Below are 72,089 nucleotides of genomic sequence, written 5' to 3'. Positions count from 1 at the left end.
ATTCACGCCTGGGGGGCAACCTCAAGGTACACAAATTGCGTCTGGGGGGCAACCTCAAGGTCAGTATGTACCTATGGTGCAATACATGCCTCAAGGCCAACCCCAGCCTCAATATGTGCCCCAAGGTCAACCTCAGTATCAGTATGTACCTCAAGGGTATCAACCCCAAGGGTACCAACCTCAAGGGTATCAACCTCAAGGTCAAGGTCAACCCCAGTATCAGTATTTACCTTCAGGTTATCAACCTCAAGGTCAATACTCAAGTCAAGGTTATCAACCGCCTCAAGGTCAGTCATATGTTCAAGGTATGGGAACTGCACCTTTCAATTATCAATCCTATCCTCAATCTGGTTATGGATCTCAGTATCCTCAACCTGTTATGGGTCAATACCCCGGAATGATAGTGTGGAATCCTTCGCAAAGTCAACCGATGTTGCAGCCAAGTGTACAGTCGTCACCTCAAACTGGACAACCTGTAGTTTCTGGTTCACCCCAGCAACCGCAACCTGTCCAGTCAAGCGTTCAAACTTCTATAACTTCGGTAGTTACTTAGCCACCAATCGCACCTAGTACTCCATCTCAAACGGCTACTGCAACTACCGCAACATCTACCGTGCTTATTTCTGGAGTATCGACAGCTCCGATTTCTACTGTCTCTGCAACCACCCCTCAGACATCTGTACCATTGTCTGGATCCACGGTTCAAACCACGGTCCAGATGCCTGTAGGGCAACCTGGTTTAAGTACTGTTGTAACAGCTCAACCACAATATCTGTATCAACAGAACCAGGGACAGTACCAATACGGGCCTGCTGTCCAACAGCCGGTTTACCAGTATCAACCATATCCTGGGTATACTTATCAACAACCTCAGCAACCCCAGTACGGTCCGGTTAATCCTGGTTTCCTAGGAGGATATAATATCCCGAATGCAATTCCTGTTCCAAGTTATCCTGGGTATCCTCCTCCTGGAGCTGGTCTTGTGACTCAGAATTTTAGAGATCCTAACCGGCAATTGTCGTTCATTGCAACTTTGGATTTACCTGACTTGACGCGCCTAACGAACGATCCAATAAATTATCTTCCGCTCTGGCCGCCAATGCCTAACAAGTTGCCCAGCGATATACCCAAGTTCGAAGGTAAGTCTGGAGAGGAACCATCAAATCACGTGATGACTTACCACCTCTGGTGTGCTTCAAATTCTATCTCGGATGATTCGATCCGTTTACGTCTTTTCCAGCGTACACTCATTGGTCTCGCGGCCAAGTGGTACATTGAGTTACCACGGGCCTCTTTTTACAATTTTAGCCAGTTAGCCACGTCGTTCTTAACTCACTTTCAGTTGCCGGTCAGATACGATAACGGCACGGAGTTACTAACTTCACTAAAACAATCGACGTCCGCGTATATTTCTGATCACATTCATGAGTGGAGACGTCGAAGAAGGTTAGTGAAAGTTTTTATCCCGGACCAAATCTTAGCTGAATGGTTTGTTAAATCATTATTACCGAAGATTACTGAAGATGTAGCTAAGGCCGGCGTAGTTACTGAGGAGCAAGTCATTGCTCAAGCCCAGTATCTTGACTTAGTTTATACTCAGTCGGGTACGTTACACGAGAAGATTCCAGATCTTCCAAAATCAAATCAAATCGCTGCTCCTCCTTCGGGATCTCATGCTGCTGATGGTATGATTGGCACGGTGAACACAAAGAGCAAGAAGAAATCTTCCAAGAATTCTACTACTCCTATAATCACCTTGCCCGATTCCCCGACAGGAGAGTCTTCTCCTGAACTTTCCGCCGATATTCATGCCGTGGAGTCATCTACGGCCAAATCCAAAAACGGTGGAAAGAAGAAAGGAAAGAAGAAGGCTAAAGCTGACAAGGCTCCAAAGGAGAAAACAGAAAAGTCGGAAACCAATGACGAAAAGCGCAAACCTCGATATCCTTGTCTTATTTGTGAAGAAGATCATTTTACAAGAGATTGCCCGCATCGGGCCGAAGTTGCGAAAATAGTCAAAGGTTCTTCCACTCCTGCTGTGTTGAAAGATCCTTTTCCAAAGCAGGAGAGTAAGATGATAGGTTCTTCCTTGACTGCCAGTGAAGAACCCATTTTGATGGTGTCTCATGTAAGGATTGCGACTCGATCGCAAGATTATGGTAGTAAGGCTCCTGTTGATGGAAAGGAAGCAGAATCTTCTCATTCTATTCCGTCAACCTCAGCTCCTGGTCCCGATCTGCTACAGATCGAAAAACCTAACCCGGACTTGGTAATCAAACCGCCCGCCAAGGGTGTACTTCGAAGGTCTGCTTTCAATCCACATGCGAGAGCGGCCCAGAATTACAACATTGTTGAGGACTTAGCTGTTTCACCCTCAGCAATGTCGGCTTTAGAAGTGTTGCAATCATGTCCAGCACAACGAAAATTACTTTTGTCGGCTATAGGAGCTGTTGATCTTCAGGACCCGAACCTAATAATCTTCGATCTAGAAAATAGTACACCGCGTCTCCCTCATCAGATGGCTTTCCAAATTCCAGTGATAGTAAAAAACAGACCTATTCATCGGACTGTGATTGATGAAGGAGCTTCTACGTGTATTATGTCAATTCAGTGTTGGAGATCACTTGGTTCTCCTTCACTGAACCAATCCCCGACCATCCTTAAGGCCTTTGATGGCCGTGGGTTCCGTCCATTTGGTATTCTACAGGAATTGCCTATAGGGGTAGAAGGTAAAACCGTTAGTCTGAATGTGGAAGTGGTTGATGCCCCTCTAGACTACAACCTTCTTTTGGGCCAAAGTTGGTCATATGCTATGACAGCGGTCGTGTCATCGGTTTTCAGAGTAATCAAGTTTCCACATAACGGTAAGATCGTGACGATTGATCAGCAGACATACTTTTCATCCGACCCAGCCTCTTCAGAGAGTATCCAGCATGTCGGTAAGACGACAATCCCTTATAGGGATGTTGGCGTAGGTTTAGTTAAAGATTCCGGTTTACTGGGAACTTTTCCTTTCCCTCCAATCAACGCGGACCCTTCGTTTGCATCAATTCATATGATTACATCAGAAAACACTATTTATGATGATCCTTGGATCATCCCATCTGAATCTGAGATAGACTCATTCGGTGATTCTATGCCTTTGAGTCCATATGAAATTTCTTATGAAGCTGTCATGTCTTTTACCGACACGCGTTCAACCAAGGTCGACCAAATGAATGTGTTAAGAAATTTAGACTTCTGTGATCCATAATATTGTTTAGAAAATCTTCGGCAAAATCACATAACCAAACTTTTGTCGACGCGTTTCGAACCAACCAGTGTGGTTCATCGTCAGGACAAGTTGAAGAACCAATCCGGCTTAGCTTGAATAAATAGAGCGTGCAGAGACTCAACAGCTATAATGCTAACGGCTAATTTGACTTAATGTTCCTGGTCAAATCACTAAATTAATAAATTAATGTTTCTAGAAATATCTAAAATAGGTAAATAAATGAATTCATTTACAAATAAATAGATATATTAGTATTATTAACGAGAATCCATGGTATAATATTCATATTTTAATTATAATGGTCATTATATCTTATAATATAAATTAAATAAATCAATCCAATATTATTTAAATAAAAGTGAAAGGTAATACATCACTCTTATTTTAACAATTTAGTTACACTAGGTAAAAGTGTAATAATTATTAATGGTCCATTGGTAAGTTAGGACTTTTACTATTAAGTTCTTTAAAATATATCATAATTACTATTTAAAATAATGGTCCATTAAAATACTAAGGTATATAAAATAATATATGTTTATTAACTAATCTATATCTACTTATTAATTTGTAATTCCAAACAAGTTGTTAAAATATTATTATTCCTAGAATTTAGTTATAATAGGTAATTACCATAAACTAATATTATCAAAATTTATCCTTTAAACCTACTGGTCCAATACTCAAAATTCGTTCAATATTTTATAAAAATATTAAGGTAAATAAGTCCTTAGGTAAATATATTATTACCTATAGGGTGGATAAAGTCCATGTATATTACTAATAGAATAACTAATATTAATGGTATTTCATAATTTATCGTTTAAATATATATTTATTCATTCCAAAAATATTAAAGATAACAATGTCATTAGAATTATAATTTATAAGGTTTAAAAAGGGGGGGTTTTTAGACAATAGTAAAGGGAAACTCAATTCTAAGGTTATAATAGAAATAATTATAGATGTATGAATAATGAAATAATGGAAAAAACAAATCTAATTTTAATAAGCCCAATAGTATCATAAATAGGTTAAGGTTAATACAATAATTAGCCCGAAACCAATTCCTAACTAATAAAGACTTAAACATTCCATAGTAACCGGACCAATCTGCCAAAAGAAAAATTAAAGGAGGGGGGAGACAGACACCCTAAGATAAACCAAAAAAGGGGAGAATGAGGAGGCTAGGAGGATAAGGCTGGGACCCAGCTAAGCCGGATTGGTTCTTCAACTTGTCCTGACGATGAACCACACTGGTTGGTTCGAAACGTGTCGACAAAAGTTTGGTTATGTGATTTTTCCGAAGATTTTCTAAACAAATGAATGTGGTCAGTGGAGAATCATTTTTCACATCAACCTTAGAACGGATAGCGTTTCCCGAAGTCGTGTCATCTGACAAACAACTTCGCGAAATCCTAAGTGTAGACGATCTACCATGGGAAGATCTCCATCACAGATCTTCGTTTTTACCTAAAGATGATGCCTTTGAAAATGATTTTTCATCTATCTTTACCACTGAATATGTCAAAGACGCTCAGGATCCAATGAAACATTCTGATTCAGAGTTGAATTTAGGGAATATTTCTCGTACTATTCCCATTGATATTTCAGTGAAGTTCGGAATTGAGGAGAACATTCATATAGGTGCCGCATGTACAGAAGATGAAATCCAAACTTACAAGGCCCTATTCCAAGAATTCCGCGATGTGTTTGCCTGGTCTTACGAGGAAATGCCAGGAATCGACCCTGCCATTGTTGTTCATGAAATAAAGACCTACCCGGATGCTAAACCCGTCCGGCAACGGTTGCGCCAGATTCACCCTCGGAAAGCGGCTGCGATTAAAGCAGAAGTCGAAAAGTTGTTGAAAGCAGGTTTCATTTATCCGATCCCGTTAACGGATTGGGTATCGAATATTGTTCCGGTCAACAAGAAACAAGGAACAAAAAGAATCTGTATCGACTATAGGGATATAAATCGAGCTTGTCCAAAAGACAACTATCCTACGCCTTATATCGATCAAATTATTGATGATTGTGCCGGAAGTGAAATGTTTTCCTTTATGGATGGTTTTTTGGGCTATAATCAAATCAATATTCTACCTGCCGACCAACCAAAAACGACGTTCATTTGTCCGTGGGGGACATTTGCTTATTGCAAATTACCTTTTGGGCTCAAGAATGCCGGAGCCACTTTTTAGCGGGCGATGTCTTACGCATTTCATGACATCAAGCACATTGTGCAACCGTATCTCGATGATTTGCCTGCTCATTCATTACATCGAGTTGATCACCTTGTCCACTTACGAGCAATCTTCATGAGGTGTAGGCATTATCGTATTCGGTTGAATCCCCACAAGTGTGTTTTCTGTATAGAGACAGGTCGATTGCTGGGATTTGTTGTCTCAAAAGCCGGCATTCGCGTCGATCCTTCGAAGGTTGAAGCTATCATCAAATTGCCTCCTCCTTCGAGTTTGCGCCAACTCCAAAGTTTGCAAGGGAAAGCGAACTTTTTACGCCGATTCATCCCAAACTACGCTGAGGTCACTAAAGGTTTTACATGGTTGTTAAAACAGAACGCTCAATTCTTTTGGGACGAGATTGCCCAACAATCTTTTGATGCACTTAAACACGCGTTGACCCATGCACCGTTGTTGCATCCTCCCAACTACAACCAGGACTACTTCTTATACCTCGCAGCTTCCCATTCCACCATTGGAATGGTGTTAGTTCAAGAAGATGAATTCGGAGCGGAACATGTGATATATTATCTTAGTAGGTCCTTAAATCCCACTGAGCTAAAATATTCGCATGTGGAGAAATTGGCCCTGGCAGCCGTTCAAGCTGTCCAGCGTTTTTGTCACTACATTCTTCTCTGTAAAACTATAGTCATTTCCGATTGCAACCCCATGATTTACATTTTGACAAAACAACTGCTGGGGGGCAAGTACTCTAAATGGATCGTTATCCTGCAAGAGTTCGATTTGGAGTTCGAGAAGTCCAAGTCTAAGAAATCCTTAGTTTTTGCGGAATTGATGTGTGACTTCCCGTGTGCTGACACAGAAACTGTGGCAGAGGAGCCCATTGCGGACGAATCTTTGTTTCTTATCAGTACTTTAGATCCGTGGTACGGGGATATAATCATCTATCTCCAAACCCAAACCTTTCAGCCTGAAGCTTCAAAGGCGGAACGTCGAAAAATTCGGTTTCAATCGCAGCAATACAAAATTATTGGAGATACGCTTTATCGCCGGGGGGCAGACTTAGTTTTTCGGCGCTGTTTAACTCACCAAGAGGCTGAGAGGGTTTTGAATGATTGTCACTCCGGAGCATGTGGCGGTCATATGTCTGGGTATGCCACAGCTCAGAAGGTGTTGCGCGCTGGTTACTTCTGGCCATCTATGTTTAAGGATTGTATCATTGCAGTCCGGAAGTGCCACAACTGCCAAGTGTTTGATCGAAAGATGCGCGCACCACCTGCTCCTCTCCACCCTATAATTGCCGTTGGTCCATTCGCCAAATGGGGTATCGATTTTATTACTTGTAATCCTCACTCGGCCGGGGGGCATGCGTATATCATCCTCGCGGTTGATTATTTTACTAAATGGGCCGAGGCGATGCCTACATTCGACGCAAGCGGCAAAACAGCTGCAGTTTTCATATTCAATCATATTATAACTAGGTTTGGTGTCCCACAAGCAATCATTACTGACCATGGGAGCCATTTTCGAAACATCATGATGACTGAGCTTACAAGCCAGCTCGGTTTGCGCTACGATAGCTCTACTCCTTATTATCCACAAGCCAATGGTTTGGTTGAGTCTATCAACAAAGTTCTCGTTATCATGATCCAACGAATCATTGGCATTCATCAGTCGAATTGGCACAACATGTTATTTTCAGCGCTATGGGCATATCGAACTTCAGTGAAAACTTCAACAGGGTTCACTCCTTTCCAGCTAGTTTATGGATTGGAAGCTGTGTTACCAATTGAATGCGAAATCCCATCACTTCAAATGGCTGTCGAATTACTTCCAGCTACTTCCGAAGAGGAGAAACATTTATTATACTTAGCTAAATTAGATGAGACTCGACGTGACGCTGCATTGGCAATCGAGACTCACGCGAACCGAATGAAAGCTCAGTATGATAGAAATGTGACTCCTCGAATTTTTTCAGAGGGAGACCTAGTGCTATTATATGATCAAGCTAATGATAAGCTAGGTGCTGGAAAATTCGTTCCTATGTGGCATGGACCCTATATTGTAAAGTGAAAGCTAGCAAAAGGGGATTATGAGCTGGTTGATTTTGATGGGGACTCTTTGGGTAAACCCAGAAATGGACTTTACCTAAAGAGGTATTATGCTTAAATGGTGGGTATGGAGAATTTTTAGTTAGGTTAGGTTTCTTTCTAGCTAGTATGTTTGTTTAGTCAGTGTGCTTAGCTTAGAGAGTGTGTTTTTTCGTCGTTATTCTGGCTTATCTTGGTTTTACTCTTGATATTGCAGATGTCGACGCCTCTCCGAACATACATCGGATTTGCTGATGGTGCTTGTCGTAGTACACAGAATATCTCTTCCGCAGCTTGGGTTATCTATTCGCCCTCTGACGAGTTAGTTTCTATGCATGGGGTAAGCCTCGGTCAAACAACGAACAACATTGCAGAATACAGTGCAGTGGTTGAGTTATTATCCGAATCTATTTCATTTGGAATTCGACGTTTGGTAGTGAGGTTAGATTCTGAACTTGTTGTATTACAGCTTAATAGAGTATACGCCATTAGAAATCCTGTGTTATTAAGGTTATTCTTGAGAGTGTGTCTTTTGGAACGTGAATTTGATTACATTGAATATCAGCATATTCCAAGGTCTTTAAATACATTAGCGGATGCAATTGCTTCTCGAATGTTGGACAGACATTTACAATAATCATGCAAGTAAATTTAAAAATATTTCATCACATATATTAAACAAGATAAGCCGGTAATAGTGATATATATATATAGATAGAAGTGTGTCAAACAATATACATCGTCTTCGATCATAGGTTGAAAAACACCTTATGATCGGCAAAAATGGTACAGTACAAAAAGTCAAAAATGTCACATGTGTCTACAAAGTGACTAGCCAATCACTGGTGGTGCTCCCTATACGACACCACTGCACGGGCTACCTTACACAAAAATCTCCTAAACGGCCCAGGGACTGCAACTACAAAACGCTGAAGTCTGATAGGAATATCATCTATAGTAGTCTCAGGCATATCCGCCGTCAGACGCTCTAGATCATGCTCCAACTCAGCTAGTGACTCTGCAGCCGCGTCCTGTGGAGCCGGTACCGGTGCAACTGGATGTCTTCTCTCAAAAGGCCGGATGTTGGCTGGGCGCCGTGGACCAACATCTGCATTTTAAACATTTTTACTGTCAGTTTCGAGACGATATATATAAAAAACAAAAAATACATATAATTTGAAAATTCGTGAAAAAATAAAGTACCTCTGTCATCCCATATTCTCCCTGTGGAAGAACCATGTCCGGATCACCTCGAAAATCTACTCCGGCATATGGAAAGTCCTGAATCGCAAAAACCTGGTCCTCTAACCAGTGAAAATAACTGTCAGAGAATTGAGCAACTTCCGCGCCCTCGTCAGGATGCCGGGCCATCACCGTAACCCATTGTATCAGCTTTGGCTCCCGAGGACCCAAGATATCAACAGTGAGTTGCTGAGGGATCAGCATCGGAACTCTCTCCAGGGCAAAGCTCACAACTAGAGGCCCATATCCAAAGGTCTTAAGTTGTCCGTTCTTTACCCTGGTCAGTTGGGCCTTCATATTGGCCGACACAGCATCACACTAGTTGAAAATGGTGCCTTGGTAACAGTCAATCGCCATCCGCATTTGGGAGGCGGAGGCAATATGTAAAGCAGCTGCGCCGCAAATCCTGGTAACCGTGAAAGCTATCACTTTGAGTTCACGCAGAGAGATGTGTTTGATTTCCACGCCTTTCGCATGGTGTGCATTGGGTGTGCACCAATCTGCCCGGAGACTAGCAAGGGATTGGCCACCCGGCCTAGTCCCGGATAGATTGAGTTGCCCGCCTCTATTTGGCAAGCCAGTGAGAAAGTATACATCAGAGGGCTCTATCTCGAGCTGGTGCCCTCCTATGTAAAAGCATTGCTCGTGAACGTTCCATCTCTCAACCAGCCATTCCAAGAATCTCACCTGAGCCCTCATGCCAGGTATGGCCCAGTATTTATATAACCTGCATGCTTTTAGCGCATCAATGGAAGGTTGATGTTCAATTGCGGCTAAATCAACGTCCTCGTGCTCTCTTTCTCTCCAATCCAACATGGTGAGTGCCCTACACACCAGCAAACAAAGTTTAGAATTCATCTGGGAAATTTTAAATGGTTGGTTGGGGAGTTGGGGTTTCAAAATTCCGCTTTGCACGGGGGACGCACCCCGCGTTCAGGACACAGAGCGTCGGGACGCAGCTGGCCTGAAGGTGGGCTGCGTCCCCAGACCTTTTTCCTGTACAGGAAAAAGTCGGGGGACGCAGGTCACCCGAAGGGCACCTGCGTCCCCCGCAGAGCGCATTTTGAAACCCCCAAACCCCCCAAAAATCAAAATTAAAACTTTAAACTAAATTTGAAATGGATGAAAATGAAGAGGGGGATGTTGTAAAGTACCTGGAGGAGACGGCGTTCGATTCTGACGGTCGGATTTTCCGCAGCGACCACGGGAAGTTTCTTGCCAAAAGCCCTTTGTTCAACCTCAACAGTGAAATGGTAAAAATGACATGGTAAAAGGTCTTTTTATAGGTTTTTTGGATGGATGAATGCTAGATTTGTTCATTTTTCACCATGGAAGGATATTTTTCAATGCATTTTTGCCTATCTTAAACAGGTATGAGTAATGTGTCGTTTTTGTGCAGGACAAAGGGATTTAGAAGGAAAATTGTCATTTTTTCACGAACCAAAATATCAGAGTCATCTTTTAAGCTCTTTTCTGACTCCTAAAATATGAAAAGATTGCCGAGCGTTTCTTTTACACTCGTTAAAACGGAATTAAAAGACGGTCCCCTTATAGCTCTTTTCTGACCGTAAAATCAGGAAAAGATTGCCGGGTTTTTGTCGTTTCAAACTCGATATGGAAATAAAACGACGTGTCCTTGATCGCTTTTTACTTTTCAGGTCAGTGGCACTAATCATGAAAGTACTCCTTGGTCGCAAGATCAAGCGGTTCCCCCAGGTATTATTTTATACTTTTTCAGGCTTGAGGGACACAAATCTACGAAAAAGTCCAACTTGGAGTCTCCTTAAGTTTTTCAGACTCTCTAAAATTGAAAAACGCCAAGTTATCCCTATACTGGACTCGTTAAAATTTCACAGTAAAGGACCTGTTCAATTACAAACAGGAACGAACCACTCCTTCTTAGGGTTCGCATCAAAACTAAGTTGGACTCATCCGAAGGATGAGCTTATAATCAAGCATATGTTATCCTCCTCAAGCTTGTTAAAAATAAAGAGGTACTTGCCAGAAATGGTGGGGGAAAAGAGAGAAGAATGAGCCTATTTGTTATCTTTCGTCTCAGAAGAAACTTTATTACCACTCTTGAACACGACACTTTTCATTCACCTGGGTTGGGAAATCCTTTACCTCACAGTTGATCAAACCACTTTGAAAGTCTTCAGCCGGGTTCCGGGGATTAACTTTGAGTCATTCATCACCAAGCCATCTGTCGTGTCGTTATGTGTTCAAGAGGTTTGCAAACAAAACTTTCATCTGCAAAATACTTGTCATCCTTTTGACCATCCCTGAGTCAGTCCTTACAGCAATATTTCTTCAACTTGAACAATGATTTCGTGTTGTGGGCTTGCCTGCAACGGGTCGCTTTCTATCGACATCAACACATTATCTAGAGAGATGACTTAGAAATCGTCAGTACCTTGAAGTCTGCATGCATCAATGGCAGGTTTCTCGCCTTTGACGTCAGTTTACATCATTGACTTTCGATCGAAGGATTCCGTGAAATGTTCGACATCAACTCATTCATTCACATCTCATGGATTGTACTGGGTACTTTGAGAACCATTGACATTACTGGTGGTCTCTCTCACACTTGTTAACAGTTTACATCATCGACTGGTAATCAAGTGGTTTCTACCATGTTCGACATCAACTCATTTATTCACATGGCTAGAATCGTACCAATTCAAGAAGCAGAAATGAAGACCCTGGATCTAGTTTCTACCATCCAGGCTGCGAGGAGTTTTGTATTCATTATCTAAGTAGACTAATCATAAACAGATGGCTGCGCCCATACTGTGTCTACAAAAGTCTATGATTATGATGTACTACAAGATCATTCCTGAATCAGAGTAGTTAGTCTGTTAGTTAAAGTTTTGATCTGAGTATGGGAATGCCTACCTCAGTAATGATATAATCTTATACATGTATTTTGTGTTGAAAATTGCAAGTTCTGACCAGGCTCTCCACGAGATAATCCTTGAAATGATAAAGCACTTCACCCTTCCTAGATTTACAAAACCCTAATCTACTACAGGCTTCGCACTTTAGGGGGCAATCTGTTACACTAAAAAATGTCACCATGACTACTTACAGTTAGTATGGCTCTATCAACAGTCATGCTATCCTCTTAGGCAAGTCTTATGCCTCTCCTCTCCATGTCAAACTTCAAAAGAGAGAGAAAGTCTTTACAAATGTATTTATCTCTGGGGACGCATGTTCTCTCAACCTTACCTGCGGGGACGCACCCAATGTTCACAAAAGCTGCGTCCTTGGACGCTCTGTATGTAAAGGGGCAGGTGCGTCCTCCTGTAAAGGTCAAAATGCGCAAGTTTCATCTTTAAAAAGTTACTTGTGGTCATTTCTAGAGGCTTCTAGAAGTATGTTTGACGTGTATGAAGCGCCTCCAGATGGTTCATGTACCCCTACCAAAGAGGAACTTATCCCATCAATAAGGGAGCTATCCCAACCAAAGAGGGGATTATCCCATTGATGGTGGACCTGATTAACTTCCTCTTGAGCACTATAAATACAGGCATTGGGCCAGAAGGAGGGGGGGTTGAAAGCTAAACATTTCTAAGGGTAGATGCTGCAGGAATTAGGACTCCCATTTAGAAGCTTGTGAGGAGAGATTGTCATCTTTGCTTGTTCTATTTGGAAGTGGGTGAGCTTTGTCAAAGTAAAGGAGAACTCTTGAAGGACCCTGGGAGGAACTTGCACAACACCAAGGCTCATGTTTTAATTGTTCCTTTTGTTACCTATTAATGCAAATGAGTCCATTCTTCTCAATAACTTGTTATTTATGAGTTGTTTCATATACTCCTTGGTCTATATGTTGAATATGCTTTGTTTTATGTTATAATCAGGTGCTATTTAATGGTTTGATTGTTGGTGAATGCAGGTTTTGGAGAAAAGGAGGAGCTCATCCAGATCAACGAAGCTGAGCTACTACAACAGCATTTGGTTAGAGGTAAGAGCCGCACACTTGATTACTCATATTGCAATACATATTTAGAGAAGGATTGCTCTCGTTTGTTTTGTTTGTCATTAGAATGTCTTAGACTTCTAGGAAGGTCAGTTGTGTCCGCACTATTGACTGATTCCGTGTGACAGAAGCTCTTCGAGAGACATGGTCTCTATGATGGCTTCATCGGAGGGAAATGTTTCCTTCAGTGGATCCGAAGTAGCCTCATCACCCAACCAAGGAAAATGATCATATGAATCGGGAACACTGCTTGGAAAAGCAGGTTCAGGAGGGGGAGCCGATGCAGCGACAATTTCGACGTAGTTGAGCTCGGCAGGACTCAACGGCATCATATCACCCCAAGAGTCTTCCTGATTCGGGGGAGGAAGAACCCATGGATCAAAATGTACTGAGATCATGTTGACAGGGGCGAGATTCGGAGGTGGGAGGGGAAAGACTCCCATCAAAGCGGGATCTTTGAAAAGTCCGGCACCCACACTCACTAATGACTTGGAGGTATGCTCCACGAACGACACATTACCTTCAGAAGAAGAAGCGAAAAAGGAGAGCTTGTCCACCGTGAAAATCTTCCCTTGGTGAGGGAAACGAACGACACGGAACAGGGAGGAAGCCACGGCTTGCATAGCGTATGTCCAGCTACGTCCAAGGTGGAGGTTGTAGGTGAGGTTGGCGTCAACAACTTCTATGGTCTTTCCTTCTAAAGAAACGGGCAAGCATTGGAGGATACCATATGGATGAGATTCTCTTCCATCGAAGGCTTCTAGGGTTGTAGGAGACTAGCTCAAAGTAGGAGAACCAATAGCCTTCCAGCAAGCAACAGACATGATGCAGGTTGAGGCACCTTCATCAATAACTGTACGATGGATCGTTTTTCCATTGATGATGACCTGTATAAGGAAGGCCACTTGGTGAGGCAATCTCTGTGTAAAACCCTCGAGATCAAAAGAGATCAAATCTGAATCTGTCGGGTCGATGCCACCAATCACTGATAGCAAGGACTTCCTCTGGGAGGGGCAGCTCTGGAGGACTTCTAACGCGGACATAGCAGACGGAGCCTGAGCTAAGTCCTCAATAATGCTATAGTGCTGGGCAGCACGAGCATTAGGGTTATAAGATGACTTCCTGAGTACACCTTTCGGAGGGGGTCGGGGGATCGTCTCAGTGCTGGGTCATTCGATGTGAAGGGGACCAGAACTGGACGGAGGAGCGCTAGAGGGAACCTCCGGCTCTTTCCTGGCATGAGATGGATAATCTTTCGCTCGAGTTGAAACATCGATGGGAATTGTTCCAGCCATGAACACTTGAGAACCAAACGAGGAAGAGGATTGAGACAGATCTGCCACCATTTGAGTCTGCTGGGAAGGGAAAGGCCCTTTAAGCACGGCAGGAGGCCTAGGAGCACCTTTCAAAATTCGACTAACTTCAGACCGCCTCGAGCAGTCCTTAGTGTAGTGATCCTCGTCGCAGATGAGACAAGGATATTTAGGTTTTCGCTTAGCTCCTTCCTCGGAGGGAGGCTTAGGGGGATCCTGCTTGGGCTGTCCAGATTTGTCTTTAGCTTTCCCTTTCTTTTTCCCTTTCTAGGATTTATCCGCCGCGGTGGACTGAACGGTGTTTACCTCGGAGGTACTCCCAGAATTTGATTGGCCCTGAGAAGCACTTTCATTAGAAGCGTTCTGTTTTTGCTTCCCAGGGTTCGCAGCCGATTTCTTTGATGACGAGTTTACAGAGCCAATGACTCCATCAACAGATGGTTTCGACGGAGCCTTGGACTGTCCAGGCCTTGGGGCATCTGGCAAATACTCATATAAAGTACCCGACTGAAAATACACTAAGTCGAGGTACTGAGCCCACGCGATCGCTTGCTCTTCAGTTACACAAGCTCCCATTGCGATGTCTTTTTCAATTTTAGGGACAAAGGAAATCGTGAACCAATCGGTCAGGAGTTGATCAGGAATCCAAAATTTGATCAAGCGACGACGCCTTCTCCATTCATGTATATGATCAGATATGTGCGTAGTCGTATCCTGTTTGAGAGACGTGAGGAGATGTGTCCCAGTCTCGTACCGAATGGGTAACTGAAAATGAGTCAATAAGGCCATAGCCAACGAGTTGAAATCTTGAAACATGCCGCGATTCAGCTCAATATAGCACTTAGTGATTGAACCAGTGAGAGTTCTCTGAAAGAGGCGGAGTCGGATAGAGTCATCAAGCCATGAGTTCGATGAACACCAAAGGTGATAGGTCATGACATGGGCCTGAGGATCTTCACCAGCTTTGCCATCAAATTTTGGACAATCACCTGGTATTTTAGTTGGAACTGGTGGCCAATATGGATTATGCAAAATAGGGTCATTTGTCAACTTGGACACATCAGGAAGTTCCAACATCACTAAGAAAGGCAATTGAGGGTTAAAGGACATTTATGGCTGCGGATTCGAGGCAGTATTAGGGTTCCAACCAGATGGTGGTTGCCCCCACGGACCTTTTCCAGGTGGACCGGGCCCAAAAGGACCAGGTGCATAGGGACCTTGCCCATAGGAGTTCTGTCCATACGGATTCTGACCATATGCGGACAGTTGTCCCTGTCTCTACCCCCCAGCACCCCAAGTATTAGCAACTTGCCCTGCAGGTGCAGCATACTGATAATTTTGGTAAGGTGTGACCTGCATCTGTTGGTAATTTTGATAAGGAGTAAACTGAGTTTGCCCCTGGGGTTGCTGGTAGCCATACGTTTGCTGAGCTCCATACTGAGCCTGATAAGGAGGCTGCGTTGGGTAAGAAGGTTGAGGCTGTAGCCCACCTTGCGTTTGATAACCCATTTGAGTTTGGGGCCCAGAATAATGTCCTTGAACCGGTTGGGTTTGAATCATCTGTCCGGAAGGTTGACCTGGGTGGGCTTGGGATGGACCTGCCCGCCCAGAAGGACGAATTTGCTGGGTGCCAGGTTGTCCGTGAGCCACCAAGGGTTGTCCTTGCGGAACAGATGACTGAGCCGGTTGGACAGCTGGTTGACCCTGAGGTTGGCCAGCCTGTCCAGATGGATGATTAGGGCGGGCAGCAGTTTGACCTTGCTGTATAGAAGGTTGGCCCGTCTGCCCTGAGGGGTGCATGGGCTGAGCAGTGGGTTGCCCTTACTGAATGGAAGGTTGCCCCCCTTGCCCAGGAGGATGCATGGATTGGGCAGTGGGTTGGCCCTGCTGTACGTAGGGTTGCCCCCCTTGCCCAGAAAGATGACCAGACTGGGCAGTAGGTTGGCCCTGCTGTATGTAGGGTTGCCCCCCCAGCCCAAGAGGATACCCCTGCTGGACTGCTAGTTGACCTTGAGGAGCATAAGCTTGCCCAGCTTGTCCAGATGGGTAACCCTGCTGGAGACCAGGTTGGCCTTGTTGGATGTAAGGCGGCCCTGGTTGTCCAGTTGGGTAACCCTGCTGGAAACCAGGTTGGCCTTGTTGGATATAAGGCTGCCCTGGTTGTCCAGCCGGGTAACCTTGCTGGGTACCAGGTTGCCCTGGGTAACCAGAAGGTTGACTCTGATAGGAAAATGACGGACCACCAACGACCGAGGGTTGTCCCTGCGGGCCCCCAGATTGTCCTGGGTAAGGCGGGCCATAAAGTGGTTGCCCTTGAGGGGTTTGCACATAAGGTGGCTGGCCTTGATTTGGCGGTCCTTGAGGCTGCCCTGGGATTACCTGGCGCCCACGAAAAGTATGAGTATTGGCGTCGTAAGAGATGGACAACGGTACCGAGACTTCAACGAAATGTTGAAGAGGCGCGGATTGAGCGAACTGAAGGTACTGACCAGTAGAGTCATAATAAAAGAGGGGACCTTGGTAATTCGGGTCCACAATGGGCTGCCCATGGCTATCATAGGGCCCTCCTCCTGGAACAGCACCAGAAGAGGGTTGAGCACTCTGTGCAAGATCAACGACTCCAGATGAAAGTTCCGGCTGTCCCTGACTATGAGAAGGACCAGTGCCATCGTTCGTAGATGAAGACGCTGTCAGGGCACTAACGACCGGAGTCGAGTGTGCTACACAAACAGTTGGATTGGTGGGAACCGAGGTAACAGGCGTATTAAGGGGTTGTGAAACAAAGGGTCCCGTGGTGGCAATAAGACTAGGATCCCATATAGTCGTAGACGGTCTTCTGGCAACTATTCTATCCCTCATTGATTGATATCGCGGAGGGAGTGGAGAAGTATCTGGGATGGGGGTTTCAATATTTGACACCACGGGTGTCCCACCTGTGCTGGGAGATGTCTCATCCATGTGGGAAGTGGACATTGGAGACGACATACCGGGAGGAGTACGAGGGGTATCGTCTTTGTCAGGCTCCCAGATAGGATTCCAATCTTCTTCGTAATCCTCGTCGCCCAAGGCACGTACGTTGATAGGCTGGATACTCGGGATAACAGGAAGAGTATCGCTTACAACAGGTACCTCAGGAGCAACAGAAGATGGAGAACCTTGATCACTTGGACTGGGAGTTGACAGGTCAGCTAGGATGACAAGACCCCTTAGAAAACCTAAAGGAAACTAACGATAAAGACCCTACTCAAGCTAACGCACACAAGATCTAACCAGGTAATGTTATCGTGGCCGAATAAATTTTTAAGACACAGGAACCAAACTTGACCTTTTCATGTTTCAAGAGTCGAGAAAAGGACGAAAAGATGACTCCAGTCTCCTTCGAATATTTAATGAGCACGAAGTGACAAGACGCTCACAGGCACCTTTTCTTTTAGGGAGTCTGAAAAGGATCAAAAGTGACTGCTCTGGAGACTCTAGGTAAAGGGTTTACCAAGCAATCCGTAAAACTGCTTATACACCTTGGCAATCGTATGAGAACCAAGGACTTTCCGTACTGCAGTCAATCTTCCCGAATGTTGTGTTCGGTGCGTTACAGTTCACAAGGCGGCAGACTCGGCTTCCTATGGATCAAGGATAAAAGCCTAGTGGGGTCTCCCTATATATGCGACGGTACGTGGGAGCACAGTCCGTGTTAGACCACTATCGAGTCACAGAAGGAGGAATCACCCAACCATAATGTGAAACAATAGTGACTATGTTTAAAGGCACCGGAACACGTCTCTAACCTAGACCTCTAGATGTTTGCGTTAAGTTCCAATGCGTTTTTAGGTTTATTCAGTTTATTTTATGGTTGATCTTGAATTTAGTTTCGATTTCAGGCCTTATCGTGTGATCTCTCACAATTACCTAGATGCAAGCTATATGCCAAAGAACACCATTTCGTTCGATGAATTCTAATTATGAGAAGGTTAAGAGTTTTCAATCAAACAAAACCAACTCAAACAACCAAGCAATCTAATGCAGCTGATGACAAAGAAATGAGACTTTCCTTTTGAGAATGCAAATCAACAAAATGCTCTTCCTTTGATTAACAATTGAATGCAAAAGATATTAGTTCGGTTTCTTCTTCAATGGCACAATGCACTTACAATGAATTTTGAGAGACAGCAACACTGAGTAAAGGAAACAAACTCACTCAATGAAAAACACAACAAGCGTGAAAAGAGCTGGTCGAACCCAAGCAATTGTAATCTATGTCTGGGTGGCGAGGAGTAATTGAAACGACCGAAGGACTGGTTCGAGGAAAATCACCTAAACAACCAAGCAAAGAAAGCAAAAAGGAAGGTTTTCGCAAAAGCAAAGACAAGTAGTAACGAATCTTCGTGAACAAGCGATAAAACAAAATCAATCCATCGAAAGCAGGATGACAAGACTAGGTCACCGGACACGAAACAAAATCCGCCCGACAGGACTTCGCAAGCAAGTGTCTCACAGTTCAAACAATGAAAAACAAGCCACAAACCAAGTGGAAAGAGTAAGGGACAGTCAAACCAACAGGCTCAGGAGGAAAATTTGAACCAAAATGAATTCTACAGGATCAGCGTGGGTAGAACTCAGCAACAATGCGCTGACCAGAGGTCACACGTAGCAACAATGCGCTGTCAGCGCGGAAGGACACGAGTTATCCGCGCTGGTTCGATTTCAGAACCATCGCGAATGTTCGATGAGAAAGCGCGATGACCGCGAGACTCAAGAAACAAGCAAGCGATGTCAGCGCGACTGTTTCGATTAAAAACGCGCTGAGGCTAAAAAACAAGCAAAATCAAACAAAAAGCTCCCAAACCAATGCAAGGGTTCTTCAGACAATTAAAGCACTTCCCAGACTAAACTAGGAAATCCAGAAGTAAAAGACTAACCCCTAATCTTCAAAGAGAGAGCACTCAAGCAAGCTCAAATCAAGAATGAATGAAAAGGGACAGAGGCCAGCTCCCCAGCGGAGTCGCCAAATTGTTGGAGAGGTAAATCCCCTCTACGGATAGAGGCGATCCCTACTAGCCCAGATTGGGTCTAGCAACAATCAGTCAATGCTACTATGCAAGTTCCTAATTGCAATTAAAAGGTAGGCAAAGAACACCTACTTGGATTCCAACGCTATTGTTTGATGAAGAGATGCCACTCTCGCTCCTTCGCTCTGGCCGGTCACGATCCTCCGCGATCTCCACAAATAGACACCTGCACACACGAAGAGAAAGACAAACACAAGCGTGAAATCTAGTAAAATCAATCATACATCAGTCAGAAAAGATGTAATTCACATTAACCATTACAGAGACAAATGAGAATGGAACCATAATAGTAGTCATCTATTATTAATCAATAACAGAGAAGAGTACAACCAAATGTTCTGACGTCGATATCCTTCTCAAGAGGGTCCAGCCAGCAAGTCTCTCAAGCATTCACCCTTAAAGATAGATCTCCCAAGACAAGAACTCTCTCTCTCACCCAAGCAACACTTCACAACCTTCCCTAAGCTATCTAACACTTCCACACTTATCACACCAACTATCTATAGTAGCAGCAATCTGAGCACTATAAACTCCACACAATCCAAAACTAGCTGCTCATGGTAATGGTAGAGGTTTAAATAGGAGAAGGAGTCTCCTTGAATGATGGAAGGATGAGCTTATCTTCAAGGGAGATGGTTGCAAATGGTCGAACAAACATGCCATATAAGGGAGGCGATACTCACAAGGCCAACAACCAAGTCTGTAGTTATCTGGAAGGCTGGCTGTTGGAACAAATTCGCCCAAACTGGATCAGCGCGGGTGCATAACTGGACTGGTGCACTGACATCGCAAAGCAATAAAGGACAGGCCTATGTCAGCGCGGGTTAATACAAACAGAGGTTGCGCTAGTCATGAAATTCGACCAGCGCGGAAAAGTCATGTGCTTCCACGCTGGCAGCGCATGAGGTCTGTTATGAAGCGCCAATCAGCGCGGATATTTTAATAACAGTTGCGCTGATGATGAAAACTTTGGAAAAATGGGTTTTTAGCCAGTTCAGAGGGCATGGACTTGATTATTGTGAGCTCCTAACACAATAGGGTGACTGACAGGGAGACAGTGAGAAATTACTGTGTAACACATAGCAATGGTGAGAGTTTAAATAGGAGAAGGAATCTCCATGAAAGATGGGAAGATGAGCTTATCTCCAAGGAAGGTAGCACAAATGACGGAACAACCATGCCAGAGAAAGGAGGGTGACATAAACTAGGCCAACAACCAGTTCTGGAGTCATCTGGAAGGCCGACTGTTGGAACAAATTCGCCCAATCTGGATCATCACGGGCACATAATTGGCCTTCTGTGCTGACATCGCTATTGAATAACGTAGGTAGTTAGATCACCACTCAGGATTACAAGCGACAGTCGCGCTGGCACATAAAATCTGACCATCGTGGGAATCAGGTGTACTTCTGCGATCGCAATGCTTCTGGACTGTTTTGGAGCATCCTTCAGCGTGTTTATTTAGCCAACAGACGTGATGAGGCAGATAACTTAGGAAAATTGGGTCATTTGGCAACATCAGAGAGAATTTGTCTAACATTAGCATGAATGACTTTGGACACATGACACAGTAGGGAGAGTGAAGTGAAGATAGTGACAAATTACTGTGTAACAGATGCCCCCTAAAGTATGAAGCCTGAGAGAGAGGGAGGGGTGAAATGCTTTATGAAACTCACTGAACTGGAACACCATCTGGAAGAACCTGCATGCAAGTACAACTGATATCTCTAATAATGAAGTACATGTAGTCTAGGCATGGGCGCAGCCATCCAAAAGACATACGAAATAGGTCTATGGTATGGACGCAGCCATCTAGCTAACGTGACCATGATGATGATAAAGGTATGTTCACAGCCATCCATGAAGACTCAGGTATGGTCGCAGCCATCCATCAATGAGTCATGTAATCATAAACCAATCCACGCAGCCCGAACCTGTGTAATCTGAGTTCGGGGTCTTGAACCCATCCGATCATAGTACAAATTCTAACATGCGAATAGATGTGCTGAGGTTGAGAATGATAGAACATCACTTGATTACCGGTCAATGATGAAAACCATTAACAAGCGCGAGAGAAACCACCAATAATTCCAATGGTCCTCAAGGTACTATCTAGCACAATCCACGAAGTGTGAAGAAGGAGCTGAAGTCGAACACTCGCGGAATCACCCAATCGATGACCAATGATGAAAGTCGACCGTCAGGTGCAAATAACTTGCCATTGAGGCATGCAGGCTCTAAGGTACCAAAAGGGATCTCTAGATCAATCTCCCAGATAATGAGCTGATATCGACAGGATACGACCCGTCACAGGAGGGCCATAATGTTTCCCCGATCAATGACACGAGAAAAGGAACAATAGGTGTATGGTGAAACAAAGTACTAGAGGAGAAGGCGAGGTTGTAAACTGCAGAAGGATTATACTCTTGAACATGTCGGTGACATGACTCCAGAGGGTGCTAGCATTCAGGCATCAAGGGATCAAAGGCTCGAAGGAGACGACATGAATCGAATGGAATGAGGCTAGAATGATAACCCAAACCTATGGAAGTCCAAATGACGATGTATGGATGTCCCAACCCGACAAGAAGGAAAAGTGTCGATGTTCAAGAGTGACTAGCTGACATAGATAATCAATGATAAACATGTTGTTGAATCCAACCTACTAATAGTTTAATGAGCCCTAGGCAGGAGAAGCTCGAGTCTCGTCATGGTGACAAGTCCAATGTTGTCAAGATTTAATGAGTCTGACATAGGTAAAACTCGAAGTATTTTTCATGTTTAGAGAGTTTGAAAAAGACAAGGAAAAGAAAACTCCAGGGCGGTCCTTTTTCGTAGAGTTGTGCCTCTCAATCCCGAAAAAAGTATAAAACGATACTCGAAAGAACTGCCTGATCATTACGATCGAGGAGTAATTTTCGTAACTAGTGACTTTGACCCAAAAAAGTAGAAAAGCTGTCAGAAGTATGTCATTTCGCAACTGATAACGAGCTTAAAACGAGAAAGGCCCGACAATCTTTTCTGTGTTTACACAGTCGAAAAAGATCTTAAAGGAAACCACCTCTTATTTCTTTTAATGAGTCAAGAGGAAAACTCGGCAATATTTTCATCTTTTACGAGTCAGAAAAGAGCTTTAAGGAGACTCGTCCTAGAGGAACGAGTGGTATAAAGGGTAGCAACTGGTTCCGGCAATGGTGGAACTACTCAAAACATGTAATGGTCAAGAGGCTAGCTAATAAACCACTCATCGCTGCGGTTCCTCAGGAAAGGAAAAACAATCAAGTGAAAGCATATGATCAGAAAAAGAGATGGTGGCAATGGAATAAAACAACCAAGGCTCATCTAGCATAATTTAGCAGATAAAAACAACAATCACAAGGTATAAATCTGGTATGGGTTCATTTTTACACAAGCTTGAACCATGGAGAACTCTACTTGGATTCAGTTTTATGTTTATACAAGCTTGAAATGAAAAACTATGCTTGTTATGAGTTCGCATGCCCCCAGCATAATGATGCAAATTGAGGTACATGCCCCCTAAGATTCATTGCATTCAATGAGGTGGATGGAATGAAGGTTCACATTCGAGAGCTTGGAAAGACTTGACTTGGAATTTACGAGATATTAATCAAAGATTCGATTTAGAAAAGGAGGAGTTGTTTCATTTCTTAATGAGGTTGACATAGTGATAGAACTATCCTCATAACCCTTGTTTCATTTTTTTTAACGAAGTTGACATAAGATTAAGAAACTATCCTCGGGCACCTTGTTTCATTTTTTAACGAGGTTGACACAAGAAAAGAACTATCCTCGTAACCCTTGTTTTTTTTTTTTTTTAAACGAGCTTGACACAAGATCAGGAACTATTCTCGACACTCCTTGTTTCATTTTTTAACGAGGTTAACATAGGAACAAACTATCCTCATACCCCTGTTCATGGGTCACACGAAAACATGGCTCCCAAGAGGTCTTCACGGGATGGAAGAAATGCACTCTGGGAGGAATACATGTCATGATGCACCAATGATAGATTGGGTTCCAATGCCCCCAGTACATGATGTACGAGACCATCTGCATGATCATCAGCAGAGGCAGAGATGGAATGGGTAGCCACATAATTGATGTGTGGCAAGGAAGGTATTCCTTGCGAGCAAGAACCGAGAGGGGATGACAGCTACGCAAGAGGCACCGGGGGACTAAAGAACGATAATTGATTAATAGTCACCATTTTTCCATTGTGTGGAAAACAAACCACATGGAAAAGGGAAGAAACAAGCGCCCCCATGGCATAAATATAGTCACGGGAAAGGAGGAGACTGAAATTCACACCTTGGACAACCATGACGTCAATATAGACTGTTTTTCACCCCAAAGTAACAGGAAACTTTGGGAGGATCCCAATAGGTTGACAGGGTTCTCTGTCGAATGCCAACACATTCTGTGTAACCAGAACAAGCTGTGGGGAGCCCAAAGCTTGCTAATTAGTGGAAGGCATAAGACTGACAGACGCACCCTCATCCAAGACAGTGCTAGGTACTGCCTTATCATAGGCGTATACTGTAAGCTCAAAAGGCACATAGGATGGAAGGCGGAAAGCAGTCAAGTGACTCCAATCCAAAGTAACAGCCAAACTACTTGGTGGGGGAATCATATGATTGCCCCCATGCACTACAAGAACCAAAGAAGGACTCCCTAGATCAGCTGGGAGAGGAGAGTCGTTTTCAGACTGTGGAGAATCTGATGAGACGAGAAGAACATGAGCATGATGCTCTTCCAAGACAGAGTGATCAATAGGTGGTGAACCTAAGTCAACACTCGTTATGACCAATGGTTGGTCTGGAACAGGCAGAGCACAGCCAGGCTCGCAAGAAGGAGGATGGAGAAGAGAAGAATCTAAGTCAATCTCTTTGTCAATGGAGGTAGCATCTAAAGAAAGCCGTTGATAACCAATGGGAAGTTGGGGTGAAGAAGTTGTATGGCTTTCCAAAATGGTGGAAGCTTTATCCATGAGTGGACAAAGGTGAAGGGGATGGTTGCCTTCACATAGCCTATAGGGGAATCAAACCTTCCCTTTCTTCTTACTGTTGCCAGTTGATAGGGTAGCATCACCATGAGCTTCAGAGGACGATGAGGGACGAGCCAGATTGTGAGACCATACTTCTAAGATCCTAGGAATGTCAGGACAATCACGAAGAAGATGGTCACCCTTGCATAATTTACAAAGAAAGTTAACCTTCCATGGAGTAGCAGAAGGTGGTTTGACCTGGGACGAACTCGGAACAGTAACTGCACAGGTGGCCTTGGATTTATCGGACTTCTTCTTCTTCTTTGTCTTCTTCTTCTTCTTCGTATTCTCCTCGTTACTAGATTTGAAACTTTCACCAGGCGAAGGAGGAGAGGGGGGGAAGAAATAGGGAAAGAAGGTGTAGGCTCAACCTTGGAATGAACATGTCTTGGTTCAGATGTAGGAGATGGTGGAATAGGAGTCATGACACTCAAGACCATCGAGGTTGAAAAAAACCATACGGGCAAACCGATGGTTAACCCAGGCAAGGACAATGTTGCCATGTATGGAGCACCGGCATTTCCAAATGAGGGAAATAGACCAGGATTTCCATCTGGGGGAAACCTTGCCCGATAGACTCGGGGAATGTTGCCATCGAGAATGAGAAAGAACCTTACTCAAGCTAATGCAAACAAGATCTAATAGGGTAAATGTGAATCATGGCCGAATAAATTTTGAGACATAGGAACAAAACTTGACCTTTTCATCTTTAAAGAGTCAAGAAAAGGACAAAATATGACTCTAGTAGCCTTCGAATATTTAATGAGCCTGAAGTGACAAGTGCTCAGATGGACCTTTTCTTTTAGGGAGTCCAAAAAGCAACGAAAGTGACTACTCTGGAGAACTAGGCAAAAGGTTTACCAGACAAATCCGTAAAACTGCATATACACCTTGGCAGTAATATGAAAACCAAGGACTTTTTGTACGGCAGTCAATCTTCCCGAATGCTTTGTTTAGTGCATTATGGCTTGTAAGGAGGCAGACACGGCTTCCTATGGATAAAGGATTGATAACCTAGTGGGGTCTCCCAGCATATACTCGAGGGTACATGGGAGCACAAATCCGTGCTAGACCACTATTGAGTCACAAAAGGAGGAATCACCCAACCTTGAGTGGAAACAAAAGTGACTAGGTTTAACGACACCGGAGCACGTCTCTAGCCTAGACCTATAAATGTGTGCGTTATGTTCTAATGAATTGTTAGATTTATTCAGTTCATTTTAAAGTTGATCTTGGATTATGCTTCAGTTTTCAGGCCTTACCATATATATATAACAAAACCTAGGATGCAGCTGGAATGAATGAAATATCCTTTTTTTTTTCGATGAACACATACCTATGGGAGGGTAGAGAGATCATTCCCAAACCAAGAAAACCAAGGCAAAAAAGTATTCACTCAATGCAAATAGACATCAAATGCTAAAGTGGACGAATACTACTAACAAGAGATTTAATCATTCCCTTTTCAATATGCAACTTGAAATGAAAATTCACTTTCACTTTTGCATGCTAAATGAAATGCAATTCTTTTGATTTTGATGTCTGTTAAATCTAAAAGAAACCAACAAGCAATAAACAAATGTGGAAAAGAGGTTGATCCAAATAACTGTAATCTATGTCCAGGTAGTGAAGAGAAATCAAATCAATGCCGAGATTGGTCCAATAACAATCACTAAACAATCAACCAAAAGTAAGCAAAAGGGAGGGCATAAAAGCAGCAAACAAATCCTTGTAAACAAGCAACCAAGTGAAATTGATCCAAAAGACTAGAAACAATGAAACCAGGTCACAAAGCAAGAAAAACAAGATTCGTTTAACAAAGCTCACAAGAGAGTGCCTCAATATCTAAACAGTGAAAAGAAAGTTATCGAACAAGTGAGAATAGCAAGGGACTAGCAAGACTGACGGATTCGGGAGGCAGAATTGAAAAAAATCAATTCTACAACAATCAGCGCGGATGATACACAAGAAAAAGTGCTGATAGGAAGCACCCGCAGCAACAAAGCGATGTCAACACGGAAGTACACGAGTTTTCCACGATGGTCCGATTTACAGAACCATTGTGACTGTTAAGCGTAATTGCGCAATGAACAGGATACTACAAAAGGGGTGATGCGATGATAGCGCGACTGTTAAATTAAAAGCCACGATGATGTTCAAAATAGTAACAGGCGAACCAAAAACTCCCAAATCAAAGACAGTCAATCTTTAATCAAATAAGGACATTTCCCAGATTAGGCCAGGAAACTCAAAATACTGGTAACTAATCCTCAAAACTTCAAAATAGACTAAAAAAAAATCAAGACAAGAGTAAACAAGAAAATAACAAAGGCCAAAACTCCCCAGTGGAGTTTCCAATTTGTGATGCAGGAAAGTGTTCCCTCTGCGGACAGAGGCAACCCCTCTAGCCCTAGAGTGGGTCTAGTAACAAACGAGGACAGATCAACAATAGATTTCCTTAAACAGTCATAGTTGGAGGCCTACCTCAACCGGTGGTCGATGGAGTTCCGTTGCGCTGCTCCAGTTTTCGCTTCCTTCTCCTAGTGAGTAATCAACCTGAAACAATGCAAAGGAAATACAGCAAAGCACGTAACCAGAACAACAATGATCTATTTACTCACAAAGTCAAGAATTCATGAGCTATCAAGTACATTACATAAAAGACATAGGAAAACATCATTGATTGCATTAATTATGGAATAAGAGTAAGCTTACAACCAAAGTCTTGACGTCACAAGTCTTCTCAGAAGGATCCAGCCAGCATGTTCCTCAAGCATTCACTCTTGAAGATGGATCTCCCAACATACAAGTCTCTCTCACTCACAAGTTTTACACAAGATTAAGGGCACTTCACAACCTTCCTCAAGCTATCAACAATCCCACACTTGTCACACTCACACCAACTATCTAGAAAACTCACAAATATTAACAACACTATCAACAACCACTCCAAAGACTAAGAACTCCAAAACTAGCACATAGCAATGGTGAGAGTTTAAATAGGAGAAGGAATCTCCATGAAAGGTGGGAAGATGAGCTTATCTCCAAGGATGGTAGCACAAATGACGGAACAACCACACCAGAGAAAGGAGGGTGACATAAACTAGGCCCACAACCAGGTCTGGAGTGATCTAGAAGGCCGAGTGTTGGAACAAATTCGCCCAATCTGGATCATTGCAAGCACATAACTAACCTTCCGTGCTGACATCGCTATTGAATAACGTAGCTAGTCAAATCATTGCTCAGGATCACAAGCGACAGTCGCGCTAGCACATAAAATCTGACCATCATGGGAATCAGGTGTACTTCGAAGATGGCAGCACTTCTGTACTGTTTTGGAGCGCTCTTCAGCGTGTTTATTTAGCCAACAGACGCAATGAGGCAGATAACTTAGGAAAAGTGGGTCATTTGGCAACATCAAAGAGAATTTGTCTAACATGAGCATGAATGAATTTGGACACATGACATAGTAGGGAGACTGAAGTGAAGATAGTGACAAATTATTGTGTAACAGTGTCCATGTGAACTCGTTTGGGAGGGTCGGGCGAGGGCGCACCCTAGCGAACAAGCCCGTATCAAAAATGCTAAGTTATGATCCACGGTTGGCTTTGTGTACGTTCGTGCAACTTGTTTGCCTAGCTCTCCCTTGTCCCTTCATTTCGGTCGTGTGGCTGCCCATGTAAATTTGTTCGGGTGGGTCTTTTGAGGGCATCTTTGTCAACTCGTTTAGGTGGGTCATTCGGGTGTGTCGGGTGAGGGCATCTGTGTGAACTCGTTTGGGCGGGTCGGGTGAGGGCTCCGCTGGGTGAAAACGCCTGTATAAAAAATGCTAAGTTGTGACCCAAGGTTGGCTTTATGCACATTCATTCAGCTCGTTTGCTTGGCTCTCCCTTGTCCCTTCGTTTCGGCCATGTGGGCACCCATGTAAATTCGTTTGAGCGGGTCTTTTGAGGCTTTCCATGTCAACTCTTTCAGGCGGGTCATATGGGTGGGTCGACCAAGGGAATCAGTGTGAACTCGTTTAAGCAGGTCGGGCGAGGGTGCACCCGAGCGAATGAGCCCGTATTAAAAATGCTAAGTTTTGACCCGAGGTTGGCTTTGTGTACGTTCGTACAACTCGTTGGCCCGGCTCTCCCTTGTCCCTTCGTTTCGGTCATGTGGGCGCCCATGTAAACTCGTTCGGGTGGGTCAGGCGAGGGTGTCCATGTGAACTCATTCAAGTGGGTCAGGTGAGGGTGCACCGGGCGAATGAGCCCGTATCAAAAATGCTAAGTTGTGACCCCAGGTTGGCTTTGTTCACATTCGTGTAGCTCATTTTCCTAGCTCTCCCTTGTCCCTTCATTTCGGTTATGTGGGCACCCATGTAAATTCATTCAGGTGGGTCATTTGAGTGAGTCTGTGTCCACTTGTTTTGGTGGGACGTTCAGGCGGGTCGGGCGAGGGCATGCCCGGGCGAATGAGCCAGTATAAAAAATGTTATGTTTTGACCCGAGGTTTTCTTTGTGCACGTTCGTGCAGCTCATTTACCCGACTCTCCCTTGTCACTTTGTTACGATCGTGTGGGTGCCCCCGTAAACTTGTTCAAGCGGGTCATTTGAGGGCATCTGTGTCAACTCTTTCAGGCGAGTCTGGCGAGGGTGCACCTGGGCAAATAAGCCCATGTCAAAAATGCTATGTTGTGACCCAAGGTTGGCTTTGTGCACATTCATGCAGCTCGTTTTCCCGGCTCTCCCTTGTCCCTTCGTATTGATCGTGTGGGCACCCATGTAAATTCATTTAGGTGGATAATTTAAGGGTATCCATGTAAACTCGTTCGGGCGGTTTGCGTGAGGGTGTCCATGTAAACTCATTCTGGTAGATTAGGCAAGGGTGACCCCATGCGAACAAGCCTATATAAAAAATGCTAAGTTTTGACCCGAGGTTGGCTTTGTGCACGTTCATGCAGCTTGTTTTCCTGACTCTCCTTGTCCCTTGATTATGGTCATGTGGGCGCCCATGTAAACTCGTTCGAGCGGTTCGTTTGAGGGTGTCTGTGTCAACTCGTTTGGGCAGGTCATTCGGGAGGGTCGGGTGAGGGCATCTGTGTAAACTTGTTCGGGTGGGTCAGGCAAGGGCGCGCCCAGGCAAATCAACCCATATCAAAAATGCTAAGTTGTCACCTGAGGTTGGCTTTGTACATGTTTGTGTAGCTCGTTTGCCTGGCTCTCCCTTGTCCCTTCATTTCGGTCGTGTGGGCACCCATGTAAATTCATTCGGGTGGGTCGTTTGAGGGCATTCGTGTCAATTTTTTCGGGTGGGTTGTTCAAGCTCGTTCGGGCGGGGCATTACCATGTGTAAACTCGTTAGGGCGTCAAGTCGGGCGAGGGCATCCGTGTAAACTCGTTAGGGCGAGTCGGGCGAGGGTGCACTCGGGCAAGCGAGCTACAATCGAAAATGCTATGTTGTGACTCGAGGTTGGCTTTGTGCACGTTTTTGTAGCTCATTTACCTGGCTCTCCCTTGTCCCTTTGTTTTGGTCGTCTAGGCACCCATGTAAACTCATTCGGGTGGGTCGTTTTAGGGCATCCATGTCAACTCGTTCGTGCGGGTCGAGTGAGGGTGTCCATGTAAACTTGTTTGGGCGGCTCAGGGGAGGGCGCATGTGAGCAAACAAGCTCGTATCAAAAATGCTATGTTGTGACTCGTGGTTGGCTTTGTGCACGTTCGTGTAGCTCATTTTCCTGGCTCTCCCTTGTCCCTTCATTACAGTCGAGTGGGCGCCCATGTAAACTCGTTTGGGTGGGTCGTTTGAGGGCATCCGTGTCAACTCATTCGGGCAGGTTGTTTGATGGCATCCATTTAAACTCGTTTGGGTAAGTTGTTCAGTGTGAGGGAGCACCCAGGAAAATGAGCTGATATCAAAATTGCTAAGTTGTGACCGGGGGTGGGATTTGTGCACGTTCATGTAGCTCATTTTCCTGACTCTCCCTTGTGCCTTCGTTTCGGTTGTGTGTGGGCACCCATGTAAACTCTGTCTGGTTGCTTCGGGTTGGGTTGGGTCAGGTTGGGTTGGGCCATGTCGTGTCGTGTCGTGTGAGGTCACCAATGAAAATTCGTTCAATTCGGTCGGGTCGGGTTGTTACGCCCATGTAAACTCGTTCGGTTCTTGCTTTTCGTGTGAAAAGTGGGTTGGTAATTGAGATGTTTGTTCAGTTCTGCCTGAAGGATGGCCTTGGGTCATTTGTAGGGTGGTTGATTCTCATCTACTCTCCATCCCCACTTGGTAGCACATGAGCGGTAATGTTGGCCATGCTTGCCTTGGTTCCTCTATCGGCTTTTCGTCTGAAAGGAGGGTTGGTAATTGAGTTGTTTTTTCGAGTTTGCCTAAATGGCCTTGGATCATTTGTAGGGTGGCTGATTTTCATCTTCTCTCCATCCCCAATTAGTAGCACATGAGTGGTAATGTTGGCCATGCTCGTCCCAGGAGGCATATGTGAACAATTCCCCTTCTTCTCTCCAAGTTCTTGGAGTTGTATGGGTTTTTGTGGTGTGGCTCCCTGGCTCATCCTGGTCCCCTCATGCCCATCCAAATGCTACAAGTGACAAGTTTTATTTTCGTGTGAAAGGTGGGTTGGTAATTGAGTTGTGTTTTTGGGTTTTCCTGAACAATGGCCTTGGGTCATTTGTAGGGTGGTTGATTTTCATCTTCTCTCCATCCCCACTCGGTAGCACATGAGTGGTAATGTTGGCCATGCTCGTCCTGGGAGGCATATGTGAACAATTCCCCTTTTGCTCTCTAAGTTCTTGGAGTTGTATGGGTTTTTGTGGTGTGGCTCCCTAGCTCGTCCTGGTCCCCTCGTGCCCATCCAAATGATACAAGTAACAATTTTTATTTTCGTGTGAAAGTTGGATTGGTAATTGAGTTGTTTTTTGGGGTTTTCCTTAAGGATGGCCTTGGGTCATTTGTAGGGTGGATGATTTTCATCTGATCTCCATCCACAATTAGTAGCACATGAGCGATAATGTTGGCCATGCTTGTCCCAGGAGGCATATGTGAACAATTCCCCTTCTGCTCTCCAAGTTCTTGAAGTTGTATGGGCTATTGTGGTGTGGCTCCTGGGCTCATCCTAGTCCCTTTTTCTTTTCACGTGAAAGGTGGGTTGGTAATTGATTTGTCTTTTCTGGTTTGCCTAAAGGATGGCCTTGGGTCATTTATAGGGTGGCCAATTTTCATCTTCTCTCCCTCCCCACTCGGTAGCACATGAGCAGTAATGTTGGCCATGCTCATCCTCAGAGGCATATGTGAATGATTCCCCTTCTACTCTCCAAGTTCTTGGAGTTGTATGGGTTGTTGTGGTGTGGCTCCCTGGCTCGTCCTGGTCCCTCATGCCCATCCAAATGATACAAGTGACATGTTTTATTTTCGGGTGAATGGTGGGTTGGTAATTGAGTTGTGTTTTTGGGTTTGCCTGAAGGATGGCCTTGAGTCATTTGTAGGGTGGTTGATTTTCATCTTCTCTCCATCCCCACTCAGTAGCACATTAGTGGTAATGTTTGCCATGCTCCTCCTGGGAGGAAAATGTGAACAATTCCCTTTCTGCTCTCTAAGTTCTTGGGGAGTTGTATGGGTTGTTGTGGTGTGGCTCCTGGGCTCATCCTGGTCCCCTCATTCCCATCCAAATGATATGAGTGGCAAGTTTTCTTTCCGTGTGAAAGGTGGGTTGGTAATTGAGTTATTTTTTCGATCTTGCCTAAACGATGGCTTGGGTCATTTGGGGGGTGGCCGATTTTCATCTTCTCTCCATCCCCACTCAGTAGCACATGAGCAGTAGTGTTGGCCATGCCTGTCCCGGAGGCATATGTGAACAATTCCCCTTCTGCTCTCTAATTTCTTGGAGTTGTATGGGTTGTTGTGGTGTGGCTCCCCAGCTCATCCTGTTCTTGTCATGCCCCTCCAAATGATAGCAGTGATAGGTTTTCTTTCCATGTGAAAGGTGGGTTGGTAATCAATTTGTGTTTTCAGGTTTGCCTGAATGATGGCCTTGGGTCGTTTGTAGCGTGGCCAATTTTCATCTTCTCTCCATCCCCAGTCGGTAGCGCATGAGCGGTAATGTTGGCCATGCTCATCCTGGGAGACATATGTGAACAATTCCCCTTCTTCTCTCTAAGTTCTTGGAGTTGTATGGATTGTTGTGTTGTGGTTCCCTGGCTCATCCTAGTCCCCTTGTGCCCATCCAAATGATACAAGTGATAGGTTTTCTTTTCGTGTGAAAGGTGTGTTGGTAATTGAGTTGTGTTTATGAGTTTTCCTGAATGATGACCTTGGTTCATTTGTAGGGTGGCCGATTTTCATCTTCTCTCCATCCCCACTCGGTAGCACATGAGTGATCTGAAAATGGAATGTACTTGTTTACGGGTGCAAGGTATCCATTTCCAATTATTTCAACTGTGAGCTAAACACTCCCAATGACCTCTAAAATTGTGTAAACTTCTTATTTCTTATACAGAGATAGACTGTAGGGGCATTCACCAGACATGTCACCTCTAAAAAGAGGATGAGTTCCAGAGGCTACCTGGCCCTCTACAGGCTCTGCCTAAAGAAATAAACAAGTAAACACTTAGAAGTCTTTGACATACACATGCTTGAAGTTTAAGGTCTTGCGGAATAAGACAAACAACTTTCTGCAGCTGAATAGGTGATTATGTGTGTATGCAAGTTATGTATATTTTGCTGTTTAAAACTTTATATCAGTTTTGTTTACCATATCATCTTCAGCAAATAAAAGACATCAAAATGATAAAGCAGTTCACCCCCTCCTGGGCTACATCTGCTGGACCAAGCCTCTCCAACTAGGCTTGTCCTCTTGTATTAAAAATGCTACAAAGGCTAATACAAGAATATGGGTGTCTCAAAGGACAGATCTGACTGTAAATACAGAATCAGAAGATAGGAATTAGCTAAACATGCTCTTTCCCAAACACTAAACAGTGAATTTTGTACCTTTTACAGTACTTTCCCCAATTGGCCCTGGTGGCCCTTTACACTTACATGGAGAATTTAGAGGTGAAGATGACCTAAATTGGTTCTGAAACCTCTGCCATTAGACTCAGAAGGTCGAAAATAGCAGACATAGGCTTTTGAATCACCAAAAACGAATGAAAATAGCCCCCAAACAGCTCAATCACTGAAATGGCCCCGGTGGCCCTGAAAGCTTCCCTGAAGCTAAACAGTGAGAAGAATGCCTCAGAAGGCAAAACGAGCTGTAGAAATGGATTTAGAAGGCTGGAAAACTTCAGGAATGACCTTCGTTCCACATTCACTGGCTGCACAATTCCCAATGCAGCTCCCAAACTGATTTGGCCCTGGTGGCTCCTGGAACTTCCACGAAGAAACAACACCTGCAAATGACCTCAGATGGCTGTGAAACCTATGCCAATGGCTTCAGAAGGTCGAAGAGACCCAAAATAAAAAAAAAATTCGTCCAAAACGGACTTTCCTAGCCAAAGTTATGGCCATTTACTCCCAACTGCCAGCTTGGCCTAAAAAAACTCAAGTTAACTTTAGTTACGGCCAGATAGGCCCGCCAAATGTGGAGCGGCCGCAAAATTTGGCGCCACCACCAACAGCTCCACCATGCTAACTGTAGTTACATTAAATGCTGGCCTCGGATTTCGTGCTGGCCGTTTGGACTGGCGGTTAGGAGCTCAGCCCACGGTTCTGGCGCTGGTCATATGGAGGGCGGGGCTGGCCCTTAGAAGCTGGCCCCCTTCACTTCCCGCCAGAACTAATTTTAAACTTTAACATAATTTTCCTCCGCACATAAATCAAATGAGCGCTCGGTGGCGCGTTGGTAAACCGTTGAAGTGATAACGTGGAGGAAGTGGCAAAAAATTTTAAATGCATATGCGCCCATGAAGTTTGTTGACGTCACACAGGCCACGTGGCGCCCTCCGAGCCTGCCACGTGGCACTTTCTGATTGGCTGTCAAAAAGGAATATTCCAATGAATATTCCGTGGAATATTCTTTTTTTAATTTTTTTTTTTTTTAAATTCAAATTTCTAAAGTTATTGAGCAATTCTTCTTTTTGCCATAACTTCCTCATACGGCGACCATTTTTCGAACCGTTTGCGGCGCCGGAATCGGGAGAACGAGCAATTTCCAGTCGTTCAGGTTCCAATCAGTTCTGAGCACTTACATTTTTGACCATTTTACGACACTTGGTCCTGAGCTCCTGATCAATGAGTGGTAATGTTGGCCATGCTCATCCTGGGAGGCATATGTGAACAATTCCCCTTCTGCTCTCTAAGTTCTTATATTTGTATGGGTTGTTGTGGTGTGGTTCACTGGCTTGCCCTGGTCCCTTTGCCTTTCCAAATGATACAACTGATAGGTTTTATTTCTTTGTGAAAAGTGGTTTGGTAATTGAGTGGTTTTGTCGGGTTTGCCCGAATGATGGCCTTGAGTCATCTGTAGTGTGGCCAATTTTCATCTTCTCTCCATCCCCACTTGGTAGCACATGATTGGTAATGTTGGTCATGCTCGTCCCTGTCCCTCTTTCCCATCCGAATGATAAAAATGTTAAAATCTTGCTCAACGCTCCTTTGAGCCTTTGTTTTTGTGGTCCCAGATGGAAGCCCCAAAACTCTGTCATGCCTATGTCACTATTGTGTCCCTCGGCTGTTGCGAATAGAAAATTTTGATTGGGCTAGGAAGCCATGTGTGGCTCCATTGAAATTGGCTCCTCTTTACATTTTTCACCTCCTCCCTATTTGGTGGGGAGGTTTTTGCTTTCTGAGTGAAATTTGGGTTGGTAATTGAGTTGGTTTTTTCGGGTTTGCCTCAAGAATGGCCTTGGATCATTTGTAGGGTGGCTGATGTTCATATTCTCTCCATACCCACTCGGTAACACATGAGCGGTAATGTTGGCCATGCTTTTCCTGGGAGGCATATGTGAACAATTCCCCTTCTACTCTAAGTTCTCGGAGTTGTATGGGTTGTTGTGGTGTGGCTCCCTATGATGGCTAGCCTCTTCATTGTTCGGCTGTTTATGGTGCCAATTTCTTGTGCTTGTACTCTTTCTGTGTTGGCATTGTCGGTTGAGATGCATACATTTAAGAGGGACATGGAAGGGTTTTGGTTGTAAACCACCTACCCTCCCTCTTGCTTGCTTTTTCTGTTGGGCAATGTGAGGCATTGTTCTCCTTATTGTAAAGTTAAGGGTTGGAATTCCTTTCAAAGTGCACATCGTTCATGGTTACATTGGCTTTGACGTTTTGATAGACTTTTTAGCCCATATGTTTGATCACGTGGTCAGATTTTTCCTTGCATCTTGCATGCGTGGCAGGCTTTTGTGGTTGGAAATGTTAAGTCAGAACATTTATGGGCATTTTTTGTTTCAATTATGTATGCACTCGTGGTCCAATGGGGAGGAGGCTTGCTACGTTGATGGTGGGGGTTATCTGGAAGAAGCATTTCGAGGTGGAATGCTTTGACCTCCTTTGTTTGTGTGGAGGTGGCCGTAGGTGAAAATTATTCATCGTCCAGTTGGTAAAGCTATGGGAAATCTCCTAGGTTGCTTGTATGTAGGGTGCATGGGGTGCGGAGCTGTCCGATCCCTCCTCCTGTTTGGATATGTTCTTGTATTATGTAGCGAGCCTCTTGATTTTCATTTATTTCCTTCCTTTGCTTCGCATCATGGTTGTCACAGGTGGTCAAGTGATCGAGGTCCACCATTGTTGCTGTCCAGGTGGACTCTTAGGTGGCCTCGGTGTGCGGTGGGGAGGGTCGGGGGCCATTTCTAAGAGAGGTTGTGGGCTCGGTTGGTCTTGTTTTATTTCCTTCTATTTCCTTTGCATTGAAAGTGATGCAAGTGGTCACGCAATTGAGGTCCATCGTTGCTGCCGTCCAGGTGGACTCCTAGGTGGCCTATGTGCAGGGAGGGGAGGGTTGGGTGGCATTTGTTGTTTCAATTATGTATGCGCTTATGGTCCAATGGGGAGGAGGCTTGCCACATTGATGGTGGGGGCTATCTGGAAGAAGGATTTCGAGGTGGAATGCTTCAACCTCCCTCCTTTGTGTGGAGGTGGCCGTAGGGGAAAATTATTCACTATCCAGTTGGTAAAGTTGTGGGAAATATCCTAGGTTGCTTGTACGTAGGGTGCATGGGCTGTAGAGATACCCAATCCCTCCTCCTGTTTGGATATGTTCTTGTATTGTGTAGCGAGCCTCTTGATTTGCATTTATTTCCTTCCTTTTCCTTTGCATCATGGTTGCCACAAGCGGTCAAGTGATCGAGGTCCACCGTTGCTGCTGTCCGGGTGGACTCCTAGGTGGCCTCGGTGCATGGTGGGGAGGGTCAAGGGGAATTTCTAAGAGAGGTTGTGGGTTTGGTTGGTCTTGTTTTATTTCCTTCCGTTTCCTTTTTATTGAGGTTGTTGTAGGCGATCATGCAATCAAGGTCCATCATTGTTGTTGTCTGGGTGGACTCCTAGGTGGCCTCTGTGTGGGGAGGGGAGGGTTGGGGGGCATTTCTAAGGGAGGTTGCGGGCTCAGTTTGTCTTGTATTATTTCCTTCCCTTGCCTTTGTGTCGAGGCTGCCGCAGGTGATCATCCGATCGAGGTCCACTGTTGCTGCTATCCGGGTGGACTCCTAGGTGGCATTGGTGCAGGGTGGGGAGGTTTGTATGGCCTCTCTATGATAGGATTTGTGGTTGGTCATCCTCTTTTTATTTCCTTCCTTTTCCTTCGCATCGAGGCTACCACAGGCAATCGGGAGATCAAGGTCCATCGTTGTTGTTGTCCGGGTGGATTCCTAGGTGCCCACGGTGTGGGGTGGGGAGGGTTGGGGCTAATTTATAATATAGAGGTTGCATGGTTGGTCGTTCTCCATTTATTTTCTTTGCATCAAGGCTGCTGCAGGTGATCGAGAAATCGAGTTCCATCGTTGCTGCTGTCTAGTTGGACTCCTAGGTGGCCTCGGTGCGGGGCATGGAGGCTTTTGGAGGCATTTCTAAGGGAGAGGGTGAGTGATCGCTCATTTTCTTGTTGTTTGGGGCATGGTTGAAAACTTTGGAGTGGGCTTAGTGCATTGTGGCTCAGCAGGTCTACCCATTTGTTCACCATGTCCTTGGCATGTTGGATGTGCTTCCTTCTTGGGATGTAAGAGGTGCAAGGCATAAACGTTTTACATGATATTTTGACATCTCTTTGACTTGATGGGTGTTCAAGTTGGCTGTTGGTAAGAGAGTGCTCGAAATGCCCTTTGAAGTGGGAGGGTGCTACCTGGTTGATCCTGCCAGTAGTCAAATGCTTGTCTCAAAGATTAAGCCATGCATGTCTAAGTATGAACTACTTTAGACTGTGAAATTGCGGATGGCTCATTAAATCAGTTATAGTTTTTTTATGGTACCATACTACTTGGATAACTATAGTAATTATAGATCTAATATGTGCACCATGTCCTGACTCTTTGGAAGGGATGCATGTTTTAGATAAAAGGCCGACACAGGCTTGCCCACTTCTCTAGTGAATCATGATAACTCGGCGGATCACACAACCCTTGTGCTGGCGATGCTTCATTAAAATTTCTACCCTATCAACTTTCGATGGTAGGATAGAGGCCTAGCATGGTGGTGACGGGTGACGAAGAATTAGGGTTCGATTCCTAAGAGGGAGCCTGAGAAATAGCTAGCAACATGCGTGCAAATTACCCAATACTGACATGGGGAGGTAGTGACAATAAATAACAATACTGGGCTCATCAAGTCTGGTAATTGGAATGAGTACAATCTAAATCCCTTAACGAGGATCCATTGGAGGGAAAGTCTGGTGCCAACAGTAGCGGTAATTCTAGCCCCAATAGCGTATATTTAAGTTGTTGAAGTTAAAAAGCTCATAGTTGGATCTTGGGTCGTAAAGGTCGGTCCACCTACTTGGTGTGCACCTGCCCTTCCTTCCCTTTTGTCGGTAGCGCGATCCTGCCCTTAATTGGCTGGGTCATGGCTCCAATGTTGTTACTTTGAAAAAATTAGAGTGCTCAAAGCAAGCTTATGCTCTGAATACATTAGCATGGAATAACGTGATAGGAGTCTATCCCTATTGTGTTGGCCTTCAGGACCAGAGTAATGATTAATAGGAACTGTCGGGGGCATTTGTATTTCATTGTCAAAGGTGAAATTCTTGGATTTATGAAATACAGACCACTGCGAAAGCATTTGCGAAGGATGTTTCATTAATCAAGAATGAAAGTTGGGGGCTCAAAGATGATCAGATACCATTCTAGTCTCAACCATAGATGATGTCGACCAGGGATTGGCAAATGCTTCTCTAAGGACTCTGCCAGCACCTTCTAAGAAATCAGAGTGTTTGGGTTCTGGGGGGAGTACGATCGGAAGGCTGAAATTTAAAGGAATTGATGGAAGGGAACCACTAGGAGTGGAGCCTGCGGCTTAATTTGACTCAACATGGGGAAGCTTACTAGGTCCAGACATGGTAAGGATTGACAGATTGGGAGCTCTTTCTTGATTCTATGGGTGGTGGTGCATGGTCGTTCTTAGTTGCTAGAGTGATTTGTCTGGTTAATTCCGATAACGAATGAGACTTCAGCCTACTAACTAGCTATGCGGAGGCTCCCCTTTGCAGCCAGCTTCTTAGAGGGACTATGGCCGTTTAGGCCATGGAAGTTTGAGGCAATAACAGGTCTGTGATGCCCTTAGATGTTCTGGGCCACATGTGCACTACATTGATGCAGTCAACGAGTTTTTCTTCCTGGTTCGAGAGGATCGGGAAATGTTCTCAAATTGCATCGTGATGGGGATAAACCATTGAATTATTGGTCTTCAATGAATAATCCCTAGTAAGCGCATGTCATCATGTTGACTACGTCCCTACCCTTTGCACACACTGCCCATCGGTCCTACCGATTGAATGATCTGGTGAAGTGTTCAAATTGTGTCGATGATGGTGGTTCGCCACCATAGAAATCGTGAGAAGTTCATTGAAAATTATCATTTAGAGGAAGGAGAAGTCGTAACAAGGTTACTGTAGGTGAACCTACGGTAGGATCATTGATAGCAGGGGTTTTATTTTTTGGTTCGGGTTGGTTGGGTTTCGATTGAAATGTGGCACTATGTGGTGTGTCTCTAGGGGAGCGGGTTTGGTGTTTGGCAAGAACATTGTCGGTTGCTTGTCTTGTGGTAATGCTTGTTTTTTCATGTGTGTGCTTGCAAGCCATTCTTGTGCTTGTCCCACCCATCCTTTGTTTTCCTTTCCCCCAATGTGTTTCTGTACAGGGTTTGGAAGCTTGCTTCTTGGGAGCCCTTCCGACGATCTGTTTGGTCAGGCATGGCTGCTGCAGTTGAGGTGCTTGGGAAATACGATGGATAAATTTAGACTCATTCATAGCAGCGGTGTTCGGTCTTTTGTTCATTGGAAGGAATAGGCCAAGGGTGCGGGTTTCCATTGTTGGCTCTCTCGAAAAGGCTACGGTGGTTGATGTGTTGCTTGGGTGAGCATTTTTGCTGGTGGTTGGGTCGAGGGAGTGGTTGCGTGCGTGCGTGGTAGCTTAGACCTTCCGTGAAGGGAAATTTTCAGGGTGGGATTAGTATGGGATGGATGAAGAGTGGTTCAACCCGTTAGGCTAGCCACCCTAGTTCTCTTGACCATTCCTCGACATGCCCTTGTGGAAGGGTTGGGTGTCAAGGTAATGGAAAACCCCTCCCTCAGTCTGAGCTCCATCAAGATTGTAATTTTCCCCATCGATGGGCATGAGGGTGGAAATCTTATCTCGTGCCTTTGCCATCAAGGGAATTCCTCGTCCTCTCGTGAGCCACTCCCCTTCTAAGGGAAAAAGAAGTAGCGGGTTGTGTCTTTGTTCCTCCCTTTGGATTCTGGGTTTTTTGTGGGACTTATTCATTTCTTTGTTTCATGGTGTGTGCTTTGCAGACGTCCCTCTCTTTAGTGGCCTTGCACCATCGATGTATTTGTGGCCCCGTGGATTTCTCCAACATTGAGTTTTGGCTCGTGAGAACTCCCCTTTGGAGTTGGATTCTTGACCCCCATTGACTTTCTCGCTGGAAAGGTTATTGGGTGTTTTATACACAGAGTGGTGCAATAGCAGGGTGGGTTTGTTATTAGTAGTCTATTTGTCATTTGAAGCCTTGTGCTGGGTTGGCGGGTTGTTTACCTCTCAGTAATGTTCTCTAGACATTGGTCTCATCACGGCCCTTGTCTTTTCTAGTGGTCAAGTTTAGGTTGTGATTTATTTGCTTGGTTATTTGATTGTTGTTTGTTATGTTGTGCCATAATGTATGTGGGAGGGTGTGAAGAGGTGGGATGCTTTTTGATTTGGTGCCTTGTTTGATTTCTTTTTGGTTAGCAGACATCTACTCGGCGTCTTGTTGAGCTTGTCTCCTTTCTTGGGATCTTTGTTTCTTCGGTTTTGTTTTCTTCCCTTCTTCCTTTTTCCCCTAGCTTTATGGAGAAGAGGTGGGATTGTTGTGGATTGGTGCTCGGGAAGGAAAAAAATTAGTACGAGTTCCTGGGGTGGCCACCCTAGTCCTTATCGTTCTCTGTCCCCTACAATTCCCCCTTTTTGTGAAGGCACGGGGTTTGGGAAGCTTGTTATCTATTTGAGCCTCCCCTTGTGAGCTGTTAGCCACATTTGATGTCTCTTGCTTTCTTCCCTTCTTGATTTTGGCCCCTAGCTTTACGGAGAAAAGGTGGGATTGTTGTGGATTGGTGTTCAAGAAGGATGAAAAGTAGTGCAAGTTCTGGGGGTGGACACCCTATTCCTTCTTGATCGGCATTCCCTATAGTTCCCCCATTTTTGCGAAGGCACAAGGTTGGGGAAGCTTTTTTTTTCTGTTTGAGCCTCCCCTTGTGAGCCAGTAGACATGTTTGATATCTCTCTTTCTTTCATGTTGTTTTCTTCCCTTCTTCCTTTTGGCCCCTAGCTTTACAGAGAAAAGGTGGGATTGTTGTGGATTGGTGTTTGGGAAGGACAAAAAGCAGTGTGGGTTCCCAGGGTGGCCACCCTAGTCCTTCTCGATCGCCATCCCCTGTAGTGCCCCCCTTTTTGTGAAGGCACAGGGTTGGGGAAGCTTGTTCTCTATTTTAAGCCTCCCCTTGTGAGTCGGTAGCCACAATTGATATCCCTTTGTTTCATTTTGTTTTCTTCCCTTCTTCCTTCTGGCCCCTAGCTTTATGGAGAAAAGGTGGGATTGTTGTGGATTGGTCTTTGGGAAGGATGAAACGCAGTGTGAGCTCCCGAGGTGGCCACCCTAGTCCTTCTCAATCATCGTCCCCTTCAATTCCCCCCTTTTTGTGAAGGTAAGGGGCTTTGGAGGCTTGTGCTTTGTTTGAGCCTCCCCTTGTGAGCCAGTAGCCACATTTGATCTATTTCTTTCACCTTGTTTTCTTCCGTTCTTCCATTCAGTCCCTAGGTTTACGGAGAAAAGGGGGAATTTTTGTGCACTGGTGTTTGGGAAGGATTAAAAGTTGTGCAAGCTCCCGGGGTGGCCACCCTAATCCCATGAATCATCAAGTTTTTGAATGAAATTTTCACCCGAGGCCTCAGTCGAGGGTATGTCTATTTGGGCATCACATCCCATTCGAACGTGCTCCTTGCAATATGTTAGGGAGTAGTGGCGCTGGTTGTCCATGCCCAATGTGATGAAGATGGATGAAATACCTCGAGCGATGTTTTGTGGCATGCGTCGACGAGCGGTGATCTTGTCCCCTTGGATGGGCAGTCAGTGTTAGCTGATGTGGGCTTTGAGTGGCATTGCTCGAACTTTCTTTTCTCTCTCTTGTCCTCCCATCGGGTAGGGTGGATTTAGCTCCAACTTTGCGACCTTAGCTCAGGCGAGAACACTTGCTGAGTTTAAGCATATAATTAAGTGGAGGAAAAGAAACTTACAAGGATTCCCCTAGTAGCGGCGAGTGAACCGGGAAGAGCCCAACATGAAAATCGGGCGGCAACGTCGCCTGAATTGTAGTCTGTAGAAGCATCCTCAGTGACAGAATTGGGCCAAGTCCCTTAGAAGGATACACCTCAGAGGGTGACATCCCTATCGGGCCGGGACCCTGTCGCATCACGAAGCATTGTCATCGAGTGAGGTTGTTTGGGAATGCAACCCTAATTGGGTGGTAAATTCTGTCCAAGGCTAAATACGGGCAAGAGACCGATAGCGAACAAGTACCGTGAGGGAAAGATGAAAAGGACTTTGAAAAGAGAGTTAAAGAGTGCTTGAAATTACCGAGAGGGAAGCGGATGGAGGCTATCGATGCGTCTCGGTTGGATGTGGAATAGTTCAGGCTGGTCCAATGCTCTACTTGAGGTGCAAACCAACACGGGCTACTGCATCGTCACAAGCACGGGTGGATTACTACCTATCGGTTTGTTGTTGTGGTTGTCGAGGAACGAAGCGTGCACCCTTCTGGCAGGCTGTGTGCACCTGCGCACTTGTGGTGTTGGTTGGCAGGCTTTCCATTCGACCCGTCTTGAAACATGGACCAAGGAGTCTAACATGTGTGCGAGTCGGCGGGTTTGAAAACCTGTGAGGCACAAGGAAGCTAACAGGTGAGATCCCCTCTCTGTGGGGGTGCATCATTGACTGACCTTGAGCTTATGCGATGGGTTTAAGTGTGAGCACACCTATTAGGAACTAAAAGATGGTGAACTATGCCTGAGTAGGGAAAAACTAGAGGAAAATCTGGTGGAGGCTCGTAGCGATACTGACGTGCAAATCATTCATCTGACTTGGGTATAGGGGTGAAAGACTAATCAAACCATCTAGTAGCTCATTTCCTCTGAAGTTTCCCTCAAGATAGCTAGAACTCATGCTCAAGTTTTCATGGGTAAAGCAAATGATTAGAAGCATCGGGGGCGTAATGCCCTCGCCCTATTCTCAAACTTTAAATAGGTAATAGGGTGCAACTGCTCCATTGAGCTGCGCCATGAAATTGAGAGCTCCAAGTGGGCCCTTTTTCGTAAGTAGAACTGGTGATGCAGAATGAATCGAAAGTTAAGTTATGGTGTCGAATTTCACACTGACCTAGATCCCACAAAGGGTGTTGGTTGATTAAGACAACAGGACGGTGGTCATGGAAGTCAAAATCTGCTAAGGAGTGTGTAACAACTCACCTGCCAAATCAACTAGCCCTGAAAATGGATGGCGATGAAGCGCACAACCTATACTTGACCATCGAAGCAATTGCCTAGATCCAATGAGTAGGAGGACGCAGGGGTCGTTGAGAAACCTCGGGCGTGAGCTTGGGTGGATCAGCTGCCGGTGCAGATCTTGGTGGTAGTAGCAAATATTCAAATGAGAACTTTGAAGATTGAAGTGGGGAAAGGTTCCATGTGAATAGCACTTGGACATGGGTTAGTTGATCCTAAGATATGGGGAAGCCTTGTATCAAGGGTTCACTTTACACGAGCATCGAAAGGGAATTAGGTTAATATTCCTAAACTAGGACATGATGGCGGGTTGTAACGTTAGGAAATCTGGAGACATCATCGGGGGCTTGGGGAAGAGTTATATTTTCTTTTTAATAGCTTGCCCACCCTAGAATCGGTTCACCCAGAGATAGGGTCTAGTAGTTGGAAGAGCACCACACATCTTGCGGTGTCCAGTGCACCCTCGATGGCCATTGAAAATGTAGAGGACTTAGTACCATTCATGCTCGGTCGTACTCATATTCGTATCAAGTCTCCAAGGCGAACAACCTCTGGTCAATAGAACAATGTAGGTAAGGGAAGTCGGCAAAATGGATCTGTAACTTCTGGAAAAGGATTGGCTCTGAGGGCTGAGCCTAGGGGTCTATGCCCTCAACTCGTGGGCTATCGGTAGTCTAGTAGAGCTACTCTCGCGGTGAGGGCAGGCAATCACATGCTGATTGGGCTACGGGTGTAAAATGCCCCCTGTCGGGGGCCTTTCCCTAGGTGTCGAACTGTCAACTCAGAACTGGTACAGACAAGGGGAATATGATTGTTTAATTAAAACAAATCATTGCGATGGTCCCTATGGATGATGATGCAATGTGATTTCTACCCAGTGCTTTGAATGTCAAAGTGAAGAAATTCAACCATGTTTGGGTAAATGGTGGGAGTAACTATGACTCTCTTAAGGTAGCCAAATGCCTCGTCATCTAATTAGTGACATGCATGAATGGATTAACGAGATTCCCACTGTCTGTATCTACTATCTAGCGAAACCACAACCAAGGGAATAAGTGGGAGACGACTTTGTGAAATGACTTTAGAGGTGTAGAATAAGTGGGAGCCGTTTTCGACACAAGTGAAATACCACTACTTTTAATGTTATTTACCTATTCCTTGGGGAAGAGATGGGGAACTGCCCCTATTTTTGGCCTTAAGGCACGTTTTGGCGAGTCAATCTGGGCAAAAGACATTTTCAGGTGGGGAGTTTAGCTGGGGTGGAACATCTGTTAAAAGATAACGCGGGTGTCCTAATATGACCTCAACGAGAACAAAAATCTCATGTGAAACAAAAGGGTGAAAGCTCATTTGATTTTGATTTTCAATACGAATACAAACCATGAAAGCATGGCCTATCAATCCTTTAGATTTTTGGAATTTGAAGCTAGAGGTGTCAGAAAAGTTACCGCAGGGATAACTGGCTTGTGGCAGCCAAGCTTTCATAGCGACGTTGCTTTTTGATCCTTCGATGACGGCGCTTCCTATCATTGTGAAGCAGAGTTCACAAGGTGTTGGATTGTTCACCCACCAATAGGGGACATGAGCTTGGTTTAGACCATCGTGAGATAGGTTATTTTTACCCTAGTGATGAACCACACCACAATAGTAATTCAACTTAGTATGAGAGGAACTGTTGATTCACACAATTGGTCATCATGCTTGGTTGAAAGGCCAGTGGTGCGAAGCTACCATGTGTCAAATTATGACTAGCTGCCTCTAAGTTAAAATCCATGCTATAAGCGGTGCATGTCACTCTTCGACTGTATCTCAACTTGCAGTAGGGGTGTCGCTTTATCGCCCCTAGGGGCCTGTGTCATTTGCAAACCGCGACTGTGAAGCATCTCAGTCAGGGCAACTTTGAAGTTCAATTCCAAATGGTCGTTAAGAAGAATCCTTTGCAGATGACTTAAATATGCGACGGGGTATTGTAAGTGGTAGAGTGGCCTTGCTACCATGATCCACTGAGATTTAGCCCTTGGTCGCCTCGATTCAGAGCTTCGCTCTTGTCACAAACAAATCCGGACAACCCTCCCACTCTTGCGCCTTTGCCTCTTCCTCCAGATGACAATTTTTTATTGCTTGGGGGTAGGAAATTTGGGGTTTCCATGCCATGACGAAAAAGGCGTCGAAGCTTGGGAAAATTGGGGTTTCCATGTCATGCTCTGGCACCCAAAATTTTGGGGTTTCCATGTCGTGCCTCGATGCCCAAAATTTTGGGGTTTCCATGTCGCACCTGGCGCCCAAAATTTGGGGTTTCCACGTTGCAATGAAAAAGGCGCCCAAGCATGGGAAAAATTGGGGTTTCCATGCTGCACCCTAGCACCCAAAATTTGGGGTTTCCACCCGGTGCCTAAAATTTGGGGGTTCTACCTGGCGCAAAAAAATTTGGGGTTTCCATGTCGCACCCAAAATTTAGGGTTTCCACCCGGCGCCTAAAATTTGGGGCTTCTGCCTAGCACAAAAAAATTTTGGGTTTCCATGCCACGCCCAAAATTTGGGGTTTCCAAATTGTGCCTCGGTGCCCAAGCCTGGGGAAACTTGGGGTTTCCATGTCGCGCCACGACCGAAACTGGCGGCACCCAAGCCTAGGGAAACTTAGGGTTTCCATGTGGCACCCTGGCACCCAAGCTTGGGAAACTTGGGGTTTCCATGTTGCACCATGACTGAAATCAGTGGCACCCAAACCTGGGGACAAGGAAAATTTTAAGGATGGAAAATTTTCTTGAAGTTTAAAACATTGGCGAATCTCACTAATCCCTAATATGCAAATTATAAATGTTTATTGATATATTTGTAAAATTATTCAAATTTATAATAATTTTATATATAGTCTCTATATAATGTTGGCGATTTTTAAGGTAAAATAATTTTATATTCTAAAATTTGGGCGAATCGTCTTTTATAAAATTGGAAATTGGCGAATCTTTTTTGTGGAAAAATCATGGAAAATTAGCCCACTGGGCGAACATTAGCCCCTAAAATTTTCCATGCCTGGGGAAACTCGGGGTTTCCATGTCGGACCCTGGTGTCCAAGCCTAGGAAGCTTGGGGTTTCCATGTCCTGCCCTTGAAGGAACCACGGCCTTCCGCATTTTACAGCACGATGGAAATGTGGGGTTTTCAACAATGTCCCAACGCGGTGAACTTGGTGTTTCCATGACGATGCGAACCAGCTTGCAAGTCTCGGGAACTTGGGGTATTTTAAAACCACTACCCAAGTCTAGGGAACTCGTGGTTTCCATGTCGTGGTGCGGCCAAATCCACCGATGGAAACCACCCAAGTCTGGGAAACATGGGGTTTCCATGTCGCGGCACACCTCGAATCGCCCGAGATTCTATGGAACTTCGGATTTCAATGTCATGGAGCAACGAAAAGCTTCCAAAGTCCAAGGAAATTGAGGTGTAGAACGACGGCATGATGTAAACTGCTACCCAAGTCAATGGACACACGGGGTTTCCATTTCACGTCATGACAAAAATTGCTACCCAAGTCTAGGAAATGCGGGGTTCCCATGTCGCTTGCACTGTGGCTAAAACTACCACCCAAGTCTGGGGAGATTCAGGTTTCCATGTCATCGCATGATAGGGAATGACTACCCAAGTTTGGGGAGCTTCAGGTTTCCATGTCATCATGTGACAGGGAATGACCGCCCAAGTCTACCGAACATGGGGCTTTCCATTCCGTGGCATGACGGAAACCACCAATTATGGGAAACTCGGGGTCTTCCATGTCCCACCATGATAGAAACCATGACATCTATGTAGGGAACTCTGGTTTCCATGCCACGGAATGACAGAGAACCGCCCAAGTTTGCGGAACCCAGGGGATTCTATTTCATGGCATGAGGGAAACTGCCTAATTCCGGGAACCTCTGGGGTCTTGATCTCCCGCCCGGGCGAAAACCACGGATCCAGTGCAGGGAACTTGGTTTTCCATGTTGCAACATGACCGAAATCGCCAAGGTTTATGGAACTCATGGTTTCCATGTTGAAAAATGATGAAGAACCACCCAAGTCTTGCGAACTCGAGGTTTCCATTTCATGGTGGGGTGGAAACCACTTGCCTGGTCTATCTCTGGAACTTGGGGTTTCCATGCCTCGTTGCAATGGGATCCATCCAAGTGAGGGGAAAGTAGGATTTCCCTACCCTACCGTGATGACAGCTACCCAAGTGAACGAAATCTATGGTTTCCATGTCCCATCGTGTCAAAAACCTCTACCACATACGCAGGGGGGGGGGGCTGGGGTGTCAGGGATTTGAGTTGGGAGCGCCCAAGAGAGTCAAAAGAATGAACCCATAGTACGGGTGCCCGCGTTCGGTGATATGCGACTCGGGTGAGCATTCAGTTATATGCAAAGACTTGGCATAGCATTCTCTTATGCACGACGATGATGGGTGCACTCATGGAGGGTGCGTCGTGTTGGGCATGGCGCATGCCCCTTGATACCTGCACAATGGGTGGGTCACTGATGGAAGGCACGTGGGTGACCCTTGTTAAGTGCCCAAATGAAAGAGGTGACCATGTGTGGATGAGTTAGGATGCAGGCAGGTGTACGATGTGCGACGATGGGTGTAATCGGCTAAGTGTTGGAGCCGACCCATGGGTGCGATGATGCACACGAAGGGACGCGGTAGTTCATTGGAATGGGATGTGTTGAGGTTATATGGCAGGTCAACTAGGCATGCATGTTGATGGATCTAACCCTTGTTATCCACGAGAGACACGACCCTTGGGCGAAAGGATGCGTATAAGTAAGGAGGATGGTGTTTGATGAAGGGATATCGAACTCAGACTTCCACATCGCAGAACAAGTACGAAGGAAGGAGATGGGCGAAAACGGAAGGAAGAGAAGGATGTGAGTAAGAGGGCCACACCAGCAGGTGGACTACAGTGGCTAGGTCAGACTTGGTAGTGTGGAGAGGTATAGCGGGGCAGGTTACCATCTAGGCAGGTAGGCCGCACTGAGTGCAGGCCATGCACCCTCACTATGGACCACACAGATGGGTAGAGTTTAGGCACCACAAAATGAAAAGTCAGGCGAACAAGTTCACAGTTCAGGTTTGGAGTTGTGTTGTGCAGGCCACAGGCAGTGCAGCATGACCACACGACACGATGGGTTGAAAGAATAATTGAAGAAGATAAATTTATGGTAAGTTATTTTCGCTGCATTGTTAAGAACACTTATTGGAAAATTGACTGAGTGTTGAAGTAGGTGCAAACCGTGTACTCAAGTATTGGTAAAAGGAAAAAGTACGGCGGTGCCACACCCACTTATGTGTGGTTGAAATACTACCACTAGGATAGGAGCGTGACATGGGGTCTCCCAGTCCCTCCTCGACAAAAGTCGCCAAATTGTGGGGAACTCGGGGATTCCATGTCTTGCCTTATCGAAAGCCTCCCAAGTGCGGGAAATTTGGGGTTTCCATGTCTCATCACGATGGAAATCACCCCAGGTGCAATAAAGATGGTGTACATCAAGTCTGCAACCTCACATCAAGAAAAAGGCTCTACTGGTCAAGAGAATGAAGGTTTCAAAGTATCTTGCTAAGGATCAAAGGTTGGAGTCTCTTCTAGAGCTAGTCCACCATGGACTATCAAAAGTTGAAAAAAGGACACAGTGCCGGGGAACAAAGTGTTGAAGAAAAAAAGTGCAAAGAGGAGGAAGGACTCGACTTGTGCTTGGAGGATATTATTGTCAAGGGTCTAGGGCTTCGTAATGACCAATAAGAAGCTTCAATAAGAGAAAATTTACGGAAGGGTTTTCCTCTCCGAGAGAGAGAGGTTTTTCCTTGGCAGAGAGCCAACATCTTGTGTTCTTGTTCTTATGTTTTTGGCACTAGTTTGATGAAGTAAAAACACATGCATTAATAATAAGATAAGAAGATTAAGATAACAAGATAAATTGTAAAAGAGCTTCACAAATTGTTATCAAGTCTAGAAGAATCCTGCTATACCCCATTTCCCCAGATTATTCAACGCGATATCGGAGCTAAGGTAACACATCAAGGAAAGGGAATCTCAAGAACATCTGCAAGGTTGGAGCATCATGCCAAGAAGTCTCAATCACATCAAGGACAAGAAGGTCTACCATCTATCATTCATCATGGAATACTACAAAGAAAGAAGAAACGCCTTGTATAAGGGCACCTACAAGAAGAACAAATCAAAGAGGGACCTACATCAAGCTAGAACATCTTGAAAAATGAAAGGCACTATGAGTCAAGTCATCAAGCAAGTCCATTTGAAGAAAGAAACTTGAAGAACATCAAGATCTAAGGAAGGCAAGCCATCAAGTCTTCAAGAAGAAAGCAAGTTCACTACATCTCAAACTCTATCAAGTAAGTATATGTCCCCTTCTGAGTATACCTCAGTGTCTTTTTGCAAGTAAAGTAACAAATTGGTTGGGACCACTACATGTCCAAAGTCCAATGATTTGGATGCCAAGAATATGGATGCTACAAAATGGATTATCCTAAACTTAAAAAGGACAACAACAACAAGACAAAAAGGGAACAAGCTCATGTAACTCAAGAAGTGAAAGAAGACAACAAGAAGCAAAAGAAGGAAGATCCTCCTATGACTAAGTCAACCTCTTTGCTTAAATTCTTCTTTAAAAGGGGGTAGATGTTTCATTAGGGTTCCCATTTATGGGATCTAATAAAGGATGATATACAGGTGAGAGTAGATGAAGCAAGAAAGGCTACACCAATTGAGGAGAACTATCAAATAAATCCGAGATGATAAAAGCATAATCAAGACGAGGTATGTATGCATCAAATTTTAAGTCATGTCATCATATATATTGATTGGGTCATGAGAAAAGTTCTAGAATCATGATCAAGAATAAAAGGATCTCTTTCACCAATGACATGCTCGGAGGCATGTACTACAATGGAGTAAATGTCAAGATGAAGAAGTGCTCTCATAAGAAGTATAAGGTGGTTGAATATTCAATCCAAGAAGAAGAAAATGAAGAAAGAGATCAAGCATGTGAAGAACATCGTGGTCACAAAGAATAACTATTTGACAAGATTCCTCAACATCTCTTGAAAGAAGGCATGGCAACTCAAAGGAAGAAAAAGATAAAGAACCCTTGACACATACGAAGGCCTTGGCGATAGTAAGGTGCAGATAACCAATTCAACTCTAAAAATATGTCATGATGAAGAGGCCATCCAACAAAAGCACCATTTGGTGTTGAAGCAATATCACGATGAAGTCATGAAGGGCCACTAAATCAAAGTATGGGAACAAGCAAGTACAACTAAGCATCCATGTGATAAGTATTATGAAGGATAGACAAGATGACAAAGGAGTAGCTAGATGACAAAAAGGACCTGATATATATCAAGAAGGCCACTTTCCATGAAGGGAGCAATGACATGATAAACTAGGAGGGAAAGTGATCGATGGCCAGTACCTTGCCAAGAAGAAGTTCAAACAAATACTTCATAACATCGAAGGAAAGAAGGATATCAAGCAGCTGAAGGACCCATGAAGAAGATTTTGTTGATGAATGGACAATTCCCTAGCTAAGTGGGAGTTCTAACAAGTTCCCAACTACAAAGGAGCTTGGGCAAGTTCCTTGTCAGAGGAAACTTTGCCATGTCTTCCTCAATCAAGGGGAAGAGATAGGCACAAAATTCTTGTCTTCACTTGGCAAGAAAGAATGGGAGGATTGGGTAATCATCTGGCATCTGATGCTCTTTGAGGATGTGTAGGGCATCCAAGACAAGGGTAGGCAAGAGGAGTGATATTCTTTGAGGGTTGGGAACCCAAGACAAGAATTGTCTTAGCAGGTCATACTCAGGGAACACCTGCATGGGTATGTAGCTTTAGAGACAATGACTAAGGTGTTTATAAGTCACTGGCCTCTCCAACATTGTGCTCCGGTCTTATGAGAGATAAAGTTGTTAATCAATGCCTTGCTATGAACAATGTTGGCTAATATGATGCTATAACAGATGGGTTTCAAACCGGTTTCTCTTATGTGAATTATTCAAGATTGAAAAATAGCCAAACACCTTCTAATGATTTATGAATACCTCCCTAGTTAAGAGGGGGTGTTGAAGAAAGTGTAACTGGGTTCAGTCTTCATAAATGCCCTTTTGATATTTGTATTTATTCAAGAATATATATATATATATATATATATATATATATGAGATTTATCATTGAGTTTCTTGCTTATTGAAATAGGCCTAGCACATGTTAAAGTGTTATAAAGAGTCAAAATAAAATGTTGAAGACCTTAAGGGCATGTTACACTAGGTATATTTATGTATTAGAGTCAGGTATTCCTACCCTCATGCCTTCGTTCTGGTTGTGCACCCATTCAAACCCCAAATTTCCTTCAGGTAGGCTGGGTCATCTAGTGTCATGCCGTGCATGGTGACCGGGCACACGTGGCCATGCCGAAAATGCTAAGTCGTGACTGCCCATGTGCCTTCTGCATGTTCATGTGGCCCGTTTTCCCGACACTCCCTCGTTCCTTTGTTTGGGTCATGCACCCATGGAAACCCCAAATTTAATTTGGGCGGGTCAGGTTGGCTCTCCCAGGGAAGGTCAAGTCATGTCGTGTCATGTATGGGTGCTCGAGCACACGTGGTCATGCCAAAAATTTGAAGTTGTCACTACTCATGTTTCTTCTCCACGTTCGTGCAGCCTGTTTGCCTGACGCTTCCTCGGGCCTTCGTTCAGGTCGTGCACCCATGGAAACCCCAAATTTCGTTCGGGCCGTGCATACATGGAAACCCAAAATTTTGTTTGAGTGGGACAAGTCGTGTCGTGTGTGGGTGCTCGTGCAAATGAATTCGGGTGAGTCTAGTCGGGTCATGTCCTGGCATGTGTGGGTGCTCGAGAACATGTGGTTGTGCATAAAATGCTAGGAGGTGACCACCCGTGTGCCTTCTGCATGTTTGCATGACCCATTTTCCCAACGCTCCCTTGTGCCTTCGTACGGGTCATGCACCCATGGAAACCCCAAATTTCATTTGGGCGGGTTGGGTCATGCCATACGTGGGTGCTTGCACAGACATGGCAATGCCAAAAATGCTAATTCATGACCCCCCATGTGCCTTCTACATGTTCGTGCGACCCGTTTTCCTCGCGCTACCTTGTGCCTTCGTTCGGTTCGTGCACCCATGGAAACCCCAAATTTTTTTCGGGTTGTGCATACAAGGAAACCCAAAATTTTGTTCAAGTCAGGTCGTGTCGTATCATGTGTGGATGCCCATGCAAACACATTCGGGTAGGTCAGGGCAGCTCGCCCAAGGTCGATCGGGTCGTGTGATGCCATGTGTGGGTGCCCGGGCACATGTGGCCATGCCAAAAATGCTAAGTCGTGACCGCCCGTGTGTCTTCTGCACGTTCGTGTGGCCCGTTTGCCTGATGCTCCCTCGTGCCTTCGTTCGGGTCGTGCGCCCACGGAAACCCCAAAATTTCGTTCGGGTCGTGCACCCATGGAAACCCCAAATTTTGTTCAGGTGGGTTGGGTCATGTCGTGTTGTGTGAGGGCACCTAGGGCACACGTGGCAGTATCAAAAATGTTAAGTTGTGACCGGGGCCAAGCTTTGTGCATGATCGTGATGCCCGTTTGCCCGAATCTCCCTTGTGCCTTCATTCTGGCCGTGTGTCAGAGCCCATGTAAACTCGTTCACATGGGTCATTTGCCATGTAAACACTCGTTCAGGCAGGTTGTTTACCATGTAAACTCATTCAGGCAGGTCGTTTGAGGGTGCCTGTGTAAACTTGTTCGGGAAGTCGTTTGCCATGTAAACTCATTCGAGCAGGTCATTTGAGGGTGGTCGTGTAAACTCGTTCGACCGGGTTGCTTGAGGGAGCCCGTGTAAACTCGTTTGGGTGGGTCATTTGAGGGCGCCCATGTAAACTCGTTCCAGTGGGTCGGTTGAAGGCACCCACATAAACTTGTTCGGGCAGGTCATTTTCCAGGAAAACTCGTTTAGGCAGGTCATTTTCCATGTAAAATCATTCGGGAGGGTCGTTTGAGGGTGCCTACATAAACACATTTGATCATTTCGTTCAGTGTGAGGGCACGCCCAAGCATACGAGACTGTATCAAAAATGCTAAGTTGTGACCCGGGATGGGCTTTGTACATGTTCGTGCAGCTCGTTTGCCCAGCTCTCCCTTGTGCCTTCGTTTTGGTAGTGTGGGCATCAATGTAAAATCGTTCGAGTGGGTCATTTGAGGGCGTCCATGTAAACTCGTTCGGGTGGGTCATTTGAGGGCATTCATGTAAACTTGTTCGGGCGGTTCGTTCGAGGGCGCCAATGTAAACTCTTTCGGGCAGGTCGTTTGAGGGCGTCAATGTAAACTCGTTCGGGCGGGTCGTTTGAGGGCGTCTGTGTAAACTCATTCGGGCAGGTCGTTCGGGCGGGTCGTTCGAGGGCATTCATGTAAAATCGTTTGGGTGGGTCGTTCGGGCGGGTCATTCAAGGGCACTCATGTAAACTCGTTTAGGCAATTCATTTGAGGGCATTCGTGTAAACTCATTTGGTCGGGTCATTAAGTGTGCACCAGGGCACACGAGCCCGTATCAAAAATGCTAAGTTGTGACCTGTAATGGGCTTTGTGCACGTTCATGTAGCACATTTGCTTGGCTCTCCTTTTGCCTTCATTTCGGTCATGTGGGCGCCCATGTAAACTCATTCAGGCGGGTCGTTTGAGGGCGTCTGTGTAAATTTGTTCAGTCGAGTTGTTTGAGGGCATCCGTGTAAACTCGTTTGACTAGGTCAGGCGAGGGCATATGTGTAAACTCGTTCAGGTAGGTTGGGCGAGGGATTCCATGTAAACTCGTTCGGGTGGGTTTTGACCTGGGGTGGCCTTTGTGCACGTTTGTGTAGCTCGTTTTCCTGGCTCTCCCTTATCCCTTCATTTCGATCATGTGGCCGACCACGTAAACTCATTGAACGGGTCGTTTGAGGGCTTCCGTATCAACTCGTTTAGGTGGGTCAGGCAAGGGCATCCATGTAAACTCATTCAGGTGGGTCGGGTGAGGGTGCACCCCGTGAACGAGCCTGTATCAAAATGCTAAGTTGTGACCTAAGGATGGCTTTGTGCACATTCGTGCAGTTCGTTTGCCCAGCTCTCCATTGTCCCTTTGTTATGGCCGTGTGGGTGCTCATGTAAACTCGTTTGGGCGGGTCATTTGAGGGCATTCGTGTTAATTCATTCGGACGGGTTGGGTGAGGGAATCTGTATAAATTCATTTGGGTGGGTCGGGGGAGGGCATCCCTGTAAACTCATTCGGGCAGGTCAGGTGAGGGCACACCCAGGTGAACGAGCTCCTATCAAAAATCCTAAGTTGTGACCCGAGGTTGGCTTTGTGCACATTCGTGTAGCTCGTTTTTTTGACTCTCCCTTGTCCCTTCACTTCGGTCGTGTGGGCACCAATGTAAGCTCGTTCGGGCGGTTCATTTGAGGGCGTCTGTGTCAACTCGTTTGGGCGGGTCGAGTGAGGCTGTCCCTGTGAACTCGTTCGAGTGGGTCGGGCGAGGGCACGCCCGGGCAAACGAGCTCATATAAAAAATGTTAAGTTGTGACCTGAGGTTGGCTTTGTGCGCATTCGTGCAACTGATTTTCCTAGCTCTCCCTTGTCCCTTCATTTCGATCATGTGGGTACCCATGTAAATTCATTCGGGCGGGTCATTTGAGGGTGTCTGTGTCAACTTGTTTGGCCAGGTCGAGCGAGGGCGCGCCCCGGCGAACGAGCCCATATAAAAAATGTTAAGTTGTGACCCGAGGTTGGCTTTGTGCACGTTCATGCAGCTCATTTCCCCGGCTCTCTCTTGTCCCTTCATTTTGGTCGTGTGGGCTGCCATGTAAACTCGTTCAAGCGGGTCGTTTGAGGGCATCCGTGTCAACTCATTCGGGCGGGTCGTTCGGGCGGGTCGGGCGAGGGCGTCCATGTGAACTCGTTCGGGCGAGGGCATGCTAGGGCGAACGAGCCCATATCAAAAATGCTAAGTTGTGACCCAAGGTTTGCTTTTTGCACGTTCATGCAGCTCATTTTCTCGGCCCTCCATTGTCCCTTCGTTTCGGTCATGTGGGCACCCATGTAAATTCATTTGGGCGGGTCATCTGAGGGCGTCCATGTCAACTCGTTCAGGCGAGTCAGGCAAGGGCATCCGTGTGAACTCGTTTGGGCAGGTCAGGTGAGGGCACACTTAGGCGAATGAACCCGTATCAAAAATGCTAAGTTGTGACCCGAGGTTGGCTTTGTGCACATTCGTGCAGCTCGTTTTCCTCGCTCTCCCTTGTCCCTTCGTTTCGGTCAGGTGGGTGCCCATGTAAACTTGTTTGGGCAGGTCATTTGAGGGCATTCGTGTCAACTCATTCGGGTAGGTTGTTCAGGCGTGTAACACCCTGTGGCTAGCGAGTCACCCGGGCGTGCCCACTAATCAGCCGAAGTAGCAGGTGAGGTAGAAAGGCGACCAACAGGCAAGACATATTATGTGGGTGAAGTTCGGCCGCATGTTTATACATGGGCAAGCTAAATGAGTCACCCATGGGCTAACTGAGGAAGTTTGTGAAATGGGCGAGTTATAGTGGGGTAGTCCCATGTGATGGGTGGGACGGCCAACATATGAAATGAGTTTTTCAAACTAAAGGCGCGTCGGTTGGGTGAGATGAATGAGTCAGCCAGGTGGCACGACTCGCCCACCCGCCATATCAATACATGGTGTGGTTGGGGAGGTTGGAATCATTCGAACACATTCAATCAATGCTCTTCGAAGGGAGGTGCGAAGTAGGCCACAGTGAAGGCGCACATAACTGCAGGTTATGCATCCGCTCAACGGGTATGCAGACACGAAGTTTGGTGAATGGGTGGCACGGGTTGTGGGCTGCACGAAGGCGCCCGCCCATCGGTCGGTTGTATGCACGGGTGGAGGGTTGCACAAACGCGCACACCCATCAGTTGTAAGTATGGGTGGAGGGATGCACAAAGGTGCCTGCCCGCTGGTTGGTGAACTTGGGTGGAGGGTGCACAAAGGCGCCTGCTCGACGGTGAACTCGGATAGAGGGTGCAAGAAGGCACCCACCCGATGGTGTGACAAACTCGGGTGAAGGAGTTCGTGTGGAGGGCTGTACGAAGGTTCACTCGCCCGACTTGTGGAAGGATTTTGGGTGAAGTGTGGATTGTGTGGGGAGAAATGATCATGCAAGGTGTGCACGAGGTGGGTGCCCATTGGAAAACGACACGGGTAAAAACGTCAATGGAGCTTTTGCTCCCGGTCACTTGTATTTTCACAAAATCATAATAAAACATTATTATTTCATATGATGGTGTCCTCTCTAATGTGTTGATGTTTATGATTATATGTTTATATTGTTAATGGATTCCTCACATTAATATTGTTAATAAAAGATAATGAATGTTAGATGTAGTTCGCAAAGTAACTTAATAATGGAACATGTTAGATACTTAGACTGTGCTGCACATTTTCCAATTAACGAAAAATATTTAGGGGCATGACACATGATATCAGAGGTACTTGTAGAGAACAAACATATATGCAGGGAAAAGTTATGGAGAAATTGTGGATTAACAGTCCAGGTTTCCTAGACTTGATGGTTCATGGCAAGACCATTCAAGCTCTGGTGGACACGGGGGCCACTAATAACTTCATGATGACATGGTTGGAAAAAGAGGTTGGACTGATGATCTTCCCATGAAATATGGAATTCAAGGCAGTGAACTCTAGAGCTAAAGTGGAGGGTTTGGCACATGAAATTCCTGTGCAGATAAAAGACTGGAAGGGTCAGTTGGACTTCACAGTGATGGAGATGAATGACTTCGATATGATATTGGGACAAGATTTCTTGAAGGGAAAAAAGGAAATTGTTGTCCCCTTTTGTGATGAGGTGGTGCTAGTTGGATAGTCACAAACTTGGACATTGCCCACTCATAGGAAAAGAAGGGAATTCAAGGTGCATCATGTTTCTGCACTAAGTTTAGAGAAGGCTATGAAGGAGTCAGATATGGAGACATATGCGGTGATGTTCAAGGGAGTCGAAGGTGATGGAGTGGGGACACCTGTTCCAGCCGAGGTTTTTGAGGTATTGGCCAAATATGTAGGTTTTATGCCTGATGAGCTACCAAAGAAGCTTCCACCAAGGCGTGCAGTGGACCATAGCATTGAGCTTGAGCTAGGAAAGCAACCCCTGTCTAAAGAACCTTATCGGTTGTCAAGACCTGAGTTGGAGAAATTGAAATGACAGTTAAAAGAGTTAACTGATGAAGGTTTCATCAAATCTTCAAGGTCCCCCTATGAAGGTCTGGTATTGTTCCAGCAGAAGAAAGATTCGAATGAGCTACGGATGTTTTGTGATTACCGTGCACTGAACAAGAAGACGGTAAGGAACAAGTATCCTTTGCCATTGGCTACTGATTGCTTTGACAAGCTTGCGAAATCCTGAGTGTTTTCCAAGCTGGACTTGAGGCATGGGTATTATCAGGTGTGGATAGCTGAAAGAGATGAGAAGAAGACCGCGATAGTAACAATTTATGGTAGCTTTGAATTCCTTATTATGCCATTTAGGTTGTGTAATGCTCCTGCTACATTTTTCACTTTGATGAATGATGTCCTACGACCATATTTGGATTCGTTCGTAGTAGTATACTTGGACGATATAGTGGTGTATAGTGACAACATGGAGGATCATAAGAAGCACTTGGTGATGGTGTTTGAGGCACTGAAGGCAAATCAATTGTACTTCAAGAAGTCTAAGTGTGTGTTCACTCAGACCGAGATTTCGTTCCTTGGGCATATAGTTGGTCAAGGGTACATACGGATGGAGTCGAGCAGAGTGAAGGTGACCAAGGACTAGGTTGAATTGAAGAATGTCCATGATATGAGGGTGTTTTTGGGCATGACCAACTACCAACGAAAGTTTATAGAGGGGTACTCCAAGGTAACATCATCACTGATAGACTATTGAAGAAAGACAAGAGATGAAGTTGGACGGACAAATGTCAAGCGACATTTGATGCCTTGAAGAGGAGCATGGTTACAACACCGATACTGAAATTGCTGGACTTCGAGAGACCATTTGAGGTACACACAAATGCTACAGATTTTTACATAGGAGGGGTTCCTATGCAAGATGGGAATCCAATGGCGTACGAGAGTCGGAAGTTGCAAGATAGAGAACGGAGGTATCCAGTCCATGAGAAGGAAATGACTGCAATAATTCACTGTCTTCATGTGTGGAGTCATTACTTGATTGGGAAGCTGTTTGTTGTCAAGATGGACAATGTTGCAACAATTTATTTTTCATCACAGCTGAAGCTTTTTTCAAAGCAAGCTCGTTGGCAAGACTTCTTGGTAGAATTCGACATGACTATCGAGTATAGACCGGGAGACACAATGCGGTAGTAGATGCCCCTAGCAGGAAGGCACAACTTGCAGTATTCGAAGGAGAAGACCGGGGAACGAGGAGTAGGAGTCAAGTTCAGATGTACGAAGAGATGCAGAATAAACTCAAGGAAAGTGTTATGATCGATGCTCAGGTGCAGAATATAGTGAAGCAGATAAAGGAGGGGAAGACACAAAATTTCTTTCTCTGAGATGGATTCTTGTTCTTTGGAAACCAACTCTATGTGCCAAATTCATCTGGGCTCAGGAGGTACCTTTCGAAGGAGTGCCACGACTCACCATGGGTTGGCCACCCAGGGCAGCATCGTTCTTTAACATTGCTGGAGAGAGGATTCGTTTGGGAGAAGATGTGAGAGGATGTAGAGGAGTGTACATACATGCATCATTTGTCAGCAGAACAAATTGAATACTCAGAGGCAAGGAGGTCTATTACAGCCTTTACCGATTCCTGAGAGACCATGGATGAGTGTCTCATTGGACTTCATCACTCAATTGCCACAAGTTCAGGGGTATAATGGGATAATGGTCATGGTTGATCATTTTTCCAAGTATGTTGTCTTTGTACCAACAAAGATGCCTTGTGGAGCCAAGCGGACTACGGAGTTGTTCTTTAAGAACATAGTGAAGTATTTGGGGATGCCATTAAGCATCATGTCTGATCAAGATCCATGATTTACAGGCATATTTTGGACCACATTGTTCAAGTTAGTCAGGACAGAGTTGTTCATGAGTTCGAGTTACCATCCACAGATAGATGGATAGACCGAGAGGATCAATGCATTGCTGGAGGATTACTTGAGACATTATGTGATGGCTGATCAGAAGAATTGGCCTGAACTCTTGGATATTGCTCAGTTCAACTACAATATTCAAATGAGTTCTGCGACGGGGTACAGTCCATTTGAGTTGGTGAATGGACAGATGCCAGTCACACCACATACCATAGTGACAGGAGGTTTGTTGAGGAGTCCTCATGTGAAGAAGTTCAAGAAGGCTTGGGATGAGACCTTGGAGCTAGCATGATTGCACTTGCATGAAGCTACAAGGAGAATGAAGAAATGGGCAGATAGAGGAAGACGGGATGTACACTTCAGTGTGGGAGATATGGTGTTTCTCAGGATTATTGGAGATTAGTTTCAGTGACCTAAGGGGACTGTGAGAAAACTGACGAGGAAATATGAGGGACCATTACAGGTGAAGAAGAGAGTGGGGGAAGTTGCTTATGAGATGGAGCTTCCACACCATATGCACATGAAGCATCCATTTTTTCACATGAGTCAGTTGAATAGATGCAGACTTGATGTTGATTGTCCAAAGAGAGTGGAACCACCGAGGGGACTAGCCATGATTGTGGACAAGCCTCACCTAGAGATGGATAAGATTCTAAGTGTTCAATCTACAGGGCTTGGCTATCACATGAGACAGGAATTTCTTGTCAGATGGAAGAATGCACTGGAAGAAGACAGATGGGAAATGGAGGACTCACTTTGGAGATGGAAGCGGAAGATTGCGAAGTATGATAGGAAGCTACGGACGAGAGCTGGATTGTAGGGGACGAAAATGCTTTCAAGTGGGGGAGTATGTAACACCTTGTGGCTAGTGAGTTGCCCAGGTGCGCCCACCAATCAAATGATGTATCATGCGAGGAAAAAAGGCAACCAACAAATGAGACATATTATGTGGGCGAAGTTCAACCGCATGTTTATACGTGGGCAGGTTGAACGAGTCATTCATGGGCCGATCGAGAAAGTTTGTGAAACAGGAAAGTTATGGTGGGGTGGTCCCATGTGATGGGTGGGCTGACCAAAATATGAAATGAGCTTTCCAAACTGAAGGCGCATCAGTTTGGCGAGATGAACGAGTCGGGCGGGTGGCATGACTCACCCACTCGCCATATGAATACATGGTGCAGTTGGGGAGGTTGGAATCATTTGAACACATCTGATCAACACTCATCGAAGGGAGGTGCGAAGTAGGCCATAGTGAAGGCACACATAACCACAGATTATGTGCCTGATCGACGGGTAGGCGAACATAGAGCTTCGCATGGAGTTTGGTGAAAGGGTGGCACGGGTGATGGGCTGCACGAAGGCCCTCGCCCGTCAGTCTATTGTATGCACAGGTGGAGGGCTGTACAAAGGTGCCCACCCATCGATTATAAGTGTGGGTGGAGGGTAGCATGAAGGTGCCTGCCTGCTGGTTGTTGAACTTGGGTGGAGGGTGCACGAAGGCGCCCGCCCGACGGTGAACTCGAGTGGAGGGTGCATGAAGGTGCCCGTCCAATGGTGTGACAAACTCAGGTGAAGGAGTTCAGGTGGAGGGCCGTATGAAGGCGCACCCTCCTGAATCATGCAAGGAGTTTGGGTGAAGTGTGGATTGTGTGGGGAGCGAACACTGTGCAAGGCGTGCATGAGGTGGGCGCCCGTTGGCAAACGACATGGGTAAAAACGTCGGTGGAGCTTTTACTCCCGGTCACTTGTATTTTCACAAAATCATAATAAAACATTATTATTGCATATGATGGTGTCCTCTCTGCTGTGTTGATGTTTATGATTATATGTTTATATTGTTAATGGATTCCGTACATTAATATTGTTAATGAAAGATGATGAATATTAGGCGTAGTTCGAAAAGTAACTTAATAATGGAACATGTTAGCTACTTAAGCGGTGCCACACGGTGTCAATTAATGAAAAAGAATTGGGGGCATGATAGGGCAGGTTAGGCAAGGGTGTCTGTGTGAACTCGTTTGGGTGGGTGAGGCGATGGTACGCCCGAGCGAACGAGACCGTATCAAAAATGCTAATTTGTGACCCGAGGTTGGCTTTTTGCACGTTCGTGCAGATCATTTGCCCAACTCTCCCTTCTCCCTTCATTTTGTTCGTGTGGGCACCCATGTAAATTCATTCGAGTGGGTCATTTGAGGGCATCTGTGTCAACTCATTCGAGCGGGTCAGGCAAGGGCGTCCGTGTAAACTTGTTCAGGTGGGTCGGGCGAGGGTGTGCCCGGGCGAACGAGCCCGTATAAAAAATGCTAAGTTGTGACCCGAGGTTGGCTTTGTGCACATTCATGTAGCTCGTTTTCCCAGCTCTCCCTTGTCCCTTCATTTCATTCATGTGGGTGCCCATGTAAATTTGTCCCGGCGGGTCTTCTGAGGGTGTCCTTGTGAACTCGTTCGGGAGGGTTGTTCAGGTGGGTCGGGAGAGGGCATCCGTGTGAACTTGTTTGGGTGGGTCAGACGAGGGCACACCCGGGAAAATAAGCCCGTATCAAAAATGTTAAGTTGTCACTCGAGGTTGGCTTTGTGCACATTCATGCAGCTCATTTTCCCGGCTCTCCCTTGTCCCTTCATTTCGGTCATGTGGACACCCATGCAAATTCGTTCGGGCGGGTCTTTTGAGGGCATCTGTGTCAACTCGATCGGGTGGGTCATTCGGGTAGGTCAGGCGAGGGCGTCTGTGTGAACTTGTTTGGGCGGGTTGGGCGAGGGCATGCCTGAGCAAACAAGCTCGTATCAAAAATGCTAAGTTTTGGCTCGAGGTTGGCTTTGTGCACATTCGTGCATCTCATTTGCCCAACTCTCCCTTGTCCCTTCATTTCAGTTGCGTGGGTGCCCATGTAAACTCAGTCGAGATGGTCGTTTGAGGGCGTCCGTGTCAACTTGTTCGGGCGTGTCATTCAGGCGGGTCAGGCGAGGGCTTTCGTGTGAACGCGTTCGGGTGTGTAAGGACCTGCGGTCTATGTGACAGGAAGGACGCACATCAGCATGTGAAACTAGGCAAGCCAAAGCAAACACGATGAGCATGTGATGCGAAATGCACGTGAAAGGAGGTTTGATGGTGAGTTTATACGTGTGGGCAAGCTAGACAAGCTACTGACGAGCCGACCAAGGAAGAGTTGCAAAACGCAAAATATAGGTGGGGTGGTCCCGTGTGATGGGCAGGCTGACCCACATGTTGGATGAGCTTTGCAACTGAAGGCGAAGTCGGCTGGGCGAGTTGAACGAGTCAGCCGGGTGGCATGACTCGCCCACCCACCATATGAATACTTGGTGTGAGTTGGGAAGAGAAACAACACAACGAATGAATAATTCATTCGATCATCAAGCTCAAGCATCTTGAGAAGGTGCGAGGTGCAGGTTGTAATGTAGAGTAGTAGGTGTACAGGAGCAGAACTACACAGGTTCATGCACCCACCCGCTGAGCAGACTTACATGAGCTAAATGAGTTTTGGTGAACGGGTTCGGTAGGCAGGCCGCACGAAGGCACACCCACCTGGTGAACACAGTTGGCATCACGGGTGGAGAACCACACGAAGGCATGCCCACCCGTGGTTGGTGATATGGGTGTAGGGCTACATGAGGCACCTGCCCGTTAGTCAAAGGCATGGGTGGAGGCTTGCACGAAGCACCCGCCCATCAGTTGAAAGTGCGGGTGGAGGGCTGCTCGAAGGCACCCACCCGACGGAGGGTGAACTTGGGTCGAGGGTGCACGAAGGCACCCGCCCGATGGTGGACTTGGGTGGAGGGCTGCATGAAAGTGCCCCCGCTCAATGGTGAAGCAAACACAGGTGAGAGGTAAAACGAAGGTGCCTGCCCGTGGTTGAACGGTTCGTGTGAGGCTGCATGAAGGTGTTGCTCGAAGTGAAAATTTGGATAAGTGTGGATTGTAAGAGTGACCACCATGCAAGGCGTGCACAAGGTGGGAAGCTCGTTGGCAAGACACGAATTCTAAATTTGTCTAAGAATGAAACTTGGGGTTTCCAAGGTAATACTTGTAATTGTATGAAAATTGAAAATATAGTGAAATCGGGCAGACTCTTAATCAAGGAGTTTCCCCTCCATTTATACTATTGCAATTGTGTTTTTTATGTATAATTACTGCAGATAATGAATGTGTATGGGTGTTCATTAGTATAAAGGCTAATAATAACACTTGGTGAAGAAAAATAAACTAAGTATCAAATGTTAAGGCGTGGTCCATGAACATAAGTATTGGTGAAAAGAAAGTGTTCAGTGGTGCCGCACCTCACTGTAAATGGTTGAAATACTACCGCATGTGTAGGGGCATGATAAGTGGTATCATAGTAGATGATTTGGGCATTGAAGGTTGAAGCTGCTACACAACTACACTATAAGTGTAGTTGGTTTCAGAGCAGGTTCATAGTTGGTGAAGCTGGTGTATGAAGTGATAGTGGAAACAAGGGTACTTGCAGGTGAAGGAAGCTGGTCTCACTGACAAGTGAAATCAAGAGCTAGTTCGGTTTGCAGGGAACTTGGTGAAGCTGGTGAATAGTAAGAAGACTGAATGGCAAGGATGGTAGATGAACCTATGGAAGGAGAGTCTAGCCATAATGCAAGTGAAGTCTTTTGATACAAAGTGTTGGAACAGGTGAGTAGATGGAGTTCTAACTGGGTTTCGATGAAGGCTAAGAATATGAAGATTCGGGAAAGATTTTCGGAGCTAACGAAGGAACCTGAAGAACTCAAGGGCCAATGTGGAAATACGATGGATGGTGAACCTAGGAAACTTGATGAGGAGATCTGACATAATGGTCTTGCTCTTCATGAGCTCTTGGATGAGAGAGCTCGACTAAGGAAGAAAAGTGCCATGGTGGAGGCCGAGGTCAAGCAGATTGAGGAAGAGATAAGGAAGAAACTTCTTGGTAAGAAGGTTGTTGTAATTGAGCAGGATGAGCTCGACTACATTAATAGACTGGGGACTTACTACTGTAACAATCCAGAGGATGTTCGGAAGCTTAGTTATATGGAGGTAGTCAATGGGAACTTGGTTGGTACACTTGAGTAGAATATGATGGAGGACAAGCATGAAGGAAGTCAAGCTGATCCAAGATCGAAATGCTTAGAAGAGCCAAGCAAGGAAGTAAGGTACCTTAGGAGGAATGTCAAATTGGAGCATAAGGCAATGAACACTTCTGAGGTTGAGTTCTTGAAAAAGGTTACTGATGTAAGACATAAGATAAAGCCGACACAAGGAAGTGATGCCTTGAAGCTGAGTTTTGTGCAGGTGACCGTGAAAGGCAAGATATTTGCAGCTTTGGTGGATACAGGGGGCTACTCATAGCTTCTTAAGTAGGAAAGCAACAAATTCTTTTGGGAAGAAATCTAAGATGGAGAGAGAGTGTAGTGCTTTCAAAGCAGTCAACTCTACCATGAAGGTTGTTACTGGTGTGATGGAGAATACTCAGGTGAGAGTGGGATCATGGTTTGGAAAGTTGGACTTGAGGATCGTGGACATGGATGATCATTCTATGGTGCTAGGGAAAGATTTTATGAGGCTTGCACAAGCCATACCAATGGTGGACCGGGACATTCTCTTGATCACTGTGATGCAGGAAAGTGTTCCCTCTGTAGACAGAGGCAACCACTCTAGCCCTAGAGTGGGTCTAGTCACAAACAAGGACAAATCAACAACAATTTTCCTTAAATAGTTCAAGTTGGAGGCCTACCTCAACCGGTGGTCGATGGAGTTCGTTGTGCTTCTCTAGCTTCCGCTTCCTTCTCCTGATGAGTAATCAACCTGAAACAAAGCAAAGGAAGTACAACAAAGCACTTAACCAGATACAACAAATGATCTATTTACCCATAAAGTCAAGAAATCATGAGCTATCTAGTACATTGCATACAAGACATAAGAAAACATCATTGATTGCATTAATTATGAAATAGAGTAAGCTTACAACCAAGGTCTTGACGTCACAAGCCTCCTCATAAGGGTCCATCCAACATGTTCCTCAAGCATTCACTCTTAGAGATGGATCTCCCAATACACAAGCCTCTCTCACTCACAAGTTTTACACAAGATCAAAGGCACTTCACAACCTTCCTTAAGCTCTCAACAAACCCACACTTGTCACACTCACAGTAGCTATCTAGCAAACTCATAGTACTAACAGTAACACTCCAAAGACTAAGAATTCCAAAACTAGCAACTCATAGCAATGGTGGGAGTTTAAATAGGAGAAGGAGTCCCCATGAAAGGTGGGAGTATGAGCTTATCTCCAAGGAAGGTAGCACAAATGATGGAACAGCCATGCCAGAGAAAGGAGGGTGACATAAACAAGGCCAACAACCAGGTCTCAAGTCATCTAGAAGGTCGAATGTTGGAACAAATTCGCCCAATCTGGATCATCGCGGGCACATAACTGGTCTGTCGCGCTGACGTCGCTAATGAATAACATAGCTAGTCATGTCATCGCAAGAGACTACAAACAACAGTTGCACTGTCATATGAAATTCGATCATCACGGGAATCACGTGTACTTCCACGATGGTTGCGCTTTTGGACTGTTTTGGAGCACCCATTAGTGCGTTTATTTGGAAAACAGATGCGATGAGGCAGAAACCTTTGGAAAAGTGGGCCATTTGGCAACATCAGAGAGCATTCGTCTAGCTTGAGAATGTATGATTTGGACACATGGCACAGTAGGGAGACTGGAGTGATGACAGTCACAAATTACTGTGTAACCGATGCCACCTAGAGTATGAAGCCTGAGAGAGAGGGAGGGGCGAAATGCTTTATGAACTGACTGAACTGGAACACCATCTGGAAGAACCTGCACGCAAATACAACTAATATCTCTGAATTACATGTATTCTAGGCATGGGCGCAGCCATCCAAAAGACATACAAAATAGGTCTGTGGTATGGACACAGCCATCCAGCTAAAGAGACCATGATGATGATAAAGGTATGGTCACAACCATCCATGAAGACTCAGGTATGGTCGCAGCCACCCATCAATGAGTCATGTAATCATAAAACCAATCCACGCAGCCCAAACATGTGTAATCTGAGTTCAGGGTCTTGAACCCATCCGACCAAAGTACAAATCCTAACATGCAAATAGATGTGCTGAAGTCGAGCATGATAGAACATCGCTTGATTACTGGTCAATGATGAAAACCGTTAACAAGTGCGAGAGAAACCACCAATAATGCCAGTGGCTCTCAAGGTACTATCCAACACAATCCACAGAGTGTGAAGAAGGAGTTGAAGTCGAACACCCGTGGAATCACCCAATCGACGACCAATGATGAAAGTTGACCGTCAAGTGCGAAGAACTTGCCATTGTGGCATGCAAGATCTAAGGTACCAAAGGGTATCTCTAGATCAATCTCCTGGATAATGAGCTGATGTTGACAGGAGACGACCCATCGCAGGAGGGCCATAATGTTTCCCCCATCAACAACATGAGATAAGGAACAAGTGGTAGATGGAGAAACAGAGTATCAGAGGAGAAGGCAAGGGTGTAAACTGCAGAAGGATTATACTCTTGAACATGTCGGCGACACGACTCCGGAGGGGGTTGGAAATACTCAGGCATCAAGGGATCAAAGGCTCGAAGGAGACAACATGAATCGAATGGAATGAGGCTAGAATGATAACCCAAACCTGTGGAAGGCCAAATGACGATGTATGGATGTCCCAACCCGACAAGAAGCAAAAGTGTCGATGTTCAAGAGTGACTAGCTGCCATAGACAATCAATGATAAATGTGTTGTTGAGTCCAACCTAGTAATAGTTTAACGAGCCCTAGGAAGGAGAAGCTTGAGTCTCGTCACGGTGACGAGTCCAATGTCGTCAGGGTTTAATGAGTCTGACATAGGTAAAACTCAGAGTCTTTTTCATGTTTAGAGAGTTTGAAAAAGACACGGAAAAGAAAATTCCAGGGGGGTCCTTTTTCGTAAAGTTGTGTCTCTCGAGCCTGAAAAAGTATAAAATGATACTCGAAAGAACCACTCGACCATTACGATCGAGCAGTACTTTTCGTAACTAGTGACTTCGACCCAAAAACTAGAGAAGCAGTCGGAAGCACGTCGTTTCGCAACCAATAACGAGCCTAAAACGACAAAAACTCAACAATATTTTTGTGTTTAAACGGTTGGAAAAGAGCTTAAAGGTGACCGCCTCTCATTTCTTTTAACGATTTAAGAGGAAAACTCGGCCATATTTTCATGTTTCGAGTCAGAAAAGCGCTGAAAGCAGACCTCCATTTTTATTTTCTTTAACGAGTCAAAAAGGGAAAAGTACTCGGAAATCTTTTCATCTTTTACGAGTCAGAAAAGAGCTTAAAGGAGACTCATCCTAGAGGAACGAGTGGTATAAAAAGCAACTGGTTCCAACAATGGTGGAACTACTCAAAACATGTAATGGTCAAGAGGTTGGCTAATAAAACCACTCATCACTGAAGTTCCTCAGGAAATAAAAAACAACCAAGTGAAAGCATATGATCAGCCAAAGAGATGGTGGTAATGGACTGAAACAACCAAGGCTCATCTAGCAAAATTTAGCGGATACATGGCAATCACGAGATGTAAATCGGCTATGGGTTCATTTTTACACAAGCTTGAACCATGGAGAAGTCTGCATGGATTCGATTTCATGTTTACACAAGCTTGAAATGAAAAACTATGCTTGTTATAAGTTCACATGCCCCCAGCATAATGACGCAAATAGAGGTGCATGCCCCCCAAGCTTCCTTGCATTCAACGAAGTTGATGGAATGAAGGTTCATTTGAGAGATTTTGGAAAGACTCGACTTGGAATTTATGAGATCTTAGTCAAAGACTTGATTTGGAAAAGGAGGAGTTGTTTCATTTTTTAATGAGGTAGACACAATGAAAAAGAACTATCCTCATAACCCGTGTTTCATTTTTTAACGAGGTTGACACAAGATCAAACTATCCGCGTGACTCCTTGTTTCATTTTTTAATGAGCTTGACACAAGACAAGGAACTCTGCTCCAGGATCCTTGTTTCATTTTTTAACGAGGTTGACACAGGAACAAACTATCCTCGTAACCCTTTTTCATTTTTAAGTGAGGTTGACACAAGATCAGGAACTATGCTCCACATCCCCTTGTTTCATTTTTAAGCGAGCTTGACAAAAGATCGAGAACTATGCTCGTATACCTTTTTCATGGGCCATCCAAGAACGTGGCTCCCAAGAGGTCTTGACGGGATGGAAGAAACGCACTCTGGGAGGGACACATGTCAGGATGCACCAATGACAGGTCAGGTTCCAATACCCCCAGTACATGATGTACGAGACCATCTGCATGATCAGCAGCAGATGCAGAGACGGAATGGGTAGCCACATAATTGACTTGTGGCAAGGAAGGTATTGCTTGAGAGCAAGAACTGAGAGGGGATGACTGCTGCGCAGGAGGCACCGGGGGACTAGAGAATGGTAAATGATCATAGTCACTATTCTTCCTTCGTGTGGAAAACAAACCACACAGAAAATGGAAGAAATGAGGGCCCCCATGGCATAAATGTAGTCATGGCCAAGGAGAAGACTAAAATTCGCACCTTGGACAACCATGATGTCGATATAGATGGTTTTTCCCCCCAAAGTAATAGGAAACTTTGGGAGGATGCTGAGGGGTTGAAAAGGTTCTCCGTCAAATGCCAACAGATTCGGTGTGACCGACACAAGCTGTGGGGAACCCAAAGCTTGCCAAGTAGTGGAGGGCATAAGACTAACAGACACACCTTCATCCAGGACAATGCCAGGTACTGCCTTATCATAGGCGTGTACTGTAATCTCAAAAGGCACATAGGATGGAAGGTGGAAAGTGGTCAAATGGCTCTAGTAGAAAGTGACGTCCAAACTACTTGGTGGGGGAATTGTATGATTTCCCCCTGCCCCCCAGGAACCGAAGAAGGACTCTCGGGATCAGAAGATAGGAGAGTCATTTTTGGACGCCGGAGAATCTGATGAGACGAGAAGAACATGAGCATGATGCTCTTCCAAAACAGAGTAATCAACAGGTGGTGAACCCAAGTTGACACTCTTTCTGACCAATGGTTGGTCTGGAATAGGCTTAGCACAACCAGGCTCGGAAGGAGGAGGACAGACAATAGAAGAATCTAAGTCAATCTCTTTGTCAATGGAGGGAGGGTCTAAAGAGAGCCACTGATAACCAACGAGGAGTTGGGGTGGAGAAGCTGTAAGACTTTCCAAAATGGGTGAAGCTTTATCCATGAGCGAACAAAGGTGAAGGGGATGGAGGCTTTCACATTAGCCTACAGGGGAATCGAATCTTCTCGTCCTTCTTACCATTGGTAGTTGCTAGAATAGCATCGCCTTGAGCTTCAGAGGATGATGAGGGACAAACTTGATCGTGAGACCATACTTCTAGGATCCATGGAATGCCAGGATAGTCACGAAGAAGGTGGTCATCCTTGCACAAATTACAAGGAAACTTTACCTTCCGTGGAGTAGTAGAAGGTGGTTCACCTTGGGATGGACTCGGAGCGGTAACTGTACAGGTGGCCTTGGATTTATCAGACTTCTTCTTCTTCTTTGTATTCTTCTTCTTCTTAGGCTCCTAGTTACTTAATGTGAGACTTTCACCAAGCGAAGGAGGAGAGGAGGAGGAAGAAACAGGTGAAGAAGGCGTAGGCTCCACCTTGGAATCACCATGTCTTGGTTCAGATGAAGGAGATAGTGGGACTTGAGTGATGACACTCGGGACCACTAAGATTGAGAACAACCATACAGGAAAATCGATGGTTATCCCAGGAAAAGACAAGGTTGCCATATAGGGAGCAACGACATTCCCAAAAGGAGGAAAAGGACTAGGGTTTCCATCGGAGGGAAAACCTTGGCAGGTAGGCTTGAGGGATGTTTCCATCGAGAGTGAGAAAGAACCCTACTCAAGCTAACACAAAACAAGATCTAACCGGGTAAATGTGAATCGTGGCCAAATAAATTTTAAGACACAAGAACAAAACTTGACCTTTTCATCTTTAAAGAGTCGAGAAAAGAACAAAAGATGACTCTAGTCACCTTCGAATATTTAATGAGCCTGAAGTGACAAGTGCTCAGATGGACCTTTTCTTTTAGGGAGTCTGAAAAGGAATGAAAGTGACTAATCTAGAGAACTAGCCAAAAGGTTTACCAGACAAATCCGTAAAACTGCATATACACCTTGGAAGTCATATGAAAAGAAGGGATTTTCCGTACGATAATCAATCTTCCTAAATGTTGTGTTCGGTGCATTACGACTTGTAAGGTGGTAGACATGGCTTCCTATGGATAGAGGAAACACCTCTAGCCCTGGAGTGGGTCTAGTAACAAACAAGGACAAATCAACAACAATTTTCCTTAAATAGTTCAAGTTGGAGGCCTACCTCAACCAATGGTCGATGGAGTTCCGTTGCGCTACTCCAGTTTCCGCTTCCTTCTCCTGATGAGTAATCAACCTGAAACAAAGCAAAGGAAGTACAACAAAGCACGTAACCAGATACAACAAATGATCTATTTACCCATAAAGTCAAGAAATCATGAGCTATCTAGTACATTGCATACAAGACACATGAAAACATCATTGATTACATTAATTATGAAATAGAGTATGCTGACAACCAAGGTCTTGACATCACAAGCTTCCTCAGAAGGGTCCAGCCAGCATGTTCCTCAAGCATTCACTCTTAGAGATGGATCTCCCAATACACAAGCCTCTCTCACTCACAATTTTTACACAAGATCAAAGGCACTTCACAACCTTCCTTAAGCTCTCAACAAACCCACACTTGTCACACTCACACCAGCTATCTAGCAAACTCATAGTACTTGTTAGCGCTTGGAATTCACCTAGGCTGAGATAGACAAATTCTCAAGGCTACATCAAACCATTTCACCTCGTAGCTAGCCCTACGAGGTATGAGAAGGCTCTCTCGGGTCAGATTCGGTAGATCTTTCAATATGATAAGCTGACCAATTAGGAATAAAGATTTTAGGCTAGTAAATTGATAAGGGGGGTTGATTTAATGATTTTTGGGGTTTTTGGTGGCAATTGGAGGGAGTGCAATTCAGGGTGCGGGGATTGAGCACAGTTTTTTTTGCAGGGGGATCTTTGGGGCAAGGTAGGAGTGAGCGCTGATGCCTTAATCTGAGATGGATGATCAGGGATGATAGAGGAGGAGCTAAAGAGGGCAAACAACCATTTTGAATCCTCTCTAGACAGTAGAAAACATAAATATTGAACAAACTAAAAAGCTGAGCATGTCAAAGCATGAATTCAAACTTTACCACTTCATCTGTCCAATTAGAAGCAAAAGAGAGATGTGGAATACATAAACAAACTTACAAGAACATGTAGAAAACACACCATCAACACATCAATCCACAAGAATCCACAATGATGTCTGCAAAACCCTGGCCTTCCTTTCCTTAAATTGCAGAAGTAGATGTACAATACACAATAATGCTTTCTCCCACAAGAGTC

The 72,089-nt window shown here is 45.2% G+C and overlaps 1 non-coding gene and 1 pseudogene across 1 annotated transcript; both read left to right on the top strand.

Moving 5' to 3' along the window:
- The first annotated feature begins 37,488 nt into the window (after positions 1-37,488).
- On the top strand, positions 37,489-39,278 carry LOC149152413 (18S ribosomal RNA; annotated as a pseudogene).
- A 2,780-nt stretch (positions 39,279-42,058) lies between these two features.
- LOC149152412 (25S ribosomal RNA) lies at positions 42,059-45,425 on the top strand. Its single transcript, XR_016263927.1, has one exon. It is a non-coding gene; the product is annotated as a 25S ribosomal RNA (ribosomal RNA).
- The last annotated feature ends 26,664 nt before the right edge of the window (positions 45,426-72,089 follow it).

This window comes from Pinus tabuliformis, chromosome 9 (assembly GCF_031772625.1).
Source record: "Pinus tabuliformis cultivar Carrire ecotype Pingquan chromosome 9, CPIR1, whole genome shotgun sequence".
In the NCBI taxonomy this organism is placed as follows: Eukaryota; Viridiplantae; Streptophyta; class Pinopsida; order Pinales; family Pinaceae; genus Pinus; species Pinus tabuliformis.
This window is presented reverse-complemented; position numbering and strand designations above follow the sequence as displayed.